The 72,089-nt window shown below is 34.5% G+C and overlaps 1 protein-coding gene and 2 non-coding genes across 3 annotated transcripts; 1 reads left to right on the forward strand and 2 right to left on the reverse strand.

The window, feature by feature from the left end:
• Positions 1-36,739: 36,739 nt before the first annotated feature.
• LOC108458886 (agamous-like MADS-box protein AGL104) lies at positions 36,740-40,092 on the reverse strand. The gene is made up of 12 exons (XM_017758282.2): positions 39,788-40,092; positions 39,355-39,408; positions 39,215-39,247; positions 39,095-39,113; positions 38,942-39,003; positions 38,781-38,808; positions 38,613-38,674; positions 38,345-38,444; positions 37,827-37,877; positions 37,556-37,662; positions 37,182-37,371; positions 36,740-37,083 (listed from the first exon to the last, which is right to left on the reverse strand). Exons 1-12 carry the CDS (start codon positions 39,970-39,972, stop codon positions 36,934-36,936), a joined length of 1,041 nt encoding a protein of 346 aa, XP_017613771.1. The 5' UTR covers positions 39,973-40,092; the 3' UTR covers positions 36,740-36,933.
• A 5,327-nt stretch (positions 40,093-45,419) lies between these two features.
• TRNAF-GAA (transfer RNA phenylalanine (anticodon GAA)) lies at positions 45,420-45,492 on the forward strand. Its single transcript has one exon. It is a non-coding gene; the product is annotated as a tRNA-Phe (tRNA).
• Positions 45,493-63,249: 17,757 nt separating this feature from the next.
• Positions 63,250-63,355, reverse strand: LOC128291373 (small nucleolar RNA R71). Its single transcript, XR_008281147.1, has one exon. It is a non-coding gene; the product is annotated as a small nucleolar RNA R71 (small nucleolar RNA).
• Between the last annotated feature and the right edge of the window lie 8,734 nt (positions 63,356-72,089).

Raw genomic sequence — 72,089 nt, forward strand, 5'->3', positions numbered from 1 at the left:
CATTTAGTCCATCCTCAAACGCTTACACATTACGGCTTCGAGGAAATGCATTCTCGTCGCATCTGGCTAAGCCTTACAAATTTTCGCTCATAGTCGGTGGCGACATGGAACCTTATTTGAGTTCAAGAAATTCCTTCCGCTTTTGGTCAATGAATCTCGACTGATATACTTCTTTCGAAACTCGGTTTGGAAGAACTCCCAAGTTACTTGCTCTCTAGGCACAACAGAAGTCAACGTATTCCACCAATAGTACCAATAGTAGGCAGAATCACGTAGCAAGGAGATAATACACTTTAGGCACTCATCGGGTGTGCAAGATAGCTCATCGAGTACCCGAATAGTGTTGTCCAACCAAAATTCAGCTTGCTCGGCATCATCGCTATCCGTAGCCTTAAATTCAGTAGCCCCGTGTTTTCGGATTCTATCAACTGGGGGCTTATTTGACCTTATTTGGTCAGTTACCGGAGGCATTGTAGGTGCAGGGGTGGTATTTGTCGGGAATGGAGGTTGTGGAACAGCCGTATTAGTTCGAATGTATTGGTTGAACCAATCATTCATCACGCTATAGAAAGCTTGTCTAGCTTCATCATTTGGATTACTAGCATTAGGTTGAGAGTCCGCGGCTTGTCCCTTGTGCGGAGCAGCGCTACACTCTTAAGATCATCACCACCGCTTCGGTCGGATCGGGATCCACTACTATAAATAAACACATTTGCAAATGTCAGAAATCACCACACTATGAAATAATCACATAAAATGGCATGTATAGCTAGACCCAAACGCATTACGGTAGTCCTAGAATCGACTAAACCGTAGCTCTGATACCAATAAAACTGTAACACCCCGTACCCGAGATCGTCGCCGGAGTCGGACACAAGGGGTTAACGGGCTTAATCCACTTACTTGCACAGTTCATTTTAAAAATTTCCAGACAGCCGGCTAACTGTGTCACTGTCACCTTAAAAATCATATCTTGAGTTCCACATCTCGAAAATCAGTTTCGTGATTTTTCCCTGAAACTAGACTCATATATGCATCTACAACATTTTTTCTAGAATTTTTGGTCAGACCAATTAGTACAGTTTATTAGTTAAACTCTCCCCTGTTACAGGGTGCGACTACACTGACCTTCCTGCATTACGATTTGGATATCTCCCTGTACAGGGCTTCAATACTGATACCGTTTGTTTCTACGGAAACTAGACTCGAAAATGAATCTGTACATATATGGCATGACTTCTAATTATCTCTGGTCAATTTATAATGAATTTCCAAATTCGGAACAGGGACTCCAGAAACCGTTCTGGCCCTGTCTCACGAAAACTTAAATATCTCTTAACATACTATTCATATGATCATTTCGTTACTCTCCTATGAAAATAGACTTGTCAAGGTTCGTTTACATAATTTATTCACTATTTAATTCCATTCCTACTATTTTTTGTGATTTTTCATATCCACGTCACTGCAGCTGTCAGCATCTGTCTTTAAGGTAGGCTTTACCTATTTCATAGTTTCCATGATTCAACTAGCCCTTAAACATATATAGCACAAAATATGATCATGATTAACCATCCCAATGGCTAATCGTTTCCAAACATTTCCATACCTCTTAATGAACAACATAAAATGATTATAATACCATGCCCAAAGTATACTTAAGCCATTTTCGCATGGCTATCCAAATTTACACAAAACCGAAAGGTACATGACCTACAACAAAAGGGTAGTCCTATACATGCCATTTCAAAGTTCAACCAAAAATATACCAAAAGGAGCTTTGATAGTGTGGGCGACTTCGACTTCAAAAATCCCGAGTCCGATAGCTGAAGAACCAAAATCTATAAAACAGAGAATCAAAGAAACGGAGTAAGCATTTAATGCTTAGTAAGTTTGAGTCATGAGTTTAGACACAACCAAAGTATAGCATTTATGTAGCTAAACAGATAATTTCATATGCACAAATTCTCAATATCATACTTACTTCACATTACCAACCCTTATATTCATACACAAAGATCAACTTAGCCAAAGGCCGGTAGCTCATTTATCAACTGAGCGAATACTTATTTGTAAGGGCTTAACTAATTCAAAGCACATACGAAACATACCTCAAGGTTGGGATGTTACAAGCGTATTAACTGAAATTTTTACAGCAAGATCATTCATTCCCGAATCACGTACCTTCGGAATTTAACCGGATATAGCTACTCGTTCAAATGCCTTCGGGACATAGCCCGGTTATAGTAACTCGCACAAATGCCTTCGGGACTTAACCCGGATTTAGTAACTCGCACCAATGCCTTCGGACTTAGCCCGGAATTAGTAACTCGCACGAATGCCTTCGGATCTTAGTCCGGAATTAGTAACTCGCACGAATGCCTTCGGATCTTAGTCCGGATATAGTCACTTAGCACAAAGCCTTCGGGACTTAGCCCGGACATCATTCGAATAACCATGCACATTTAACAATAAATCATGACACATTCAGTATTTCATTTTCATTAGCAAAACTCAAACACAAGACACTTATCACACTTGCAATTTCGCTCAATAGCCACACACAAAGAGCATGATTTTGATTTGCTTAAAACATGATCTAATCAAATCATAATCTAAGTTCTATTACTCAAAACTTACCTCGGATGTTGTCGAACGATTTCGATGGCTATTCGACCACTTTTTCCTTCCCTTTATCGGATTTAGTTCCCCTTTGCTCTTAAGCTTAATTTAACAAATAAATCGATTTAATCATTTGAGTATCAAAAAGAGGAACTCAAGGTACTTAGCCCATATATATTCATTAGACATTAAAGTCACATATGTACGAAATCATGAATCTAACTCAACACAATAGTCCACACTCTCTTTTAGCCGATTATCTAAGCCAAGATAAGGCATCAATATGCTTGCCTCTAACCGAATACATGCACACCAATCCATCTCATGTGGCCGAATATGCATGTTTATGTTGAGGCCAATTATATATTTAATACCACACATAAATGGCATACATTTTTCTAACTAATACATTACATATTGTAACTCAATACGCATCTATCATTTACTCTATAACCGAAACATCATCGTATGTAAATATATATACCTTGAGATAGTATATATGTCATACCAATACATCATGTGCAAACATATATATATATATATATATATATATATATATGCAAGAGCCGAATCACAAGTTGGTTATAACCAAATATAAACATATATCCAAAACACAAATCTTACCTATCATGCAATAAGCATAAATCATACTTATGGATATACCATGGCCGATACTTCCAACAAAGACCAAATAAAATATACTTCATGGATCTAAGGTAGACCCAAGAAAGGAACTCATAATCATCAAGATGTAAGCAAACCACCATTGTTCATCTAGATTTAGCATGAAACACAACCATCACCCTTATTAATCTCCATAGCCGAAAACCTTACTTATTCCAAAATCACAATTTGAACATGGTTTACCAACAATAATTTGATATCTCACTCAAAATCAACTAGGATTTCAAGAACTAGTATCAACTTCATTACCTTAATATCGACCTAAGATGACTGATTGCTTCACTCCTTTCTTCCTCCTCTCAATTCGGCCAAGAAGAACCAAAGAACACAACTTGTTTTCCTTCTTCCTTAGAACTTTCAGCCAAAAGAAGTGAAAAATGATGGACACTTTTTTTTTCTTCTTTCCCTCAACTCACGGCAATGGGGGAACAATCACACGCATCCGTTCTTTTTTTTTTTTTTTTGTTTCTCATCCTACTAACACTAATATTTTATTGCCCATGCTTTTTATTCTATTACTCCTTACATAATGCACTACCCCAACATGTTTATGACATGTTTTTAGCCATAACATTTAGTCCACCCATGCTCATGGCCGGCCACTAGTAGATGGGGGGGGGGAATTGACATGCAAGTCCCCCCTTTTTCATACATGCACTAATAGGCCACTTTACATTTGCCTAGCACATTTCTAAATTTTCTCACATAAGTCCTATGTACTCCATTCACATGCAATTAACTAAATCGAAGCTTAAAAATTTTCACACATTCATATTCACATATTTTAGACAATAAATATCACATTCAAATAATTTGGTGACTCGGTTTAGCGGTCCCGAAACCGCTTTCCGACTAGGGTCACTTTAGGGCTGTCACAGAAAAGGGCAAGAATTGAGCTCACATATGTCAAAGTATGAAAAACCAGCAACTTTCAAACCTCCCATGGCATTTTTTCTGAAGAAAAATGATGATATCTTTAGATTTTTCAATTTTGTCTTGTTTTATATGTTTAATTTGCAAAATTTCCCATTTTGCCCTTGTTTCTCCTTGTCTTTTTGCTAATTTTCTTGCCCAACCATCCAGCCCATACAATTTGGGTCCAATTGCCTTTTAAATCCCTCCTTTTTAATCACTTAAACTATTTAATCACAATTTAACAAATTTTGCACTATTTTCAATTTAGTCCTTTTTAATTAATTGACTAACCAAACGTTAAAATTTTCTAACGAAACTTTAATACTAACTTAATAACACTTCATAAATATTTATAAAATATTTATGGATTGGTTTATGAATCCGAGGTCTCGATACCTCCTTTTCAACCCAATTTACCTGATTAATTCTTTTAAAATTGCAAAATTCACTAATTAAAAAAAATTCTTTTAAGTTCGCGCTTGGCCCATAATTATTATTTATTAAAATTTCTAAACTTACTCGTCAGATTTAGTGATCTCGAATCACTGTTTTCGACACCACTGAAAATTTGGCTGTTACAAGGCGTGTCTAATGCCGTGTGAGGTACATGGCTGATTCACACGGGCATGTGACCTGTACTTGTTTGAAAAATGTTTAAGTTTTGGAAAAATTTTGTATGTGTTCCATTTAGTCCTGACCCTTTTCTAATGGATGTTTATGGTCTCGATGACCTATATAAGGGATTCTATAGTGATGTTGATCACTGATGCTTTGATGTTTATGAAATGAAAGTTAAATGCTCTGATTTGTCTAGTAATGCCTTTAACTCTAATTTAACGACGGGTACGGGTTAGGGGTGTTACATTTTGTTGGTATTAGAGCTATGGTTTAGTCGGCTCTAGGACTATCATAGCGTATGTAAGTCTAGTTATACATGCCATATTTATGAACTGCGATAATGTGATGAATCCTAACATAGAAATGTGCTTTTATATAGTAAATGGATCCCGAACGAGCCGTAGTGGATGATGTCAAAAGTAATACACCTGCTCCCGCGCAAGGGACAGCGCCATCCAATTCTAGACCGGCTACGAGTAGCCATGATGGAGAGGCTGGACAAGCCTTCTATCAGATGATGAACGATTGGTTTTGTCAATAAATTTGAACCAATCCGGCTGTACAACAACCTCCACCCCCGGTTAATTCGCCACAAGCTCTTGTTATGCCATGAGTGAACCCGGTTCAGATATGTAAGCCTCCGGTAGATAAGATTAGAAAGTATGGGGTTGAAGAGTTTCGAGCTACAACGAGCGATGATGCTGAAAAAGCCAAGTTCTGGTTAGAGAACACGATAAGAGTGTTTGATGAATTGTCTTTGAGTATCGAGGAATGTATAAAATGTGTCGTTTCGCTTCTGAGAGATACGGTGTACCATTGGTGGAAAACTTTAATATTGATAGTTCCGAGTGAACGAGTCACCTGGGAATTCTTAGTTGAATTTTGAAAGAAATACATTAGTCAAAAATTCATCGATCAGAAACATAAAGAGTTTCTCGAGCTTAAACAGGGCCGTATTTTTGTCACAGAATACGAGCAGAAATTTGTAAGGCTAAGTCAATATGCTTGTGAATGTGTATATTCTGAGGCAATAATGTGCAAAAGATTTGAGGATGACTTAAATGAGGATATCCGTTTGTTAGTCGGGATTCTTGAAATTAAAGACTTTGTTGTGCTTGTTGAACGAGCATGTAAGGCTGAAGATCTTGGGAAAGAGAAAAGAAAAGCTGATTTTGAAGCTAGAGAGATATGAAAGAGATCATCGGGCAAATCATTTCAGTTTACATCATAGAAATTCAGAGATGATAATAGTCGTTCAAAGGTTAATGTGGGGCATTCGAATAGAGATTGTGCTAAATCGCAGTTGAACTTCAAAACTCCAGCTACATTCGTTGCTAGTGTCAGAAATGCTAAATCAGATCGCCCTAAGTGCAAGCATTATGGTAAAAGACATCTCGATAATTGTAGACTGTATGATCGGGCTTGTTTCAGATGTGGATCGTTAGACCATTTTATCCGTGATTGCCCTAAATCTGTCGAACAAGAAAGTGTGCAAAATTTGAGACCGAGTGGCAATGCTTCTCATGGTAGACCTCCAAGAAATACGGGAAATGTAAGTGGTAGTCAGAGAGGGACAAAGGATACAGCTGTTAGATCCGAGGCACGTGCACCTGCCAGAGCCTATACTATCCGAGCTCGCGAGGAAGCTTCAGCGCCAAATGTGATTATGGGTACATTAACTCTTTATGATACTTCTGTGATTGCTTTGATAGATTGGATCAACACATTCGTATATATGCATGAACTTATTGAACAGTAAGACTTTCTCTGTAGAGTCTACTAAATTTGTAATTAAAGTTTTAAACCCCTTAGGCAGATGTGTTTTGGTTGATAAAGTCTAAAAGAATTGTCCGTTAATGTTTCGAGACATTTGTTTTTTGGCTAATCTGATGTTGTTACCTTTCGATGAATTTGATATAATTCTGGGTATATATTGGTTAACTTTGCATGATACTGTTGTGAACTGCAAACGGAAAACTATTGATTTGAGATGCAAGAGTGATGAAATAGTCAGAATTGAATCTAGTGATTTGAATGGATTGCCTGCTATAATATCTTTGATGAAAGCTTTGAATATTGTGAGAAAGGGTTGTGAAGCCTATTTTGCTTATATGATTGATTCGAGAATGCCAGAAAAGAAAGTTGAATCTGTGCCTACTGTCTGTGAGTTCCTTGATGTGTTTCCTGAAGAACTTCAGGGTTTACCTTCGGTTAGAGAAGTTGAATTTGGCATTGAATTAGTACCTGGTACTACTCCGATTTCGATAGCTCCGTATAGAATGGCTCCAACTGAACTAAAAGAAATAAAGTCTCAGTTGCAAGAATTAACCGATAGAGGGTTTGCTAGATCGAGTTTCTCATCTTGGGGTGCTCCAGTTCTATTCGTGAATAAGAAAGATGGTATGATGAGAATGTGTATCGATTATTGTCAGTTGAAAAAAGTGGCTATTAAGAATAAGTATCCTTCGGCCCGAATTGATGATCTATTTGATCAATTGAAAGGAGCTTCTGTGTTTTCGAAGATAGATTTGAGATCAGGCTATTATCAGTTACGAGTGAAAGATTCAGTTATTCCGAAAACTGCTTTTAGAACGAGGTATGGCCATTATGAATTCTTAGTTATGCCTTTCAGATTAACTAACACACCTGCTATCTTTATGGATTTGATGAATAGAATTTTTATATCGTATCTAGATCAATTTGTTGTTGTATTCATTGATGACATAATTTATTCACGTGATGAATTCGAACATGCCAAGCATTTGAGATCAGTGCTACAGATTCTACAAGATAAACAGTTATATGCAAAGTTCAGTAAATGTGAATTCTGGTTGCGAGAAGTTGGTTTTCTGGGTCATATTATATCAGCATCTGGTATTCGAGTTGATTCGAGCAAGATTTTGACTATTCTGGATTGGAAACCTCCGAGGAATATCTCTGAAGTCCGTAGTTTTTTTAGACTTGTCGGTTATTACAAAAGGTTCGTAAAAGGCTTTTCTATGATTGCAACTCCGTTAACAAAGCTACTTTAGAAAGATGTGAAGTTTGAATGGTCTGAAAAGTGTCAGAACAGTTTTGATCAGTTGAAAACTTTGTTGACTGAAGCTCCGGTATTGGTACAACCCGAATCGGGTAAAGAATTTGTGATCTACAGTGATGCTTTGTTGATTGGACTAGGATGTATTTTGATGCAAGAAGGCAAATTCATTGCTTATGCTTCAAGACACTTAAAGCCGCATGAAAAGAACTATCCGACAGATGATCTTGAGTTAGTTGCGATTGTGTTTGCTCTAAAGATTTAGCGTCATTACCTGTTCGGTGAGAGATGTCACGTATATTTTGATCATAAGAGTTTGAAGTATCTAATGACTCAGAAAGATTTGAATCTACGACAGAGAAGGTGGCTTGAATTGCTTAAAGACTATGAACTTGTAATAGATTATCATCTCGGAAAAACAAATGTTGTTGCTGATGCCTTGAGTCGAAATTCATTGTTTGCTTTGCGTGCAATGAATGCTCATTTGGTTTTGTTCTTTGTTCTTACAGCAGATTATTGAAGCTCAGAAAATTGATAATGAGATTTTAGCTAAACGAGCTCAGTGTAATATAGAGTCTGATTCAGAATTAAGAGTTGATAAAGATGATTATCTGAGATTCTGAGATAGAATTTGTGTTCCAAGAAATCCGGAGTTAATTCAGGTGATTTTGAATGAAGCTCGTAACAGTCGATTATCTGTTCACCTGGGTAGTACGAAAATGTAGAATGATTTAAAATAGCTTTATTGGTGGCAAGGTATGAAACGAGACATTTCTGACTTTGTTTCAAAATGTTTAGTCTGTCAGCAAATAAAATCCAAGCATCAGGTACCTTTTGGGTTGCTTCAATCGATCATGATACCTGAGTAGAAGTGGGACAAAGTCACAATGGATTTTGTATCTGGTCTACCGTTGACACCGAGTAAGAAAAATACAATCTAGGTTATTGTGGATAGATTGACTAAATTAGCTCACTTTGTTCTGGTTCGTACAGATTATTCGCTTGACAAGCTTGCTGAGTTATATGTTTCTCAGATTGTGAGATTGCACACTGTGCCTATTTCTATTATTTCGGATAGAGATCCGAGATTTAATCACAATTTTGGAAGAAACTGCAAGATGCGCTAGGTACTAAATTACATTTTAGCACTGCTTTCCATCCGCAAACAGATGGTCAGTCTGAGCGAATCATTCAAATACTTGAGGATATGTTGAGATGTCGCATTCTCGAGTTTGAAGGTACGTGGGAATAGTATTTGCCTTTGATTGAATTCGCTTATAATAATAGGTTTCAATTGAGCATTAAAATGGCACCATACGAAGCTTTATATGGTTGTAAATATCGTACACCTTTGTATTGGACTGAGCTCAATGAAAATAAGATTCACAGAATTGATTTGGTAAAAGAAACCGAACAGAAAGTAAAAGTGATCCGAGATAGTTTGAAAGCAGCTTCCGATCGTCAGAAATCTTATACAGATCTGAAAAAAAAAGATATTGAGTTTGAGATCGACTACAGAGTGTTATTGAAGGTGTCTCTGTGGAAGAAATTACTTCGTTTCAATAGAAAAGGCAAATTGAGCCTGAGGTTCATTGGGCCGTATGAAATTACCGAGCGTATTGGGTCGATAGCATATAAATTGTTGTTACCACCAGAGTTAGAAAAGATTCATGATGTGTTTCACATATCGATGCTTTGACTATATAGATCTGATTCGTCGCATGTGATTTCCCCGTCTGAAATTGAAATTTAGTCTGATATGACTTACGAAGAAAAGTCAATCTATATCTTAGCTCAAGAGGTTAAAGAGCTACAAAATAAGAAAATTCTGTTAGTAAAAGTGATGTGGCATCGACACGGTATTGCAGAGGCCACGTGGGAGCCTGAAGATGCTATAAGATGACAATATCCGAATCTGTTTAACGGTAAGATTTTCGGGGACAAAAATCTCTAAGGGGGAGAATTGTAACAGTCCAGTTTTGACCCTAGTTGGAATAGTGGTTTTGGGACCACAAATCCGAGGCAAAAAATATTTTAAATATTATTTTCCATGTTTATGATATGTTAATGAGCATGTGTGAAAGTCTCGTATGAAAATTTGAATGTTTGTGTGCTTAATTTTGAAAAAGGAACTAATCACATAAAATATAAAAGTTGTCTGTTGTTTGTTAAAAGTGCCTATTTGATTTGGCTTATTATTTGGGAGGTCCTTATGTGGTTATTATACCATTTACATGGTTAATAGACATATATGACCTTGATATGCATGATTTGTTAGTGTTATAATTCATGGATAAAATTGTAAAATGTTTATTATAGTAATTAAAATAAAACAAAACATGAAAATAAGTCATTTGGTGCTCTTCATTGCCGAAAATAAAAATAAAAGAAAAGAGAAAAGCTTTGATAGGGTTCGGCACTTGCAAGCTTTGTTTTAGGCATGTTTTTGCTTCGATTTTTGATAATTTTTACGTTTTTGTAATTGTTGCTTCGTATACTATCAAGCCCATGCTTCAATTTCTAATTTTAATGATGATTTTTAAATGGAAAATGGATGAATTCATGAGCTTTATGTTGTTATATGATGAAATATGAAAGTTTGATGTTGGGTTTATATGTTTTGTCTTTGGATTTTTGATAATTTTGAGTAAAATGGGATAAATTGTAAAAATATTATTTTAAGGGACTAAAATTTGAAACAAATGAAATGTATGGACTTGTATGAGTGCTAGGAGAATTCGGCTAAGCATGTGTATATGCAAATTATGTGTATTTTGTGATTTTGTGAATTAGGGACTAAAGTGTCAAATTATGAAAATGTGAGGGCTAGTTTGCAAATTGCCCTAAATATGTATCTATGGATTGTTTTGAATGAATTTGTGTTTGAATAAGTTAAATTTGAATTTAGTTAGATCAAGAATTAAAGAATGCGGAGTTAGATCGAGGAAAGTCGAAAGTTGTCGAGTAACCAATTTCATTCATCCGAATATGTACGAGGTAAGTCTATATACAAATAAATGCACTTGAATTGATTTAATTATGCTTCTATGTTACTTAACTAGGATGAATGACTTTATGCTTTGAATACGAGACATCCGAGAAAGTATCAACAAATTTTCAACGTCCGAAAAGCCCCGTATGAACCTTAGGAATAGTTAGGATACATATGTCATGACATAGGATCCGATATGTGTTTTCGTTTAAGACCACGTCTGGAACTTTGGCATCGAATTTTGTTTTACGTGTAAGACCTTGTCTGGGATATCGGCATCGCATTTGATTTCGTGTAAGACCCTATCTAGGACAGTGGCATCGATGTTTGATTGCATGTAAGACTACGTTTGGCACGTTGGCATTGTATATGCTTCCTGAGCTTTCTGCGTATCCTTACATTTCCAAATGGTTCAAATGGGCATTCCGAAAAATAAATGACTTGTGAAATACATATCCGATTCAAGTACGTTCGAAATGAGTATCACATTTGATAGTGAAAGGTAAGTATGTATTCTTTAATGAACAAAAGATGCTATGTGGTAAAAGCATGAGAAATTATGCTATATGTGCCATGGAAATTGGAAGATATGAAATATACGTGAACATGGAAGTTGTAATAGTTTATGAATTAAAGTATATGTAATTTGATAATGAATTATGTTAATGTGTTAAGTTTATTTGTATATGGCTTACTAAGCTTTTATAAGCTTACTCTGTGTGTCTTTTAACTGTATTGCAGATATCGTAGCTACTGGAAGCTCGGGGATCATTTTGGACCATCACTGCACTATCGAACTTCATTTCGGTACATTTTGGAAATGTAAATATTGGAGTATGACATGTATAGGCTAGAAGTACTTTGAATATGTTTTGAAATGTATATATATATATATATATCTAGCCATGTGATTTGGCTTGATTATGGATATGTTTATGAATGAGTTGTGGTATAAGTTATATGATGAAGTTATGTTTATGACATGTTCTTGTTTGGCCAAAATAAATGGTCAATCTGGTAAGTATTTGGTAAGTTCATAGTATGAGATTGAGTGGTATGTATTAAGGTTTATAAACCATATGTTTTGAGATGTTTTTGTCTTATGTTTTGGCATAAAATCGTCAGGTTATTAAGCATGGAATTGGTTGGCAATGATATAACATGAATGGTTAAAGTTTTGTTTGTGAATTGGATGTGAATTCGTTAAGAAATGTTGTGATTTTTATTGCTTGTAGATTTGATTTAAATGGGTGGCAAATTGGCTTTTCTAATGGCTTATTTTGTCCACACGGACAGAGACACGGGCGTGTGTCTCAGCCTATGCGACACACGGTCATGTTGTACAGCTGTGTGTCCCCTGGGGTACCCTACAATTGTAAGTCAGGTTTGAGCATGGCCAAGGCACACGGGCGTGTGGCTAGCTGTGTGGCTCAAGTCAGACTCTACCACGGCCAAAGCACACGGGCGTGTCTTATGGGCGTATGAGTAAGTCAGTATGTATGCCCTATTTTGACACGACCTAGACACACGGGCGTATCTAATGCTGTGTGAGGTATACAGCCTATTCACACGGGCATGTGAGTTTGAAAAATGTTTAAGTTTTGGAAAATTTTGTATGTGTTTCGTTTAGTCCCGACCTTTTTCTAATGCATGTTTATGGTCTCGATGACCTATATAAGGGATTCTATAGTGTGTTGATCACTGATGCTTTGATGTTTATGAAATGAAAGTTAAATGTTCTGATTTGTCTGGTAATACCTTTAACCCTAATTCGGCGATGGATATAGGTTAGGGGTGTTACATGATGGAAAAAGGCAGATTATTTTTCTTTTTTCACCCTCTCCATCATCGTTTTTCTTATTTGTTAAGTAAGGAAAACTTGGCCAAGCTTTGTGCTATTGCATGGTAAGTTAATTCAAGTCTGTTTTGCTTGAATTTGATTTTTTTGAATTTGTAGTGCTTCAATCTAGCTAATAGTGGTGTTTGTTTCCAAAATTGTTAAAGATTTCTTGAAAGTACCATTGTTGAATGCTTGAAATTGTGGTGTTAAATGTTTAGATTACATGAAAAGCTATAGAAAAGGGGTTTACTTGGTAAAATGAGGATTTGTTAGTCGAATAACAACTAGAATGAAGACATTTCGAAATATGGCTATAAGGAGCTTAACTGTTTAAATGTTAGGTTTAAGGGAATGCTAGAGTGATGGAAATGATCTGACTTATGTGTTTCATAAGCTGATGAATGATGTTAGTTAATAAAAAAATGAATTAAAATTATATTATAGATTAATATTTAAATTCGCCAAGAGAAGATCGTGGGAAATGAAAAGTTATTAAGTAGATTCTATTGTGGTGTGTTACCAATCCACCAAGTAAGTTCATACAAATAAACATTATTAAACTTTCTTTCCTTTTTGTTCTTAAATCGTATGATTGAAAATTTGATGATTTAGATTTAGTTTGTTAAAATTTTTTACGAGAATTATTGTATTATGTTACAAAAGAATATGAATGAAATTACTGAATGAAAGTGTAACACCCCTAACCCGTCTTCTTCGCCAGAATAGGGTTTTGGAGCATTATTGTAAAAATTAGAACAATTAACTTCAAAATAGATTAATAATTCTATTCAATATTAATTACCAAAAACTCATTACAAACCTAGCAAACATACACATTTAGGCATTAAATTGAGCCTTCGTGGCCCCAGGGATAGTTCGGGAACAATACTGGACTAATTTAAAACAAATTAGAAAATTTTGGAAAAAGTTAAAAATTTTGAAAACAGGGTCACACGACCCTATGGCCAGGCCGTGTGACATTGTAATAGCCTATTTTTCGTCAAATCAGAACAGTAGTTTCAGGACCATAAATTCGAAGTCAAAATAATTATTTTATTATTATTTTAATGTTAACAGCATGATAACATAATTGTGTCAAAATTTCGTTAAAAAATTTTATCATTTTAGTGTTTAATTTGACAAAAAGGACTAAATCGCGTTAAGTGTAAAACTTGAGTTCTATATGCTAAAGGGGTTTAATAGATATGAAATTAAATGTTTGAAGGGTTTATGTTGTAATTAGACCATTAATAGCATGAGTGGACAATTATGGACATAAAGTAAATGATTTATAATTATTTTATTAAAGGATAAAATAGCAATTTATAAAAGAACTTAAGTAAAATAATAAAAACATTGTATCATCTTCTTAAATTAGCTTCCACCACCGAAATTAAGGGTTTGAAACACCATTAAAGAGCTTGAAACATTCGGTCTCGTTTCCTTGAGCATGTAAGTTCATTTTTGTCCCGTTTTTAATGATTTCTATGTTTTTGAGATCGTTGCAGCTTAATCTAGTTAACCTAGGGACTAATTTGCAAAACAAATTAAAGGTTTAGGGTTTTATCATTGATGAATATAAATTTATTTTGATGTTTGATGATAGAAAATTTATGGTTTTTGACTTTTTGTTATATAAACAACATTTGTTAAGTGATTTTTGGTAAAATATTCAATTAGGGATTAAATTGTGAAATGTTGATATTTTATGGTTAAATTGTGAAATAAATAAAAAATATGGACTGCTAGGGACCTAATTGAAATTCGGCTAGCATGGATTCTGTTGGATTGCATGAATTTGTAATTTTATGAGATAATGACTAAATTGTAAAAATGTTGAAATGTTAGGGGAAAAAATGTAAAATTGCCTTAATGTGTATTTTGGACTAAATTGAATAAAGTGATAATTAAATAAGTTAATTTTGGTTACATTTAGATCAAGAAAAGTGAAATACAAATTTAGATCAGGGAAAGAACAAAGCATTGGACTAATCGACTCGTTTCATCATTTTTACATTCGCGGTAAGTTTGTATGTAATAAGCTTTGTTAAAATTGTATTTTAAATACTTTGATATTGCATAAATTGTGAATACGACTCTACGGACATGTTCGAAGATGATTCGGCAAGTGAAAAATCCCGGTTGAACCTTAGGAATAGATTAGGATACGAATGACATGTCATCAGGGGTTATGTGATTTGGGTGTTCGTCTATACGTCTTATCGGTAGCTAAGTTATCCGGCAAGTGTTGTGGATACTCGTCAACTTGCGTGAGCAGTACCGTGTAGCTTCGTCATGACCGTCAGCTTGTGTGAGTGGACCCGTTGATAGCTCTAGTGTAAGCATTTTATGTGATACGAGATTGAGATAGCTTTGGCTATATATGTAGCACTTAGGGTGCAAGATTCCTGAGTATTTGCTATTATTCCGATTGATTCAATGGGTAAATAAATGATGTGGATGAGTGTGTATTTGATACGAGGCGGCACAGGTATGTACATAAACTATACAAGCACTAAATTGAAGAAAATTGTGAAATGTATATCTAACCTTGTGAACGAAAATTTTGGTAGGTTGATGGTTTAAAATGAGATATGTTATGATATGTATAAATTGCTTAAATTGTGCATATTTGGTAATTTAATTTTATTGTTGTACGAACTTGCTAAGCTTTATAGCTTATATTATTTATTTTTCCATATTTTATAATGAAATCAATGCTAGCTCGAATGCAGGAATCGTCAGAGACTTCATCACACTATCCTAATATCATTTTGGTACTTTTAAACTTAAGTATTTTGAGTATATGGCATGTATAATATAGTTTGGTAATGAATTTAGTCATTTGAAATGGCTTGTAAATGTTAATGTTTGGGTTTTGTATATATCCATGAGATGTGGCTTAATTTGGTTGGTTTAGTTGTGTATACATATGTGCATATGTGCATATGGCTTTGGTTATGTGTTTAATGGTGGATATGTTATGCTTGTTGGTATTTGGTAATTAGGGTTACTAAATGGTTGAGAATTGAATTTGGTATGTTTGTGATATTAAGCTAAATGATGCAAAATTGGAAGTGTTCACATTGATAATTTGAGATTATGAGTTTTGGTATGATATTGAATGGCATATTGTGGTATTGATATGTTTAGTATTGGTTGGTATTGAAGTGGTATGAATTATGTTTGAATGAAGTTAATAGAATGCCTATTTTTATGCCATTTGGTTTGGTGTACGTATATGCAAATTGGGTGGCAAAATGGCTTGGTAAATAGCCTATTTTTGTCCACATGAGCAGAGACACGGCGTGTGTCTCAGCCGTGGGTGACACACGGTTGGGTTGCATGACCGTATGTCCCTTGGTGTTGAATTAAATCAAGTCAGTATGCCGCACAGGTCCTAGCAAATGGGCGTGTGACTTAGCCGTGTGGCATAAGTTAGTATACCCTACAGGTTTGGCACGGCCTAGCACACGAGCGTGTGTGGTCATTTTTAGGGCACACGGTCTAGTCACACAGATGTGTGTGTTGGCTATGTAACCCAAGTTAGATAGTTACATGGGTTGGAACATGGCCATGTGCTTCCTTTTCGAATACCCACATGGCCTGTGACACGAGCGTGTCTTTGGCCGTGTGAGACATACGGCTGGGCCACATAGGTGTGTGTCCCATGTTTTTTGAAAAACTTTCTAAGGTTTTGTAAAAATTTCTTGAGCTATCGATTTAGTCCCGAACTACTCCTAAAGCGTGGGCCTCATAGGCTCGTTTTAGGGATGATGTGAATGATGTTGTATGATGATTATATGAAATTGAAAATTATATGTGAAATGTATGTTTATTTGCATTATAAGTTTAGTAATGCTCTGTAACCTTATTCTGACGTTGGATACAGGATAGGGGTGTTATATTTATTGGTATCAGAGCTACGATTTAGTCGATTCTCGGACTAACGTAGCATATGTGAGAGTCTAGCTATATATGCCATATATAACCTATGATAGTGTGATATCGCCTTACAGTTTAAATCATGTTTTCATATAGTAAATGGATCCCAATCAAGCTGTAGCTGATGATGTTGAAAGTAATGCATCTGCCTCCATTCATGGAGTAGCACAATCTGAGTCGAGACCCATATCGGGTAGCTAGAGATGATAGGCTAAAGAAGCCTTCTTCTAGATGATGAATGAGTGGTTTACGGAGTTTGTTCAAACAAATCTGGCTGCTCAACAACCTCCACACCCACCTAATCCCCAACCAGTTTTCGTAGCTCCTCAAGGTGTGGAACTTCTACGATTAAATAAGTCACCAATTGATAAGATCCGGAAATACAGAGCTAAATAGTTTGAGCTACTGTTGATGACGATCTTAAGATAGTCGAGTTTTGGCTTGAAAATACGATTTGGGTATTTGATGAGCTTTCTTGCACACCGGTTGAGTGTTTAAAATGTGCCGTATCACTTTTGAAAGACACAGCGTATCAGTGGTGGAATACTCTAGTATCAGTGGTGCCGAGAGAAAGGGTTACTTGGGAATTCTTTCAAGCTAAATTCAAAAAGAAATACATCAATCAACGGTTTATTGATCAGAAGCGCAAAGAGTTTCTGGAGATTAAACAGGGCCGTATATCTGTGACTGAATATGAGCGAGAGTTTGTTAGACTCAGTAAGTATGCTTGAGAATGTATTTCCACTGAAGCCACTATGTGTAAAAGATTCGAAAATGGATTCAATGAAGACATCAAACTGTAGGTCGAGATTTTAGAATTGAAAGAATTTGTGGTGCTAGTTGACAGAGCCTGTAAAGCCAAAGAACTTGGCAAAGAAAAGAGAAAGGCAAATTTCGAAACTAGAGATTCGAGAAAAAGATCGACGAATAAACCATATCAGTCTTCATTAAAGAAATCAAGAGATTCGTACACTTGTTCGAATACTTCAATCGGGTATCCAAACAGAGATCGTGGAAAGTAATATTCAAGTCCTAAAACACAAGCTACATTGGTATCGAGTGTTGGCAACATGAGAAATAATAAACCCGAGTATCAACAGTATGGTTGACGACATTTTGGTGAGTGATAGATGAATAATAGAGATTGTTTTAAATGTGGCTTGCAAGATCATTTTATTCGAGATTTCCTAAAGTTAGCGGAGAAAGATAAATTCCAGAATGCAAGATCGAGCAACATTGCTACTAGAGGGAGGCCACCGAGAAATGCAGGGAATGTGACTAGTAGTAGAGGAATGACAAAAAACTTTGCTGTGAGATCTGAGCCCAGAGCACCTGCTAGAGCTTACGCGATTCGCGCTGGTGAAGATGCACCGTCACCTGATGTTATCACTGATACATTTTCTCTCTATGACACTAATGTTATTGCATTGATTGATCTTAGGTCGACTTATTCATATATTTGTATGAATTTGGTGTCTATTAAAAGTTTGCTTATTAGGTCTACCGAATTTGTGATTAAAGTGTCGAACCCCTTAGGCAAATATGTTTTAGTTGATAAAGTTTGCAAGAGTTGTCCTTTGATAATTCGGGGTTATTATTTTTCAAAAAATCTGATGCTTTTACCGTTTGATGAGTTCGATGTAATTCTGGGTATAGATTGGTTGACGCTACATGATGTTGTTTTGAATTGTAAATGAAAGACTATTGAATTAAAATGATAGAATAGTGAAATTTCGAATTGAATCAGATAAGTCGAGTGAATTGCCTATTTTGATTTCATCTATGTCAGCTCAGAAATGTGTGAGAAAAGGTTGTGAAGCTTACGTTGCTTATGTACTGGATACAAAAGTGTTTGAATCAAAGATTGAATTAATACCAGTAGTATGTGAATATCTGGATGTGTTTCTAGAAGAGTTACTGGGGTTAACACTGATCAGAGAGGTCGAGTTTGCCATTGAATTAGTGCCAGAAACATCACTGATATTTATAGCTCCGAACAAAATGGCTCCGACAGAATTGAAAGAGTTGAAATCTTAGTTGCAAGAGTTAACCGATAGAGGTTTCGCCTTACCTAGTTTTTTTCCCTGGGGTGCGCTAGTGCTGTTTGTAAAGAAGAAAGACGGATTAATGAGACTTTCTATTGATTATTGTCAGCTCAATAAGGTTACGATAAAAAACAAGTATCCTTTGTCGAGAATCGATGATTTTTTCGATCAGTTGAAAAGGGCAACAATGGCCTAGAAGATTGATTTCAAATTTGGTTATTATCAGTTGAGAGTGAAATATTCAGATATGCCGAAAAATACGTTCAGAATTTATGAATTTCTTGTTATGCCTTTCGGATTAACTAATGCTCCTACAGTTTCTATGGACTTGATGAATCAAATTTTCAGACCGTATTTAGACAGATTTGTGGTTGTATTCATTGACGACATTTTGATCTATTCACAAGATGAGTCTAAGCATGCCAAGCATTTGAGAATTGTGCTACAAACCTTGAGAGATAAGCAATATAAGCAATTGTTCGCTAAATTTAGCAAATGTGAGTTTTGGCTCCGAGAAGTTGGATTTTTGGGACATATTGTTTCGGCTGAAAGCATACAAGTTGATCCGAGCTAGATTTCTGCGGATGTTGATTGGAAACCACTAAGAAATGTATCCGAAGTTAGAAGCTTTTTGGGATTAGCTGGTTACTATCGATATTTTGTCAGAGGATTTTTTATGATTGCTACACTGATGACTAGATTGCTACAGAAAGATATGAAATTCGAGTGGTCCGAGAAATGTCAATAGAGTTTTGAACAATTGAAAGCATTATGAACTAAGGCACTAGTTTTGGTTCAAATTGAGTCAGGTAAAGAGTTTGTGATCTTCAGTGACGCGTCATTAAATGGTTTGGGTTGTGTTTTGATGTAAGAAGGAAAAGTTATAGCTTATGTCTCCAGACAATTAAAACTGCATGAAAGGAATTATCTGACGCGCGATTTAGAAGTGGCCGCTATAGTATTTGCATTGAAACTTTGGCGACATCATTTATACGGTGAAAAGTGCCATATCTTTATCGATCACAAGAGCTTGAAGTATATAATGACTCAGAAAGATTTGAACTTGCGACAACGAAGATGGCTAGAGTTGTTGAAAGACTATGAGTTAGTTATCGATTATCATCCGGGGAAAGCGAATGTAGTCGTGGATGTGCTGAGTAGAAAATTATTATTTGCTTTACGAATGATGAATACACAGTTATCTTTTTCTGATGATGGTTGTAATATCCTGATTTTGGGCCTAGTCGGAATAGCAGTTTCGTGACCACAAAATTTGAGATAGAAATAATTATTTTATGATTATTTTGAGGTCTATGATATGATTGCATGATTGTGTGAAAATTTCATGAAGAAATTTTATGCATAAAGTGCTTAAATTGAAATTAGGGACTAAATCGAATAATTTGTAAAACTTGCATTCTAGAAGTTTCTAGTATGAAATTGTTTTGAAATATTAATTAGGAGGTCTTAAATAGCAATTTTACCAATTTCTAAGTCTATGGACAAAATTGGACATGGATGGAATTTTGGAAAGTTTAGTAGTAAGGGCATTTTGGTCATTTAAGGGTAAAATGAATTAAAATACAAAATTAAAAGCCAATTTTGCTCATCTTCAACCCCATGGCCGAATATAGCAAGGAGAAACCATGGCTAGGGTTTTCAAGCTTCCAAGCTCGATTGTAAGTCCGTTCTAGCCTCGTTTTTAATGATTTTTACGCTTTTGGAGTCCCTAGCTCGATTAAGCTTATGCTAGCAATAATTCAACCTAGGATTCATATTTGGAAAAATACCCATAGGTGAAATTTGTGTATTTTGGTGTTTTATGATAGAATATGAGGTTTTAAATTATGTTAGACAACTTGTACTACTCGGTTTTAAGTGAAAATGAGCAAAGGGCTTAATCGGTAAAAATACCTAATAGTCATAAGTACATGTTAGAGTGAGAATTTGATGTTTCCATAGAAGGAAAAATGATCATCATGTCATAAAACATAAGAAAATAGGCTGAAGTTTAATTTACGAGCTTTGGGGCAAAAGTGTAAATATGCAAAAGTTTAGGGCAAAGCGTAATTTTGCCAAAATATGATTTTGGGTCAATTTGAATAATGTGAGTCCAAATTAGACTATATTTTAAATGATAGAGCAAGGAAAACTGAAATTCGGGCTAAAATAGAAAAATACCAAGTTGTGGACGAAATGGTAAAAGTAGCCATTTTCGCATACGAGGTAAGTTCATGTGTAAATAATGTAGCATAATTGTTATTTTAAGTTATTGATGTTAATTATATGATATGCTGATTTTTTATCGTGAAATATTATGCTTTGTGGTTAATGTTGAGTAATATGCAAATTATGTTTACTACTTGATAAATATGAATTGCTACCGAGTATCGATTCCGATATTCCATGGAAGACGCAATGTGAGATCGAGGAAAAAGCCCGCTTTGAGCCTTAGGAATAGATTAGGATACAAGTGACATGTCACTAGGATGGTTGAGCATCCAAACTCGTTGAGTTGAGTCCGAGTTCACTTATGGATGCGAATGTCCGAACTCGTTGAGTTGAGTCCGAGTTCGTGAAATGTAACTAGGCATCCGAACTCGTTGAGTTGAGTCTGAGTTCACTTATGGATGCGAACGCCCGAGCTCGTTGTGTTGAGTCCGAGTTCACTTAGGGGCGGGTTACATGATTTCTTGATTACATATGAGGCACTTATGTGCAAATTATCCGTGTATCCGAGTTGTATTCTGATGTGTTCAACGGGTGAAATTTCTAGTGAAATGAAAGAACACTTAAGATGCAAGCGACGTTTTGGTAAGTGTTGTGAAATGGACACTTTGGACAGGTATGTTCTTAACCCTCGGGTTGATAATAGATACAACAACGATAAGGTAGTAAGATGATGAATGATGTTTAGAAATATGATATATGTTTTGGTGATACCATGCTAAAGTTGTTTGGTATATTTGTATTGTTATGTTACTTGTTATTTACGTATGAACTTACTAAGCATTTATGGTTACTCCTCCTCTTTATTTACTGTAGTTTTGAACAAGCCAGCTCGAATCGGACGGGTCAAGGTTCGATCACACTATCCAAAGGACTTTCATCCGGGTAAATGGCTTGTAAAACTTAAGTATGGCATGTATAGCAATATATTTATTTTGTGTAAATAATTTTATGATATGGCCATGATTGGTTGAGAAAATGTTTGATATTGATAAGTCATGGTGATGGTTAAATTTAGATCATGTTTGATATCATGGAAGTTTAATAGGTTATCTAGTTCATAACAACTCATGAAAAGATGAAATTTGCCTTAAAACAGAATATTGCTGCAGCAATGACATGAATTTGAAAAATCACTAAAAATAGTATAAATGGAATTAAATGATGAGAAAGTATGAAATTTAAGCTTAATGAGTCTATTTTCATATGGATAAAAGAAAACAGGCATATAAATTATACTTTATGAGATATTTGAAACCTTGTGAAATAGGGCCAGAGTGATTTCTGGATCCTATGTTCTGACTTTAAAAATTCATAATAAATTGTAAAACAATAATTAGAAGTCATTATTTATATGTACGGATTCCTTATTGAGTCTAGTTTTAATAGAAACAAACATCGTAGTCATTGAAATTCTGTATAGAGAGATATCTGATTCGTAATACACAGATGTTAGAGCAGTCGAACCCTGAAACAGGGGAGACTTTAACTAATAAACTGTACTAATTGGCCCAACAAAAATTTCTAGAAAAACATTAGTAAATATATATATGAGTCTAGATTTATGGAAAATTTACAGATATTGATTTCGAGTTTCGTAACTCGAGATATGATTTTTCTTGTAACTGTGACGCGAGTAGCTAGAAAGCTGTGAATGTAGAAACAAAAGATTTGAAGTTCTTATTTTGATAAATTATGTTCGGTAACTCCTCAAGCTCGACTCCGGCGACGGTTTCGGGCGTGGGGGCGTTACAATGGTTCAATTTTAGTAGAGTTAAAAGCTAAATCGATTTTTATTCAGCAAATTTGTGAAGCTCTGAAGTGTGATAATGAATTGCAAGCTAAAAGAGTGCAATGTGAGTCGACTACTGATTCAGACTATCAGATCGGATCTGAAAATTGCTTAATATTCTGAGGTAGAATTTGTGTACTAAAGAATTTCGAGCTTATTCAGAAAATTCTACACGAAGTACACAATGGTTGTTTATCTGCTCACCTGGTAAGTACTAAAATGTACAATGATTTGAAACAATTGTATTGGTGGTCGGGTATAAAACGAGACATTTCAAAGTGTATATCAAGATGTTTGGTTTGTCAACAAGTTAAAGCTGAACATCAAGTGCCTCCGGGATTTCTACAACCAGTGATGATACTAGAGTGGAAATGGGATAGAGTTACGATGGATTTTGTATTGGGTTTGCCACTGTCTCCGAAAAAGAAAGATGCTATTTGGGTTATCGTTGATCGACTGGTGAAATCGGCGCATTTCATTCCGGTGCATACAAACTATTCACTTGATAAATTGGCTGAGTTGTTGTAACAGCCCTTACCCGTACCTGAGGCCGGGATAAGGTACGAGGCGTTACTAGACAAACATACAAACATTAAACTAAAATACGGGCCATAAAATTTCATTCATATTTCAAAACGTTCATTCACTTACACATAGTCCCTTATTTGAGTCTACGAAGTCCAAAACATACTTTAGAAATGGTTTGGGACTAAACCGAGAACTTACGAAAATCTTAGAAATTTCATGCTTTAAGGCTCCACACGCCCGTGTCCCAAAGTCATGTTCCATACACGGCTGAGACACATGGTCGTGTCTCTGCCTGTGTGGAATATACCTAGGCTATTTTCCAAGCTTTGGTCAACCTTAATCTCTTACACACTTATACAACATCAAAAGCATATAACATGGTATTCATTTAATGATTAAATATTCTCAATTAAACCACAAACATAGCATTTGTATATCATCATACATGTGTCTCTCATACTCATTTTACCTTGTTTATTATAGTACCACTTATACATTTATACCAAGATTATCATCTTACCAAATATCTTCAGCTTAATCATCAAGCATTCATATTTAAAACTAGATCATATCTTTATAAAATACCACAATTCAGATGCGCAAATAACATGTTTGCCTAAAACATTTTAATTCAACTCCATACCCTACAAGCATTACATTGAGACTAGTCATATATATATATATATATACATGTCATGATACATATCATTCTCTTTCCGTTTTCTTATAAACACATATCATTTATTTTATTATATCAATATTTCATATACCATAGTTTCCATGTATTCCAAATATATTTATTTTCCTCCTCCTCCTCTCCATTCCACATCTTTAATGTATATAACATTCTTGTAAGTACGATTTCACAATTTACTAATAAATGCTCACATCAAACTGTCCACACAAGTCATAGTCACCTACTTATTTATAATTCGAGCTACAGAGCTCCAAATTAAGATCCGTAAATTTCCCTTGAAACTAGACTCACATATCTTTTCACCATAAAATTTTCATAATTTTTGGTTTAGCCAATTAGTACAGTTTATTCATTAAAATTTCCCCTGTTTCACATTCTGACAGTTCTGAACTCTCTTCACTAAAAATTAATTATCTCACAATACAAAAATCAGATAATGTTCTTGTTGATTTATATTGAAAATAGACTCATTAGGGATTTTAAAAATATAATTTTAAGCCTCTAATTTTTTTTATCCAAATTTTGGTGATTGTCCAAAGTCAGAACAGGGGATCACGTAATCATTCTGAACCAGTCTCACAAAAACATAAATATATCAAAATATAGAACTCCTTTTCTTGCTCTGTTTCTTTTATATGAAAATAGACTCATTAAGCTTTAATTTAATATCTCATTCAGTCTCTTATTCAATTTTTACTATTTTTGGTGATTATTCAAAATCACGTCACTGCTACTGCCCAAAACAGTTTTATTGCTAATTCACTCTTTCACACTTTCTTTGTATTAACCTCATTTTAACATACATATCACAAATCATTTTCACCACATTTCATACATCACAAGTATAGGCCCATGATCACAAGGTCACCATAAAATCATCCTCATGTATAACTTACTTGTTTATAACCTTACCACATCCTGGTCACTTAATGAACACATCATTCACATAACCAAGTTCATGCACTTATTCATCACAAAACTCACAAAGCAATACATAGAGAGTCTCCCGTTGAACACTTCGGATCAATCCTCGATACTTGGTGGTTTTAGCACATAGCTCCACCCATCATAGAGTTCGGCTCTCTTGTACACATGGTGAACACTCAGTACCACTCATGTGACCTAGCCAATTTATCTCGTAGCTCTCTTGTCTGCATGGTGTCCTTCACCTGGAGCCACGCATGCGACCTAGCTACATATATCCCGTAGCTCTCTTGTCTACATGGTGTACACATAGTATCACCCATGCGACCTAGCTACATCATAATGTCTTGTAGCTCTCTTGTACACATGATGTGCACTCAGACCATACATGTGACCTAGCTACATACTATCTCAGATCATCCAATCTTTCCGAAAGTTCAACCGGATTTCTCTCTTTTCCAACAATTTCACCAATCAAGTAATTATCCACAAACATATTTCCAATATTATTATAAAATATCATAATACAAGTAATATTGATGTATTACTTACATATAAACTTACATCTCATTTAATATCAAGGCAATAATATTAAATTACACATTGCCTTATTAAAAATCATATGAACTTACAATTTCCCATAATATCCATAATCATAGGAACCACATTTATATATGATAATTCAATGCACTTCATGTACCATAGACATATTTTTAAATCAATTCATAAACTTGGCACCATAATCATTTAATTTAACATAATTCAATTAATTCACTAAATTTAACTTTCAAATATAAATTACTGACATTATTGTTGTATTATTATCATACCAACTTACATACTTTCAACACCTCGAAAATTATAATAAATATATCAATTTTACATTGAAACGTGCATAAATTAATGCTTATTATACATATGAACTTACCTCGATACTAAAACGATCATTTTACCAACTTTTCCAATTTTCGATTTTCCTTTCATTCTAGGTTCAAATCTCATTTTCTTGGATCTAAAACATCATATTTTACTTATTTAATTAATGTAATATTCAAAACAGTCCTTAACTCGAACTTTGGAAAAATTACAATTTTGCCCCTAAACTTTTGCATATTTACACTTTTGCCCCTAGGCTCGGGAATTAAACTTCATCCCTTATTCTTATGTTTTATGACATGCTGATCACTTTTCCCTTCTATGGCAACATCAAATTCTCACTCTAACATATACTTATGACTATTAGGTATTTTTACCGATTAATTCCTTTTACTCGTTTTCACTCAAAACCGAGTAGCACAAGTTGTCTAACATAATTTAAAACCTCATATTCCATCATAAAACAGAAAAATAAACACATTTCACCTATGGGTATTTTTCCAAATATGAACCCTAGCTTAAATTATTGCTAGAATAAGCTTAATCAAATTATCGGGATTCTAAAAACGTAAAGAACTTGAAAAACGGGGTTAGAACGGACTTACTATTGAGCTTGGAAAGCTAGAAAACCCTAGCCATGGTTTCCCCCATGCTAATTTCAGCCTCCATGAAAAAGATGAGTAAATTTTGGCTTTATTTTCCCTTTTTATTTCTTTTAATTACCAAATGACTAAAATGCCCTTCCTTACTAAACTTTCAAAAATTCCATCCATGTCCAATTTTTTTCCATCACTTAGAAATTGGTCAAATTGCTATTTAAGACCTCCTAATTAATATTTCAAAGCAATTTCACACTAGAAACTTCTAGAATGTAAGTTTTGCAACTTATTCAACTTAGTCCTTAACTTCAAATTGAGCACTTTATGCATAGAATTTCTTCACGAAATTTTCACACAATCATGAAATCATATCATAGACCTCAAAATAATCATAAAATAATTATTTTTATCTCATATTTTGTGGTCCCGAAACCTCTGTTCCAACTAGACCCAATTTTGGGCTATTACAGTTGTACATTTCAGAGATCGTTAGATTGTAAGGGGTACGTACCTATTTCTATTATCTAGGATAGAGATTCGAGGTTTACGTTGCGATTTTGGAAGAAATTACAATAAGCTCTAGGTATGAGGTTGAATTTTAGTATCGCATTTCATCCGCAAACTGATGGTCAGTTTGAGAGAATAATTCAGATTCTCAAAGATATGCTTCGTTGTTGTATTTTAGAATTTAAAGGCAATTGGGGGATATATTTTTCGCTGGTTGAATTTGCGTATAATAACAGTTTTCAATCGAGCATGAAGATGACACTGTATGAAGCATTATATGGTCGTAAATGCCGAACTCCGTTAAACTGGACTGAACTTAGTGAGAAAAAGATTCACGGGGTTGATTTGATCCGAGAGACTGAAGATAAAGTGAAAGTAATTCGCGACAATTTGAAAGCATCTTCAAATCGATAGAAATCGTATGCAAATTTAAAACAAAAAGACATTGAATTTCAGATCGGTGACAAAGTATTTCTGAAAGTATCTCCGTGGAATAAAATTCTTTGATTTGGTTGAAAAGGCAAATTGAGTCTCCAATTTATCAGGCCGTATAAGATTATTGAAAGAATAAGGCCGGTAGCATATTGGTTAGCTTTGCTGTCAGAGTTAGAAAAGATTTATGATGTGTTTCATGTGTCGGTGTTACATAGATATAGATCAGATTCATCACACGTAATTTCTCCGTCAGAGATTGAAATTCAACCTAATATGTCGTACAACAAAGAATCGATCAGAATTTTAGCTCAAGAGGTTAAGAATTGAGAAATAAAAGCATAGCTTTGGTGAAAGTTTTGTGGCAACGTCACGGAATCGAAGAAGATACGTGGGAACCTGAGGAACCTATGAGAAAACAGTACCCTAACATCTTTTCTGGTAAGATTTTCGGGGACGAAAATCCCTAAGGAGGAGAGTTGTAAGAGCCCGTTTTTAGTCAAATCAAAACTGTGGTTTTGGGACCACAAATCTGAAGATGAAATAATTATTTTATTATTATTTTAATGTTTACAGCATGATAACATGATTGTGTGAAAATTTCGTTAAGAAATTTTATCGTTTGAGTGATTAATTTGATAAAAAGGACTAAATCGCATAAAGTGTAAAACTTGAGTTCTATATGCTAAAGGGGTTTAATAGATATGGAATTAAAATTTTGAAAGGTTCATGTTGTAATTATACCATTAATAGCATGAATGGACAATTATAGACATAAAGTAAATGATTTATAATGTTTTTATTAAAGGATAAAATAGTAATTTACAGAATAACTTAAGTAAAATAATAAAAAAATTGTATCATCTTCTCAAATTAGCTTCCACAACCGAAATTAAGGGTTTGAAACACTATTAAAGAGCTTGAAACATTCGCCCTAGTTTCCTTGAGCATGTAAGTTCATTTTTGTCCCGTTTTTAATGATTTCTATGTTTTTGAGATCGTTGCAGCTTAATCTAGTTAACCCAGCGACTAATTTGCAAAAATTTTAAAGGTTTAGGGTTTACCATTGATGAATATAGATTTATTTTGATGTTTGATGATAGAAAATGTATGGTTTTTGACTTTTTGTTATATAAACAACATTTGTTAAGTGATTTTTGGTAAAATATTCAATTAGGGATTGAATTGTGAAATGTTGATATTTTGTGGTTAAATTGATAAATGAAAAATATGGACTGCTAGGGACCTAATTGAAATTCGGCTAGCATGGATTCTGGTTGGATTGCATGAATTTGTAATTTTATGAGATAAGGACTAAATTGTAAAAATTTTGAAATGTTAGGGGCAAAAATGTAAAATTTCCTTAATGTGTATTTTGGACTAAATTGAATAAAGTGATAATTAAATAAGTTAATTTTGGTTACATTTAGATCAAGAAAAGTGAAATACGAATTTAGATCGGGGAAAGAACAAAGCATTGGACTAATCGACTCGTTTCATCGTTTTTACATTCGAGGTAAGTTCGTATGTAATAAGCTTTGTTAAAATTGTATTTTCAATACTTTGATATTGCATAAATTGTGAGTACGACTCTACGGACATGTTCGACGATGATTCGGCAAGTGAGAAATCCCAGTTGAACCCTAGGAATAGATTAGGATACGAATGACATGTCATTAGGGGTTATGTGATTTGGGTGTTGGTCCGTATGTCTTACCGGTGGCTGAGTTATCCAGCATGTGTTGCGGATACTCGTTATATTGTGTGAGCAGCACCGTGTAGCTTCGTCATGACCGTCAGCTTGTGCGAAGAGACCCATTGATAGCTCTAGTGCAAGCATTATATGTGATACGGGATTGAGATAGATTTAGCTATATATGTAACACTTAGGGTACGAGATTCCCGAGTATCCGATAGTATTCTGAATAATTCAATGGGTAAATGAATGATGTGGATGAGTGTGTATTTGATACAAGGTGACACAGGTATTTACATAAACTATACAGGCATGAATCGAAGAAAATTATGAATGTATATCTAACCTTGTGAATGAAAATTTTAGTAGGTTGATGGTTTAAAATGAGATATGTTATGATATGTATAAATTGCTTAAATTGTGCATATTTGGTAAGTTAAGTTTATTGCTGTATGAACTTACTAAGCTTTATAGCTTACATTGTTTATTTTTTCCCTGTTTTATAGTGAAATCAAAGCTAGCTTGGATTCAGGAATCTTCGGAGACTTCATCACACTATCTTACTATCACTTTGGTACTTTTGAACTTAAGTATTTTGAGTATATGGCATGTATAGAAGTTTGGTCATTTTGATATATAGTTTGGTAATGAATTTAGTCATTTGAAATGGCTTGTAAATGTTAATGTTTTGGTTTTGGTTTTGTATATAGCCATGAGAGTTGGTTTAATTTGGTTGGTTTGGTTGTGTATACATATGTGCATATGGCTTTAGTTATGTGTTTAATGGTGGATATGTTTTGCTTGTTGGTATTTGGTAATTAGGGATACTAAATGGTTGAGAATTGAATTTGGTATGTTTGTGATATTAAGCTAAATAATGCAAAATTGGAAGTGTTCACATTGATAATTTGAGATTATGAGTTTTGGTATGATATTGAATGGCATATTGTGGTATTGATATGTTTAATATTGGTTGGGATTGAAATGGTATGAAGTATGTTTGAATGAAGTTAATAGAAAGCCTATTTTTATGCCATTTGGTTTGGTGTAGGCATATGCAAATTGGGTGGCAAAATGGCTTGGTAAATAGCCTATTTTTGTTTAAACGGGTAGAGACACGGGAGTGTGTCTCAGCTGTATGTGACACACGGTTAGGTTGCACATCTGTGTGTCTCCTGGTGTTGAATTAAATCATATCAGTATGCCCTATATGGCCAAGCACACATGCGTGTGACTTGGTCATGTGGCATAAGTCAGTATACCTTACAGGTTTGGCACGGCCTAGCACATGACCTAGCACACGGGCGTGTGTGGCCATTTCTATGGCACACGGGCTAGTCACACAGATGTGTGTGTTGGCCGTGTGACCCAAGTCAGGGAGTTACACGGGGTTGGACATGGGTTGGGACACGGCCATGTGCTCTCATTTCGAATGTCCACATGGCTTGTGAGATGGGCGTTTCGTTGGCCGTGTGAGACACACAGGCGTGTGTCCCCTGTAGTTTGAAAATTTTTCTAAGTTTTGTAAAAATTTCTTGAGCTATCAGTTTAGTCCCGAACTACTCCTAAAGCATGTTTTGGGCATCATAGGCTCGTTTTAGGGACGATCTGAATGATGTTGTATGATGATTATATGAAATTGAAAAATATATGTGAAATGTATGTTTATTTGCGTTAAAAGTTCGGTAATGCTCCGTAACCCTATTTCGGCTTTGAATATGAGTGAGGGGTGTTACAGACATAGTCCAGACCGTGTGGTATTCAAACAATAGGACACATGGCCATGTCCCCAGCCCGTGCCTTAAACCGTGTAACTCATTGAGTTAGGTCGCATGGCCGCGTTGTAGACCATGTGCCAGAACGTATAACTCTCTGACTTGTGTCATACGATCGTGTCGCAAGCCGTGTGCTAGACCGTGTAACTCACTGACTTGATATACACAAACGTGTGATACTCATACCTGAAATAAAAAATGACACGGTCGTATGTGCCGTGTGACAACCCGTGTCCCAGGTCGCGTGCTCATAATTTGACCTTATAAACAAGCCATTTTAAGACCAAAACTTGCCCAATCATCCACTCTATTTGTGCATACATTCAATAGACCTAAACATCTTTCAAACACATATAAACATACCAATTCAATCAACCTATTTCACCTAACCAATATGCCATTCAAAGGCACCATATTTATACCAAAACAATTTCAATCAAAACAAGGCTCTAATGCCACATCTCAAGCATAAAACATACTTAATTTAGCTACCTAATGACATCAATTATAAATAATTAATTTTTCATAATAAACATACCAAAATGACCATATATTACAAAGTGCTTAAAAGTGACCAAAGAACATAAATTTGCCAAAGCACTATAAATCCATCAAACAAAATATATACTCCAAAGGCATATTCATACCAAATTTATCATTAACACATTCAAGAACTATCGTTATATAAAGTCCTATACATGCCATTTATAATCTTGGCCAAAATAACTCAAAAAGATTTGTTGGATAGTGTGATAGAACTCCAACAAGCTTCCAACCGGTCGAGCTTTCGATAATCTACGAAACGAAGGAAAATAACTACGTAAATAACTAATGCTTAGTAAGCCCGTATAAATTCAAACATAACTTACCCTTCTTAAGCTCAACTTATATAATACGCATAATATCATTACCATGCTCATAAGCTAAATAAACTCCTATATACACCATCAAACTTACAAGTTAGCAAGTTCATATATAATACATATATGTGCAACTATATCATAAGTAAATTTCCATGTACATACCATTCATCACATAATCATTTAGTTCCCTTCAATTCATTTGCATTCATCAAATTTACATTTCATAAGATTATGAACAATTATCTATTTGAATACATGCCTTACCATTTATCTTTACTTACCCGTTGAACCATCTAGAATTACGATGGATGCTCGGGAATGCTCACACATAGTATGCCTTTCCATATAACTGTAACATTTCCTTTTCAATAATACTTACACGAGTTGTGAAATGGGCCTGCTCACACGAACTGTGGAGAATCTGTAACAAATGCAGGACCTCAGCCATCAGTAGGACATTCAAAACCAACACTTGAAACATGAAATCCCTAATGACATGTCATTCGTATCCTAAGAATTCTTAATGTTCAAACGGGATTATTTATCTGTCAGTTACTCAAAATGTCAATCTATTTATATATTCAATTCAATTTATACTAATATAATATAACAGATAATCAATCAAACTATTATTAATAATATTATAATTCATATGAACTTACCTCAATAACTATAGTCGCAAAAGTAGAGTTGGAGACTAATCCAAAGCTTTTACCTTTCCTCGATTTAAGTTCGGTTGTGGTTTATCTTGATCTAAATAGATAATTTAATTCAATTAAGTACTTCAAATAACCAAAATTATTCAATTCAATATATAATTCATATAATCATGAAATTGCAAAATTACCCCTTCTATTTTAATTTTTTCACAACTTAGTCCTTATAACCATAACTTGCAAATTCACTATTTTTCTTAGACAACATGTGGTAACCGATTCTTCTAGGGTACCTAATTAGCCTATATTTACCCAAAATTTCACATAAATTCCAAAGAATCTTACACATTTAGCAAATTAATCCTTAACCCTAAATTTGTCAAAAATCACTAACAAAACAACTTTACGTGACAACCAATTAAGCTAAAACGAGCTCAAAAACATAAAAATCAATAAAAATGGGGCTCAAATACATACCATGCATGAGGAAAATTCAAAATTGAAGCTTTCTCCCCTCTTTCAATGGCTATTCGATTTTTTTCTAAGCAAAAATAGGGAAGATGATGACCAAATTTTCACTCTTGTTTTGTTAACATAACATTAATTATTAAATTACTAAACTAGCCTTTAAAAACTATTAAAATCACACAAAAAGCTGTCCATCACAATTCACTATCTTAAATGTGGTATATTTACCATATAAATCCATTAATTCATCTTATTAAAGCTTTTTAATCCACTTAACTAATAGAACTCAACTTTTTCACCTTTTTCAATTTAGTCCTTTTACCTAATTAACCATTTAAACATAAAAAAATTCTTAATGAAAATCTAATACTACCTTAAAACAACCCTATAGACATTAAATAAATATTAAAATATTTACTCCCTTGTCGGAATTGTGGTCCTGAAATCACTGTTTCTGACACCACTAAAAATGAGTTGTTATAAAAAGTGTCCCGTTGAACTTTATAGACTTATACACATGGTTTCATGTTATTTCTTGATGATTTAGAGATCCGACATTTGTTGCGGACTCAAAGATACATGTAGCACAAGTTTAGCCTGAACTGGTAATTTGATGTCATTTTAAAGGTTTAGCTTGGATTTGTAACCTTGCATGTATATACAACCTGGGCTAGGCTTTATTGTGTCGATAAAAGTTTAGCCCTGATGGGTAACCTGAAACCTCTGTATGTGATTAGCTCAAATGAGCCTCTGATGTGAAGCGTACCAGTATTTTGAGTTCTTTTATGATGTTTATCGGGTAGCATAAAACATGTGAAATGTGAAATTTGCAGGTTTGTTCAATGGTGGACGACGTAAGGGGTTGAAGAAGATGATTCCTATCATATTTTTCCGCTAAAAATGTATATACTTAATTTATTTGTTAACTAAATTTAATTAATTAAATTAATTATGATTAATTAAACATAACTATTTAATTAATTAAGCTAATGACATATTACATCATCATCATCCACCAATATCCATTTTAATTTGTTCTCTTTTCATTTTAGTCTTTTGGATAATTACTATTTAAGTCCCCAAGCCTTAATCTAATTAAAAATCTATAGCAATTAAACTTTAATAATTTAGTCCCTAAGCTTCAGTTTCTCACAATTTCAACTAAATTACTTAATCATTTTTCAATTCGAAAATATAATAACTTCATAAATATCACTATTTAACATTTACCGTCTCAATTTATAGAAATGAGGTCTCAAAACCACATTTTTCAACACCATTAGAAACTGGGTCGTTACATTAGTGAAGTAATTTTAAATGAGTTGTCTCTTGGTTACTGAACAAGTAAGTAGAAATTAGTTGTCCAGTGTTGAGTCAGAAACTAGAGCTAATTTATTAAAGGCATTGAAGTTATCATTGCGTCAATGATTGAATCTATGAATCAAACAATGATTTTACCTTTGGCTAAAATTTTTCCTATTAATTTTTTATTTTATTTTACAATCTCCTTTTATTTTGTTTTAATTTTAAATTTAGTTTTTAATTTTAAACTCCTTTTATTTTTATTAAAGATATGAAATTATCACTTTCTATTAATTTTATATTTTTCAAGTATGTTTTATTTTTGTATGTCTCCAAAACCTAAGAGTGAGTTTATAAAATGGATGCTTATTTGAAAATTCATTCATTACTTTTTGAGAATGACTATTGTCTTTTTGTCGTCTTGATTTTGGCATGCTAGATATGGGATGTAGAAAGGGGAAGGCTAAAGCTTACACTGACTGGACACATTGATCAGGTACGAGGTTTGTTTTGAGAAATTTCTAAGGTGTGAATAGTTTTTACGGGTTAACCATGCTGTGGATGATTTTCAATCATGGATTCCAAATAATTCGATATTTATATTCTATTCACAGAACTCACTGTCAGTAGTAAACACGAACATATGTTCTCTGCTTGTGATGATAAGCAAGTTAAATGCAGGGACCTTGAACAGAATAAGGTCAGAACTGCTTAGACTTACTGCTTTGGATTAATAAGAACTTCAGAAGGATATTTTATCCCTATAACTGTTGAAATCATTCTTGTTATTGGAACTCATAAGTTGTTGTATAGGTTATCCGGTCCTATCATGGTCACCACCATCAAAGAATCTCTTTGAGAAAACCCTTCCTACAAATGTAATGATCCTTGAATAATCATTGTCCAATCTTGTTTTCTTTGATTATGAGTCATTTGAAAATTTTGCCTTTTGCTTCCAATAGGATGCATGGGCTATTTAGTAGGATATTTAAAAAGAGTTGATTCAATTGAAGCGGGAGGCAAAGTTGAAAGGAGGTTTCTATGTCGATCCAGGAGTTAAGCTTTTGTTCATTGTTAGAATACAGAGGTACATGTTTCTTGTGGTGTTACGTCTGCTTCGAGCCTTTCTTAATTTTGTGTTTTATAAACTATATTTTGTGATTTTTAGATGTTGTTGACATTCTCTTGGTTTCATAAACTTTCTTGCTACTGTTAACTTTGGATTTATTCCTCTGATATTGCTTTTATAAACAATGACAAAGGTTGGTGCTATACATAAAATTGATTGGTTGAACATTTTTCTTTGCCAGTGTTAATGGAGTTGCGCCAATTTGCAAGCTATACAAGAGCGACATGAAAATTCATTGTTGAAGCAAGAATAGGAGAAGCTCCTGGATGAAAGAGGCCATGAGGGAGACTATAAACAAAGCCATGGATATGCAAGTTGGGCTTCTTCTTTTTATTGTTACTATGTATTTATATTTGGATTATGTTTTGATTATGTTGGACTATATTTAATTATGTTTATATAAAATAATTGGCTTAATTTAATTATTATATTATATTTAGATTTTTATTGTAGGTCTTACAAAAACATAAAAAATAAAAAATAAAAACACGGGTTATAGAAAAAATAAATTTTTGTAACTTTTGCGAGTTATATCAACATTCATCAATGAATTTACAACGAACATAAAAAGTTACTTTCGTTATTAAAAAAAGTAACTTTTATTTTGGTTTAAATTAAATGTAAAAGTTACTGTGATCATAATGTCTTTTTGGTTGATTGGGTTGGGGCAAAATATTGGATCCTGTTCGATGATGGAAGCGGGGTTGTGGGGCACTTATGACGGACTGGTGCAAGCCTAGTTACTTGGATGTCGACATGTTATTCTAGAAATGGATAGTAAAATAGTGGTGCAGCAGTTGTGTAATCGAACGACTGATGGGCCTCATGTGTGTTAACCCGGATGATTTTAGGGTTGAGACAGTAGGGTTAGGTTATGAGGATGGTGCAAATGTGTAGAGAAGGGAACAGAGTCGCAGATACCCCGGAGAACTTAGTAGCAGAGATGACGTGGGGATTGAATGTGTTTCATAGGCCATTATGTGAGGTCATGCAGGCTCTCAAGGAAAAGATGAGGATGGAAGTGGTTTAGAAATTTAGATATTAAATCTTTTATGTTCTAAAAAAGTAATAGTTCACTGCGTTTGTGCACAATATGTCACTAATATAAATTATAATAAACAATTAGTAAAAGCAATTTTTCTTGTCTTTTGAGGCGTTTAAGCCATAAAAGTGTAATTGGAAAAGGGCAAATAAGCAGTTTCTGTATTGAACAATGAAAACTGAACTTGGTCAGAGGATCAAGTTATGGAGTTGGGGTTTTCTTGATGTACTGGATGATTAGCTTCAGTGCTTATTGTAATGTGCTGAGTCTGCCTTCTTGGTTGAGAAAAAAAGAAAAGAAAAGAAAAGAAAACCCATGTGTATTTTTTCTATTTATCCCTTTTAAGATATGTAGAAATGTTTAGATAGGTACATGTATCCAAATTTGACAACCTCGATATATTAATAATTGTATTACAATTACCTCTCACACATTGGCAGTAAAATTGAAAAACTAAGACGAAAAAGTACTACTAATAAATATGCAGTTGAAACAAAACCATATGTTAATGAATGATATTCTATTTTTCTTTTTTTTTTTTCAATTATATATCTAGAAAATGTATTGCAAAATAGATTAGAAAAAAAAATGGTGTGTGGCATGGTACAATTATACTAGGGTGCTTCTATCCCAAGGAAGCATGGCCTAGGTTTTTGAATATTACAACAGCAATTGAAGGTGAAGGTGAAGTTGAAGTTGTTTTTGAATAATCTTGCAACGTCATTGCCCATTGTGTTCATGAACTCTGTTCTCATAGTTTGAACCTTCATTGTCTGCCATCTGACCATGTGAATTATAGTTCCCAGGAATTTCCATTTGCTGATCATTCGGTACCATTTCTGCCATTTCCTGATGATCCACCATTCCATGCTGCTATTTCCAACACATATGATTACATTATTAAACCCTTTTATATATTAAAGAGAAAAACTATGGAAAACTTAGCAATTAGAAGGGAAAAAAAAAACCTGAACGTGGGAATACAAGGTTGGTGGCATGGAGTTAGACTGAAGCCCAGTTGAAGCAAATGACTGAGGCCATGGTGCGAAATTTTCAGTATTCGGATTTGAGACGTGGCATTGATCTCCTATGTTGTGAGGATCCACATTTGACATGCTTCCTTGCAACAATGGATCGTAGACCGTGGATGAAAGATCCCTAAATTGTATGAACAACTTATTCTTATCATACAATTACTCTTAAAAGTTAGCCAGTAATAAATATAAAATTCGAATTTTAATATCAACATTCTTTTTCATGAAAGATTATTGAGGTCGAAATTTTTTTTAGTAATTTTTTTTTTTTTGCAGGATTAAGTTTTGGAACTGAAAATGGCGAGTACCTGAGAGGATTTAGAGATGCTGACGCATCAAAGATTTGGGATTGGTTTTGACCATTATCAGGCAGCCAATTGACAACCTCATTCTCGAAAGATGGAGGCAATCCTTGCTGCACCAATCCAAACAAAACAAAACAAAAAAAAAAAAATTCATAGTTTTCAATAGGTTGATTTCAAATCCGAAAACTTTTGAAGTTGCCGAGGTTACCATTGATTTGTTTTATTGCAAAATAATATATATATATATATATATATATATATATATATTTATTACCTGTATAGGAGATGGATCATAAGAGGATAAATGGTTGCTCAATATATATTCCTGTAAACCAAAGGCATCGAAATTTAAATTTTTCTTAAAAAGAAAAAAGGTATAATAAGGAAATAATTGTATTAGGATGATCCTAAATATTTTAATTTTAAGCATTAATAAAATAATAACATCTTATTAAATTTTAAGAGATAAATTAATATTGTATATTCATTAATATTGTACATTCATTCATATTTAATATATTTTCTAATTCAATTTATTTAATATATTTCTCTAATTCAATATTATTTTAGTTAAACCATTTAAAATAAGTAATTCAAATTATTAAAAACCTTGAATGTCTGGGAAAAAAGCCATTAGTAGTATTTGTTTTAAATTGAATTAGAGATTATATTAAATATGGATAAATATATAATATTAATTTTATTTCTCGAAACATTATTATTTTATTTATTATTTTGTTGATGCAGTAAAGTTTTGAAGATCTTATAATAGTAATAATAATAGATTCCGACCTTTCTTTGCACAACATTTGCTAATGTTTCGACAAGATGTTTCTCACAGGATTCTAGTTCCGCCATGGATGTGAACCTAAAAGGATCAGGTTCATATGCCCTGTTTTTGAAGATTCCATAAATTAATTAGCCTCAACTTTAAAATTCAAATGTAAACTTTTTTCGATTTTATTTTTTATTGATATAATTATAAATGTATTTATTCATATGCCCTGTTTGGGTCGGAATGATATTATTTTATTTTTAGTTGCAGGTCATTAATATATACCTTAACTGATCCTCCGCCATTTGAAGTTGTTGTTGTAACCTTACAATTTCCTGTTGGATTTCCTGTAATAAAAACAATAACAAACAATACACAAAATTAAAAATTAAAAAAGAAACATAGAAGAAAACACACACCAAGGTTTATGAGAGACAGAAATGTTTATGATACCTTAAAATCAGAGTTAAAAGATGTTGGACTGTTTTCAGCAAAATTCCATGAAAAAGAAGAGACAAAAACTCTCCATAAGCTATTTTAATTAAAATATTACGCAAATGAAAAAAAAAAAAAAAGTTTAACTGGAAATATAGAGAGCGAAGAAGGGGACAAACTTGGCAAGTTGAAGAGCAATATCATTTTCACTTCTTAGCTGCTGGAGAATCCTTAGCATATACTGCATAAAATGCAGGATTCAGTGAATTGAGATTTATTAATTTTCATTTTTCATGAAAAAGAAAATTATGATAACCGTGCCATTTTCTTACCTCTTTGTTTTGGATATCACTGCAACATCAAAAATAAGAATAAAGAACATTAGCTTTAACATATGAATTCCAAGTTTTAAGGAGAAATTAAACAAAACAAAAAAGGGTTTAAGGACATACGGATGTCTGATTTGTTCAGGGAAAATTAGAGCACTGCAACAGATAAATTAATTGAGATGTTACCAAATCAACATGTTAAATGAAATATAAATAAGCTGCAAAATAATATTTAACATTATGAAAGGGTTAAAAAGCGTTACTGCTCTCTTTCTCGATCAGGGAGATTAATGTAACGCATAAAGACATCCTCGATCCTGGTTTTTTATAGAAAAAAAAAAGGTTAAATAAATGCCTGCTTATAGTTCAAAAAATAAAATGAAAAAGACGAAAGATAATAAGCAACATGAGCTAAAATATATTTAAAACTTCAAATTCAGATAATAACAATACTGTTGGTTAAAAGCTTACTTTAACATTTTAAAAGTTTTGTGAAAACGAAGCTAATGAGCACCTGCATGCATGAATTCTTTATTGCATGCACGTAGCCCTAACGTAGACTTGAATTGTTTTCAACCCTAAAAATCAATGTTATTGTTCTTAAAGCATTCATATCTCAAACATATTTGTATATAAATATGAGATGTACAAAATGTTCATTACAAAAAATGTTGGTAAGGAAATAAATGGTGGCACCTTCTCCTGCCAGAAAAATGGCTAATCCGACCGGAAGGAGAGAACATGATAAGAGCAATATCAATGTCACATAGGATGGAAAGTTCATAAGCTTTCTTAATCAACCCATTCCTACGCTTGGAGAAGGTAACCTGACGATTGGTGTTGTTTTCTATTCTCTTAATCTCCAGCTTAACACGTCCCATATTACTTCTTGGGTCTTGTGTAAACCCTAAATATCCTGATATGCCAAAATGGGAAGTTGTTGTTGTTGTTGCTGCTTTGAAAATGTTGAAAACCCTAATATGAGATTATTTTTAGAACAAAATCTAAGGGATGATGAATTGCTATTTGGGTATATATATTGAGAAGAAAGGCCTGAAAATAAGGGTGTGGTTAGATGTGTGAGAGAAAGAGAAAGGGAGGGGGATATGGTTAAAAATGGGTGGGAGAGGAGAGATTTAAGTGTGAGATATTGATGGATTTATTGGGAGGGAAAGGGTCATCGATATTGAAAGTAAAATTTTCTTTTTATTTCCATGCATCATTAAACGCTGGCACATTTTTTTTGTCCTTTGCTTTTTTATTTTCCTTATTTAGTGCCTTTATGTTATTGATCAATGGCAGACTTATCCACAGCTGGTCTAAATCTCCTTTTTTTTTATTAAATATTAAAAGTAAAAATATTTTTTTTTATATTTTTGTAATTATATTTAAAGAAAATATTTTTATTATTCACTTATGTAATAAGTTACGTTTATTCAAACTACAAAAGAAAACAAAAATCTTATAATCGAAATCCAACTTGAGCCTAATTCGTTTACGGGTTTAATTAGACTTTTTGGAGGTATTAAGCCTTTAGAGATCGAAAATCAATGCACTAACTAGACCCAACGATTTTGAGTTATTCGTCTAACCCAATTTCACTTTCGTCTAGAACGCATTTTTGAGACCCGTTTTTTTAGGTCGCGGGTTTTTCCACTCAAAAATTTTAAAATTTTGTTTAAATTGATTTAAATTAAAAATGTTAAATTTGAATTGGTTTGTTCATATTAATTTTAGATTATTTTTATATAAAATAAATTTTAAAATATAATACATAAATATAATAAAATATTAAAATAAATATTTTCTAACAAATTAAAAAATATTTAAAATGTCTTTATACTTAAATAACATTAAGATAGTTGTAACTAATTAGCAAGCAAATGCATCTAAAATAGTAACAAAATTAACAACAAAATAAGAGATATACAATATCCAAACAATGACAACAAAACAACAGCACAATGGCAACAAAACAACAACAAAATGGCAACAAACAACAACAAACAACAGTTGAAAAGAAAGTAAGGGCTAGTTTGGGCCAACCCTAGGCCAAAAAAATCCTACCCGAGATCGGTCCCAATTAGAAAGCGAGTCTTATTTTTTGTCCAATATCATTTTTTTGGGCCTATAATTTTTTTCCTAAACCCTCCCAGTTTATAAAGTAAGCGAGGTTGGTCGCAAAGGCTTACAATCAAGTGGAGGGAGTTGATTTTCATGATGTTCTCTCTCTAGATGTAAAGCATATGTCCATTCCGACACTATTAGCTCTTGTTGTATCAACCAATCTCGAGTTAAAGAAGTAGTTAGATGTGAAAATTGTATTCCTTCACGGAGATTTGGATGAGGACATTTACATGTAGCAACTTGAAGGCTAGAATTGAAGGAAAGGAAGACCATGCGTGTCTTATTCAAAATCATTATACGGCTTGAAGCAGTTTCCTCGGCAGTGGTACAAAAAGTTCAGTTCCTTCATGTAGGTATTGGTTTCTTTTGAAGTAAGTACGACAATTGTGTTTATCTATAAAGTTTAAATGATGGATCATTTATTTATTTGTTGCTTCATGTTGATGATATGTTAATTGCGGCTAAAGATTCATTTGAAATTGAATGATTTAAAACCATGTTTAACTCTAAGTTTGAGATGAAGGATCTTGGTACAACCAATAAAATTTTAGAGATGAAAATTTCAAGAGATCGACACTCAAAATAGATATTTCTGTCACAACAGAAATACATTGAAAGGATTCTTGAGCAATTTAGTATGCAAGATTCTAAACCAATTAGTACTCCCTTAGTTGCCCACTTCAGACTTTCGACTTCAGATTCACCACAAACCGAAGATAAAGAAAGAGAAATTTTCTTGTTCTAGTACAATTGGAAGCCTAATGTATGCAATGTTTTGTACTTGTTCCGATATTTCATATGTTGTTAGTGTAGTAAATAGATTTATGGCCAAACTCTCAAAATTACACTAGCAAACTATTAATTGGATTCTAAGTTATTTAAGAGGGACTTTAATTACTTTTTTGGAATTTGGAAGATGTATAGAAGGTTTAATCGACTGGCTATGTAAATTTAGATTATTCTGGAGACCTAGAAAAAAGAAGATCTCTCACAAGTTATTCACCTTCGAAAATTGCATTATTAGTTGGAAAACCACCCTTCAAGCCACTACGGTTCTATTGACTACCAAAGCTGAGCACATGGCAATCATAGAAGCTGTGAAAGAAGCAATTTGATTGAGAGGTCTATTTGGGGAGTTGGTTGATAAAAATGAAAAAATTGTCGTATATTGTGATACTCAAAGTGTCATATGTCTCACGAAAGAAAAAAGCACATAGATATTCAGTACCACTTTGTTCGAAAGGTGATCACTCAATATGTTCAGATTCATAAAATCGACACAGAGAACAATCCAGTAGACATTATGACAAAAAGTCTTCCAATTTCCAAGTTCGAACATTGCTTAGACTTGGTAAGCATTTGACAAAGATTATGCCCCTAGCGAGGCTCGGCAAAAAAGGCTTTTCGAAAATATGAGTCAAGGTGGAGATTTGTGGAGTGTGCCTCGCATTTCAGACAAAACGGGATTGACATCAGAACGAGGCATAGCCAACGCCTCGACGACATGACACCGTTATCACGACGAGAAGATTCGTCACGTCCCAACAACATGATGAAGGGCGTTTCGATGAGGCAACATGCCACATCACAACATGGCGATGTATTCCCTACTTAACTAGGTTTCTCTTCTAATTAAACTCTGTTATATTTTCCCAGTCTAACTTTGATTATTTTAGTGATGTTTTAGTCATATTTGTACATAAAATTTAGCCTATAAATAGGCCTCTTAGCAACCCTAGATATTTTAGAATAACAGCAACAAATCAAGAGAGAGTTTGTGGGAATTTTGGGGAATCTTTATATTTTGGGTTTAGGTGTATTTGTTTCTCCATCTTGTACTTCCTTGTTTGATTTTTAACAGTTTTAGTGAAGTTTTCTTTACCCATGGTTTTTTATCCTTTTCGGAGGGGGGTTTTCCAAGTAAATATTTGTGTCCAATTTTCCTGAATTTCATTCATATTTGTTGCATAATTCAGGTTCGACCCAACAATCACCTTCTCCGACACCAGCCCTTAAAATTTCTCTGACAACTGCTCTTATTTATGCTTCTCCAATTACTTTTCCACCATCAACCGCCAGTCTTGAAACCTCTCCAACTTCCTCTCTTTCTACTTATCTCATGCTCCTGTTCAGTGGTAGAGCCACGTTGAGACCCAGGGGGGCCATGGCCCCCCCAAAGTTTAAATTTTTTCAATTTAGTCCTTTGTAAATTTACACAATGGCCCTCCCAAAAATATAAGTAGGCTCCTCAAGGTTTAAGATTTTTGCAATTTTCCCTTTGTATATATATTATAATCCTCCTAAAATATAAGTATGCCCTCCAATATTTTTATAGGATTAAAATAATATTAACAAATTTATTCTTGAGAAAATAAAGAGAAAATAAAGAGAAAATCTTCTTGAAGAAACTAAATTACTCATGATGACTTTTGAATGATATTTTGTTAAATAATAAATTGATATTTATTTAATAGTTAACTTAACATAATAATATTTTATAAGTAATATATATATAAAAGATGGAGAGACTTTTATCATTTTCTTCTTCATATTGGTGCTTAACAAGAAAAGAAGAAAAAAATTCTTTATCATTTTTCTCCAAATTTGAAGTATAAGGTATGTTTTTCTTAACTTTTCATAGATTTTGAATATTTGAAACTTGTTTTACATATATGTACCAATAGTTTTTTTATCAAGTATATTAAAAGTTGTCATTAAAGGATATTTGATGAAGCTTGTAAGCTTTATAAAATTAAGTGAAATGTGTATATTTTTGGATGGAAAATGATAAGGAGACAGATTCTAACTTCCTAGAAGTGTAAAAATGAAACAAAAATATTTAGATAATGTTATAGTAAATTTCGGCTAAATTGAAGAGGAAGAAGAAAGCTTTGGTCACTTTGTTTAAAATTATGTCAAATGATAGCTTATGAAGTAATGAGCATTTCTGTGAAAATAAAATGAAAAATAGTTAACCGAGTCAAACGATAGCTATTTCGTCTTAATTGTTGGAATACTGCTTCTTTTGAATATATTTTTATATGTTTAAATCGATTGCCATATTGTAATACTATTTTTTTAATCAATTATTTATATATTTAAATTGATTGTTACATAACATTTTTAATTTTAATTTAACCCAAAATTAATATCTTGGCTCTTCCACTGCTCCTATTTGTGATGACCCAGGTGAGTAAATCTATATCTATATAAATATATAAATATGCTCCTGTTTGGAGAAGAATTCACCTTTCTGTTTCATCATGTCAATCATTTCCATTAGTTTATTTATCTATAATACATTTTTGGAATAAAATCCAGTTTGGTTCAAATATATTAGAGAGAGAAAAAAAGGTTCAATATAGTGCCGTGGGGGCAGCACAAACCGACAGAGAGAGATGAAGGCATCATCAGCCTTGGAAAACCAAAGCATTGAAGACATAAAACCTGGAATACTAACGCCATTCAGCTAAACCCTCGAAATCTCTTTCCCTTTCATCTGAAAGCATTTTAGAGATCGTAAAGCATTGAGACTTGAGAGGCCCCCTTTCCCAAAGACTCTCACATCAAACCTGGAATACTAACGCCATTCAGCTAAACCCTCGAAATCTCTTTCCCTTTCATCTGAAAGCATTTTAGAGATCGTAAAGCACCTGAGACACGACATGCGAACATGTTATGGGTGAGATCTATCATCTCCCATCTTCCAGTTTCTCACTGTTCAAAGTCAGCCCGGTTGATCCATCCAATTCCTGTCCTCTTCAACCCCAGGTACCACCCGATCAGGTACTTCCTCAACCCAAAACTGGATATTTGCGCTGTTGAAACCTGCTTTCACCATCTGATGAGCAACATTATTGGCTTCCCTTCTAATCCTGCTGATCCTGCAGTGCATGAAATTTTTTGCTTAGAATAGTCGATCGACTATATAAGGTCTGATTAACAAGCATTCTTCTTTGTCTGATGCGAGGCGCTTCAAAATAGATGTTGCATCTTCTTCCAAAATGATGTTCTTTCTCTTTTTTTTTTTTTTTTCTGAAAACATAATACATTAAATAATTATGTTATATAAAATTACAAAACACAACTTTTCGCAATTGTAAGAAGCTTTCCATTATGATCAGCCACTTCCAATATTCTGCTTTTATGTAAATGTTTCTATATTTTATAAGTATAATATATGTAAGTTAAGAAAACAAATGCGGGGATAGCTCAGTTGGGAGAGCGTCAGACTGAAGATCTGACGGTCGCGTATTCGATCCACGCTCACCGCAAGTGTTTTTTAAATTAAACTGGGGTTCACCATCTTGGGCCTTAAATAAAATCCAACTAGCCTAAAAATAAAAAGACATAAGCCGGATAGCCCAAAGACAAAGATTAGTTTAGGACTGTCACTATTTTGCACTTAAACCCCTATTTTATAATTAATCCACAGCTAAAGCCCCTCCATAATAATCGCATGCCACATTTATGCAGCGCATACTTGGAAATGATGGATGCTATGAATGATCTCAACAATGTAAAGATATAAATTATAATGAGCTGTAAAATATCATCTCGGATAAATAAAATAATAATCTTGTAAAACTTTTTAACTATTTTTCTTTTGAAATTTTTTTCTTTTGGAGCAGGGGAGGGTATGTTTTTGATGTTTTATAAATGAAGGTGGAGTATTCGCAACATAAAATAAATTATCTGATCCTTCAATTTTAAAAAAAATATTTTAGTCTATAATTTTATTTTCATCTCTTTTAACATTTAAACTTGTTGTTTGTTAAATCACTCTATAATAGATAAAAACTTAACGTTTGTTAACTTTACTTATGTGGTATTCATGTGGTAATTCACGTGTATGCCATGTTAGCAATTATTATTTTAAAAATTAAAAATATAATTTTTATAATTTTATAATTTAATATTTTTAAATAATTTTTAAATAATTTTTAAAAATACTTAATCGCTGATGTGACGTCCACTTGTATTCTACGTTAGTAAAGTGAATAAACTTTAACTTTTCCATCATTTTAGAGTAATTTGACAAATAATGTAAGTTTAAGAACTAAAAAGACAAAAATTAAATAAACAACTAAAATAATTTTTTATAAAATTGGAAGCAAAATAAATCATAATGACTTTTGGTAAATGTTTTCTCTACTCCTCTCATTTTTCTTTTTACAATTACTATTTTATCTTTTAAACTTTTGCTATATATACAGACATTAAAGAATTATCTAAGCTGATTGAGTTTTAGTTCAATTGGCATGAACATTGCCAAGGTAGGAGGATGAGGGTTCGAATGCAATAGAGCGCATTATCCTTCTATTTATAAGTTAAGGAGTGACTATAGGTAGTTCTAGGCATTGTGTCACAAAGGTCAGATATGACCAGAACTTATAATAAGATTATTTAAAATAGATTATATTAATGAATTAATTGTAATATATTTTTATAGTATTAAATTAAAAATAATTTATGAGAAAGAAAAAAAATTGGGCATGGAGTAAAGTAGGGTTGTCTGTGTTGGACAATACATGATTACACACAACAAAAACACAATACAAATATAACTCAATACAAATACACAAAAATGTTCAAATTTATTCAACTGTTATAAATATTACTTTATTATGGATTCTATAACTCTCAAAGTTGTAACCTCCATTGTAGCAACTCCCAATGGAATTATGAGGCTTTTATATATTAATTAAGCCTCTATTTATTCTTTGTAACTTAAGGGATTGTATTATGTTAGAAGGTCTATAAATAGAAGCATGTATAAGGCTTGTAGAGATACACAATAAATGAAATAAAAAGTTCTCTTGTTTATCTTATATTGTATTACTTCTTTGTATAGATATTTTCTCTTTAGCTTGTTCTTTCCTTTTATTATTTCATAACACGTTATCAGCACTAGCTTCTACGAGTTCATAGTGAAGTTTACGTCATTTCGACTTTATATAATTTGCCCGTATAACTCCCATTAAACTATATACGGTATACGTATTTTCATAATTCTTTTATTTTATTTTCTAGATGAAATATTTGGTTTAGGTAACATTTGCACATTTATTTTTACAACTAAAACCTAATAATGATAACTATATATACATATTTAAAAAAAGATTCAATTAATGTAATTTGTGTTAAGTTATTATTATGACTATTCCTCTCTATGCCAATATTTGACATGCATATTATTATTTAGCAAATTTGGTATATATAATTGAATTATTTTACGATTGAGAATATTTATTATTTTACTAATATTTTTTTTTTATTTTTTGATTCAAGTGATTATAATGTCAAATCTTGCCAAACTTGAATTTGTGGCCTTAGACATCTCAGGCAAGAATTATTTGCCGTGGGTATTAGATGCAGAAATTCACCTAGATGCTAAAGGTCTAGGAAATACTATATTAGCAGATAAAGAAACATCTAATCAAGACAAGAAAAAGCAATGATTTTCATCTATCATCATCTACATGAAGGATTAAAAGTGAAATATCTCACTATGAAAGACCCTCTTGAGTTATGGAAAAATTTGAAAAAAAGATTTGACCATCAGAAAACGGTGATACTTCCTAAAGCTCATTATAATTGGATGCACCTGTAAGTGAATACAATTCAAAACTTTTCAAAATTAGTTCTCAACTAAAATTATGTGGAGAAATCATAACTGATGAGGACTTGTTAGAGAAAATATTTTTAACTTTTCGTGCTACTATTGTGCTCATGCAGCAGCAATACTGTGAAAAAAGTTTTAAAATATATTCTAAATTGATTTCATGCCTTTTGGTGGCTGAACAAAATAATGAGCTGTTGATGAAAAATCATGAAATTAGTCCCATTGGTTTTGCACCATTCCCTGAAGTGAATGTAGCAGTACACAATAATTATGAAAATAGAAAATATAGAGGTCGTAGCCGTGGTCGTGGACGTAGTGGGGGACATGGTCGAGGACGTATTAGTAATCATTATCATGGTGGTCATAACAATGATAATTCCAACAACCAGAAAAAGAATAACAATGAAAGACAAGAAAGAAATGGTCAAGATAATCCTTCAAAGACTGTTGAGAATATATGCTACGGATGTGGTATGAATGGGCATTAGTCACGTACCTGTCGTACGTCTGAGCATTTAGTGAAACTTTACCAAGCATCCATTAAAAAGAAGGGAAAGCATATGGAGACGAATTTTATATCCCAAAATGATGAAATGGAGGCAAAAGATAAAGATATTCACTATAATACTAAAACTGATCATGCCTACGAGGGTGATAAATTTAATTACCTTAATAATATAACTCACCTAGATGTGGCAGATTTCTTTAAGAATCATTAGAAAAATTGATGTTATTTTGACATTTTATATTGTTTTAAGTATATTTTATTTTCTCGTATAAAGAATAATTTATATATTTAATAAACATTTGCAATGTTTCTTATATTATATTTTGTTTGTTTTATGAAGAATATGAATATTCAACAAAATATCGATGGACCCAAAATCAATAGAGACGTGTGTCTTGCAATAGTGCTACAACACATACGATACTCAAAGATAAAAAATATTTTTCTCATTTGACAATGAGTAATGGCCATGTTAATACAATATCGGGTAGTTCAAAACTTATTGAAGGCTCTAGAAGAGCTATTATATTATTACCTAAAGGTACAAAATTTTCCATTGATGATGCTTTATATTCCACTAAGTCTCAAAGAAATTTATTGAGTTTTAAAGATATTCGTCTTAATGGATATCATATTGAGACTATGAATGAGAAAAATATTAAATATCTATATATTACAAATGTAAAAAAAATATTGAATATCTATATATTACAAATGTAAAATGTGGAAAGAAATACGTTTTGGAAAGACTACCTGCTTTTTCATCAGGTTTATATTATACACATATTAGTGCAATTGAGTCACATGTTACTACAAACTAGAAGTTTATAGAACCACATACTTTTACTATTTGGCATGACTGATTAGGCCATTTCGAATCTATTATGATGCGAAGAATCATCGAGAATTCAATTGGACACCCATTAAAGAACCAAAAGATTCTTGAATTTAAGGATTTATCTTGTGTCGCTTGTTCTCAAGGAAAATTGATTATTAGACCATCACCAGCTAAAGTTGGGATTGAATCTCCTGCATTTCTGGAACGTATTCAAGGTGTTATATGTGGGCCTATTCATCTACCATGTAGACCATTCAAATATTTTATGGTATTAATAGATGAATCTAGTAGGTGGTCACATGTGTGTTTATTATCGACTTGCAACCTGGCGTTTGTGAGACTACTTGCTCAAATAATTTGATTAAGAGCAAAATTTCTAGATTATGCAATCAAAACTATTCGTCTTGATAATGCTAGTGAGGTTACATCCCAAGCTTTTAATGATTATTGTATGTCAATTAGGATAAAAGTTGAACATCATGTAGTTCATGTTCATAAAAGTTGAACATCATGCAGCTCATGTTCATACACAGAATGGTTTAGCTGAATCATTTATCAAAATCCTTCGACTAATAGCTCGACCATTGCTTATGAGAACAAAAATCCTGTTACAGCTTGGGGATATGCTATTTTGCATGCAGCAACACTTGTGCGCTTAAAGCCAACAAGTTATAATAAGTACCCCCCATTACAATTGGCTTTTGGTCAGGAGCCAAATATTTTTCATCTTAGAATTTTTGAATGTGTAGTATATGTTCCAATTGCTCTACCATAAAGCACAAAGATGGGTCTTCAAAGGAGGTTGGGGATATTTGTTGGTTATCAATTTCCTTCTATAATTAAATATGTTGAACCATTAGCTGGAGATTTATTTACTGCACAATTCATTGATTGTCATTTTAATGAAACAACATTCCCAACATTAGGGGGAGAGTAAATACAACTGGTAAAATAAATTACATGGAAGGGACCATCATTATCTCAATTAGATCATCGCACAAGTCAATGTGAACAAGAAGTTCAAAGGATCATACATTCGCAAAACATTGCCAATCAACTGCCAGATTCATTTACTGACCTAAATAGAATTACAAAATCTTACATACCAGCTGAAAATGCTCCAATACGAATTGATATCCCAATAGGGCAAATTGTTAATGCAAAAGAAAGTAGTCCACGCCTGAAGCGTGGAAGGCCAACCGGTTCCAAAGATAAAAATCCTCGTAAAAGGAAAGGAGCAATTATTCAAAATGATAATATTGTGGAGGCAAGTTCCCAAGAAGAGACCAAAGATATAACTAATCAAGAAACCCCAGAAGAGGTTCAGGTACTTGAAAATGGTGATAACGAAGAAATCTCAATAAGTTATGTTACTTCAGGAAAAAGATGAAACCGAAAAAATATAGTTGTCGACAACAATTTTTCTTATAATGTTGCTATAGAAATAGCAAAAGAAAATGAGGATCCTGAGCCTAAATCTATAGAGGAATGTAAAAATAGAAAAGTTTGGCCAAAATGGAAATACGTAATTCAAGCAGAATTTCTAAACATGAGGTTTTTGGACCTATAGTCCAAACACCTAAATATGTAAAGCCGGTAGGATATAAATGGATATTTGTGCAAAAAGGAAATGAGAAAAATAAAGTCGTAACATATAAATCACGACTTGTAGCACAAGGATTTCGCAAGGCACGGCATTGATTAGGAAGAGACATATTCTCCTGTGGTGGATGCAATTACGTTTAGATACCTTATTAGTCTGGTAGTATGTGAAAAACTTGACATGCATCTAATGGATGTTGTTACAGCCTATTTGTATGGTACACTTGATAGTGAAATTTATATGAAAATCCCAAAAGGATTTAAAATCCCTGAAGGATATAGAGTTTCCCGGGAAAATTGCTCAATCAGATTAAAGAAAAGTTTATATGGATTAAAATAATCTGGACGTATGTGGTACAATCGCCTTAGTGAATATTTGTTAAGAAAAGGTTATAAAAAAGATCCAATCTGCCCATGTGTTTTTATAAAAAGGTCTGAATCAAAATTTATGATAACTGCTATTTATGTTGATGATCTAAATATTATTGGAACTCTTGAAGAGCTTTAAAATGCAATAAATTATTTAAAAAAAGAATTTGAGATGAAAGATCTTGGAAAAACAAAGTTTTGTCTTGGCCTACAGATCGAGCATTTAAAAGAAGGAATTCATGTTCATCAGTCAACTTATACAAAAAAGATCTTACATAAATTTTATATGGATAAAGCACATCCATTGAGTACCCCGATGGTTGTACGATCGTTAGATGTGAATAAAGATCAATTTCGTCCTTATGAGAATAATGAAGAGTTTCTTGGTCTTGAAGTACTATATCTAAGTGGCATAGGAGCATTGATGTATCTTGCAAACAACACAAGACCTGATATAGCTTTTGCTGTAAACTTGTTAGCAAGATTTAGTTCTTCTCCAACACATAGACATTGGAATGAAATTAAACATGTATTTAGATATCTTAGAGGGACCATTGATATGGGGTTATTTTATTCAAACGATTCAAAATCCCTATTAGTTGGTTATGCTGATGTTGGATATTTATCGGATCCACATAAAGGTCGATCTTAAATGGGATATTTATTTACATATGGAGGTACTGTCATATCATGGCGTTCGGCAAAACAAACATTAGCTACTGCCTCTTCAAATCATTCTGGAATAATTGCAATGCATGAGGCAAGCCGAGAGTGTGTTTGGCTAATGTTATTATTAACCCAACATATCCAGAAGATATGTAATTTGCCTTTACAGGAAAATATGCCGACTATCTTATACAAAGATAATGCAACATGTATAGCTCAATTAAAGAGTGGTTATATCAAAGGTGATAGAACAAAACATATTTCACCAAAATTATTCTTCACTCATGATCTTGAGAAGAAAGGTGACATAGAAGTTAAACAAATTCGTTCTAGTGATAATTTAGCAGATCTTTTTACCAAGGCATTACCAAATTCAACATTTGAAAGACTATGAAACAAGATTGGAATGCGTCGACTCAAAGATATAATGTGATGTCACCATTAGGGGGAGTCAAAAACACGTTGTACTTTTTTCCTTTAACCAAGGTTTTGTCCCACTGGGTTTTCCAAGTAAAGGTTTTTAACGAGGCAACTTGTAATAGGAAATTGTGTACTCTTTTTCCTTCATTAGGTTTTTATCCCATAGGATTTTTCCTAATAAAGGGTTTTAATGAGGCACCGTTTTCTCTAATGGACATCCAAGGGGAAGTGTTATAAATATTACTTTATTATGGATGTCCATAACTCTCAATGTTGTAACCTCCATTGTAGCAACCCCCAATGGAATTATGAGGGTTTTATATAGTAATTAAATCTCTATTTATTCTTTATAACTTAAGGGATTGTATTATGTTAGAAGGTCTATAAATAGAGGTAGTACAAGGCTTGTAGAGATGCACAATAAATGAAATAAAAAGTTCTCTTGTTTATCTTCTATTGTATTACTTCTTTGTATTGATATTTTCTCTTTAGTTTGTTCTTTCCTTTCATTATTTCATAACATCAACATAATTTATTATCGTACCAAAACACAATACAAATACACACATTACATCCAACTTACCCGACTTAATTACTCTCCTTAGTTATATTAGATTAGGAGACATCAACGATGCAGATGAATGTTTATATAATAAATTTAGTAAAAAGTGATATAAAATTAAATATAATTTTGGTTGAAATGATAAAGTTGAAATAAGCTAAAACTTTTATGTATTGAATTCAAATCTTAAAAATTTTTGTATGTATTTTTCTAAATTTATCAAAAAATTAAAAATATCTTTAAAATTATATTTTTATTTTATAAAATAAAGGAGTAGTTGGTAATTTTTAATTAAAATATAAAAGAGAAATAAATTATACACTTACTATGTGAATAATTTTATTATTTTCTAGAATGAAATATTGTTTTATAAATTACATTTTGTATTATTTTAAATTACATAAGAAAAAGAACAATTACTTTTTAACGTAACTGGAGATGGTGGATGAAACCATTTTAAAATTAGAAGCTTTGGTTTTTATTATATTTATGTTAGAACTTATCAGAATTAAATATATAAACTTACTTCTAGATGTATAATAATGCTAAATATAATTTATCACGTTAATTTTATATTTTATTATATTTTTATATTAATTATAGTGTAAAAATTTAAAATAATAAAATTATTGTATCATTTAATTTTAAATTCCATATATTGTGGCACTAAAAGTTCCTCGATTAATTAAAATCTAATTAATTTAAAAAAAAACAACAGCAAAATAAAATTCCATGTACTTATAATACATATGTTATAAAAAATCACTATTATGATATGTTTCCAACACAAAGAAGAGAAAAGAAAGCACAAAATAACACGAAAGAATAAGAGAGAAAAGAAGATTCAATTAAATTTCTTCATGACATCCTTCGTCCCCAAAACCAACATAAATAAGAAAAAAAACAGATCGTTGTAATAGAAACGACTCCAGCTGTCAAAACTAACAAATGAAACGCATCATTTTATTAAAATTTTAAAAACATTAAAACAACTTAAACCTAAAAACATGCCATTTTATTTAATACCAAACGCAGTTAAGGGTAGTGTTTTGTTAACTGCCCCTGTTGAAAGGATCCTTGTCCTCAAGGATCAAAGTGAGGAAACTGTTGTTGCAACTGTTGGAGGACCTCCCATGTAGCATCTTCAGGAATAGTATTAGTTCGTTCCACCAACATTTCAGCAACCGCCTGATTCCCACAATGAATTACTCTTCGATCCAAAATGTAGATCGGTTCCTTGGACAAGATACCATCTGGACCAACTAGAGGCAAAGAAAGTTGAATAGACTGGTGGTGTACATGTTTCTTCAATTGTGAAACATGAAAGTAGGATGAATGTGCGATCCTTGCGGTAGCTGTAGTGTATAAGCAACATATCCAACTATTACGATAGGCCCAAATACTTAGGAGCCAGCTTCTGGTTAAGAATCTTCCTGGCTAAATGTTGTCTATAGGGTTGTAATCGATGCCTATCGACTAATTGTTTCATTTTGATGCCTATCGGCTCCAATGCCTATCGACTATTGTTTTATTCGGTCTTGAGCACGCTTAAGATGGAATAGGAGTGTAACACCCCTTACCGTACCCAAGAGTGGGACAAAGTGCGAGGCATTACTGGACACATACTCGGACATTTTGAAAAGACAAGTTATAAAATTTCATTTCCAAATTCAAACTAATTGAACAAAATCATATTGTCCCTATTATAGGCCTACGGGGCCCAAACCGTGCATTATTAGCAGTCAGGAACTAAACCGGAAACTATAGAAAATTTTAGTAAAATGTCTAGGGTTATGCCTCACACGCCTGTGTGGAGGCAAAGCACACGCCCGTGTGCTTGGGGACACATTAGTGTCCCTCACCCGTGTTGAATTATTTGATTTATTTTCCATTTCGAACCTACAGGGGTTCTCACACGGCCAAGTACACGCCCGTGTCCCTGGCCCGTGTCCCAAAAACCCAGACATTCTGTTTATGATGTCATCACTCATTTGGGGGCACACGACCCAAGCACACGCTCATGTGCTAGGCCGTGTCCTCCACACGGTTGAGACACACGGCCGTGTCTCTGCCCGTGTATTTACTACCATGCAAACTAACCTATAATTCTAGGTGCAGGGGACACACGGCCAAGCAACACACCCATGAGGGTTGACCGTGTGTTGAACACGGCCTAAACACATGCCCGTGTATCTACTCATGTGGACCTTTTTAGGGCTATTTCCTAAGCCTTTGGTCACCCTCTAACATCCATACATACCACTATGGTCGTTGGACATTTAACAAGGTATAGTTGTACCTTTAGACTTTCTTGGCCGAGGGCATACATGTTACTACATGTCTCATTTTAAACTATGATCAAATTACCCTCTTAATTTTAGGGATTACTCTTTCAATAATCACGTTTTATAACTCATGACCTTTATGGCATAAACCATTCCCAATTGTTTTGGCCATCATTCTCATGTTCATTCATGGTATAACACATTTTGCATTCACAAGAAACATTCACACATAACCATGCACATTTAGTAGGTTTATAACCTACATCAAAATGAGCCATACCTCATGGCCATATACAAAATGGAGTAAGCATATCATTCAAGCCTTTAATTGGCTAGCCAAATGACACATATAACAAAATAACCAAAAATCCTATACATGCTATTATTATGAAATAAAAGTTTCTATATACCAAAATAAGACAAGTTGATAGTGTTGAAAAAGCTCCGACCGTCTTCCAACCTTCACGAGTCCTCGAGCTCTGAAAAAAATTAAGGGAAAGGAAAGAGGGGTAAGCATTTACATGCTTAGTAAGTCTAGATAACTGGAAAGTAAACTTCCCGGTTAATTAGCATACAACCATATTAGGCAATAATTCCAGCAGGTGTGAAATAGTTTTCCTATCACATGAACTCAATCATCAAGTTAGTCTCATATCAATACCTCATGTCATTAGTTTTACATGAGCTCATCAATTCAATATTTCCATTCTCTATTTCTCATGTTAATCCCGTTGAATTCCTCAGAAATCTCGATGGATAGCTCAATTACCGTCAAGTCATACAAGTGATCATCTCAAGTACGTACTCCCGTGAACCTTACATCTTACGGCGAGATTACCAGTCCAGACTAAATCCTCCATAGTATTAACTCATAGAGTATTGTTGAAATTTTCAGTCCAGGATAAATCCCTTTTAACGATAATTGCTCTCATGAAATTGGATCTGAATTTCCAGTCCAGGCTAAATTCAGTCCTCAATTGGATTACCCGTCTGAGCTAAATCCTTATTGCATCCATATTCTTCGAGAGGCTCGATCACTCAAGGAACACCCATCTGGGCTAGATCCTCTTCTATATTAAGATCAACAGATTACCTGTCTGGGCTAAATTCTTTTCTGCAACACATACAGGATCTCAAGTCTTGTTAGCCATAATTTAACCATTGGATTTCCCTTTTTATTTCAACCGGGACATTTATCATCTTTTCATTTACACTAGTACGTCTTATGGATTATCATGCAATGAATATCTAATTATCATATATTCAAGAACATGCATTTTTAAGTATATTAAGAGTTTACTTTGGGTTATACGAACTTACCTGGTAGTCATTTCGAATTCGTGTCTCGGTTATTCCGAAACCTTTTGTTTTCCACGGTCGACCTCTAGAATTGGTTCCTCGGGGTTTGTATCAATCAAATTAGACTATTAATGCATCACATTTTTCATTTTAGGATTAAAACTCACCCCCTGGCAAAATTACCATTTTGCCCCTAACCTTTCACAATATTTACAATTTAGTCCTAAGGTTCGTATAATGAAATGCATGTAATTCATTTGCTACCTAGACCTAGCCGAATGTTATTGACACTTATAGCAGCCCATGTTTTTCATTCATTCTATATTTTTCTACCTATTTTCACAACTTTTACAATTTAGTCCTTTAAGCCATTTTCATGAAAAACCACTTAGTAAAAATTGTTTACCATCCTTTAAACTCTCATATTCCTTCATAAATCATCAAAACAAAAACATATTATGAATGGGTAATTTTCTAAACATGAATCTTAGCATGAGATATGGGTAGTAATAGAAAGAGCATGTTACGAGGATCTCAAAAATACGAAGAACATTAAAAACGAGGCTAGGATTGACTTCCTATTAAGCTTGAAATGTTGGAAAACCCTAGCTATGGAGACCCTTAGAATTTCGACGGCATGGAGAAGAAAATGAGCTGATTTTATCTTTATTTTTTCCTTTTTATTTAGTTTATAACCAAATGACCAAAATGTCCTTCCTTACTAAACTTCTAAAATTTTCCATGCATGCCCATTTTTGTCCAAAAACTTAAAAATTGGGTAAATTACTCTTTAAGGACCTCTAATTAATATTCCAAAGAATTTTCATACAAATTGCTTCTAGAACCCAAGTTTCACAATTTATTCAAATAGGTCCCTAATTTTCAATTGAACACCTTGCACATAGAATTTCTTCATGAAACTTTAACACATGCTTATTCTCATATCGTAGATGTCATAATGATCATAAAATAATTATTTTAACGTCAAATTTTTGGTTTCAAAACCACTATTCTGACTAGGCCATCATTCAAGATGTTACATTTCTCCCTCCTTAGGGACTTTCGTCCTTGAAAGTCTTACCAGTAAACAGGTTTGGATATTGACTTCTCATGGTTTATTTGGGCTCCCATGTAACCTCTTCCACTCCGTGTCGATGCCATAAAACTTTCACCAAGGCTATATTCTTATTCCTCAACTGTTTGACTTCTCGAGCCAAAATCTTGACCGGTTCTTCACCATAAGTCATGTCCGGTCTAATTTCAACTTTCATAGGTGAAATCATATGGGAGGAGACTGATCGATATCATCGCAACATGGATACATGGAATACATCATGAATCATTTCCAATTCGGATGGCAATGCTAAACGGTAGGCTAATGTCCAAGCCTTTTAGTGATCTCATATAGTCCGATAAATCGCAAACTCAGTTTGCCTTCTCAATACCTTTTTCTATGGAGACACTTTCAAAGGTACTTTATCTCTAATCTGAAACTCGATCTTTTTTCTTTTCAAATCAGCATACGACTTCTGCCTATCCGATGGCGCTTTCAAGTAATCATGTATCACTTTAACCTTTTCTTCAGTTTTCTTGATTAAATCAACCCCATGAATCCGACTTTCCTTGAGTTCTGTCCAATATAGTGGAGTTCGACACTTCCTGCCATATAAGGCCTCGTAGGGTGCAATTTTCAAACTCGTCTAGAAACTATTGTTGTAGGCGAATTCCACCAATGGTAAGTATTTTTCCCAACTACCCTAAAATTCAAGGACACAACATCGTAACATGTCCTCAAGAATCTGAATCGTTCGCTCAGCTTGAACATCAGTTTGCGGGTGAAAAGCTGTACTAAAATTCAACTTTGTACCCAAGGCTTCTTGCAGCTTCTTCCAAAATCTCGAAGTAAATCTTAGGTCCCTGTCTGAGATAATCGATATTGGTACCCCGTGTAATCTCACAATTTCAGATACATACAAGTTGGCCAATTTATCAAGGGAATAATCTGTCCGTACCGGAATAAAGTGAGCCTACTTCGTCAGTCTATCAATCACAACCCAAACAACATCTTTCTTTTTTGGTGTCAACGGTAATCCAGTCACAAAATCCATAATCACTTCTATTCGGGGACCATCACAGGCTGTAACAAACCTGAAGGTACTTGGTGTTCATCCTTGACTTGCTGGCATATCAAGCATTTTGATACAAATTCGGAGATGTCTCTTTTCATGCCATTCCACCAGTACATTTTCTTCAAATCATTATACATCTTGGTGCTTCCCGGATGAATAAAAAAACGACTATCATCTGCCTCTTGTAGAATTTTCCAAATAAGCTCATCGTACCTCGGTACACAGATCCTATCTCTGAACATCAAGCAACCATCAAAACCAATTCAAAAATCTGATTCAGTGCCTAACATGTATTGAGTTCTCTTGGCTTACAAATCACTATCATTGACCTGGGCTGTACAAATTTCTTGTAGAAATGTTGGTCTGGCTCTTAACTTTGCCAAGACCGAACCATCATCTAACAATACCAACTGCGTGTTTAAGGCTTTCAAAAAAATAAGGATTTTCTGCTTAGTGCATCTGCGACCACGTTCGCCTTTCCCGTGTGGTAGTCAATGATCAATTCATAATCTTTAATCAACTCTAACCAGCTCTATTGTCTCAGATTCAATTCTTTTTGAGTCATCAAATATTTCAAACTCTTGTGATCGGTGAATACACGACACGTCTCACCATACAAATGATGTCTCCAAATTTTCAAGGCAAATACAATGGCAGCTAGCTCCAAATCATGTGTTGGATAATTTTTCTCATGTGGCTTTAATTGCCTCGAAGCATAGGCTATCACTTTGCTTTCTTGCATCAGCACGCAACCAAGTCCATTCAAGGACTCATCACTGTAGACCACGAATTCTTTTCTTGGTTCAGGCTGCACTAAAACTAGAGCTTCCGTTAGCAACGTCTTTAACTTCTCAAAGCTCTGCTGACACTTTTTCGACCATTCAAACTTAACATCTTTTTGCAGCAACCTCGTCAAAGGAGTAGCAATCATTAAAAATCTTTTCACAAAGCATCGATAGTAACCAGCTAAGCCCAAGAAGCTTCTAACCTCGGTTTCGTTCTTCGGTAGCTTCCACTCTACAATAGGAGAAATTTTGTTTGGATCTACTCGGATGCCATCACCTGACATAATGTGACCCAAAAATCTGCCTCTCGAAGTCAGAACTCGCTTTTGCTGAACTTAGCATACAATTTCTTGCCTCACAAAGTCTGTAAAATAGTCCTCAATTTTTAGCATTCTCGGATTCATTACGAGAATAGATCAAAATATCGTCAATGAATACCATAAAAAACTTGTCCAAGTATGGTCGAAAAACACGATTTATAAAGTCCATAAACATAGCTGGGGCGTTCGTTAGACCAAAAGGCATGACCAAGAACTCGAAATGACCATGCCTTGTCCTGAAAGCGGTCTTAGGCACATTCGACTCTTTAAATCGTAACTGGTAGTAACTAGATCTCAGATCTATTTTTGAAAATACAGTGGCTCCTCTCAATTGATCAAACAGATCATCAATCCTCGGCAACAGATACTTGTTCTTGATAGTTACCTTGTTAAGTTGTCAGTAGTCTATACATAGCCTCATCAAACCATTTTTCTTCTTTATAAATAATACTAGAGCACCCCAAGGCGAAAAGCTTAGTCTTGCAAAACCTTTATTCGTCAGTTTTTCCAACTGTGCTTTTAACTCTTTTAGTTTGGTTGGTGTCATCCTATATGGAGCAATAGAAATAGGAGCTGGTCTAGGCACCAGCTCAATACCAAACTCTACTTCTCTAACAGGAGGTAATCCGGGTAGCTCTTCCGGAAACATATCCAGATAGTCGCCTACTATCGGTACCAATTCCAACTTCAACTCAGATTCTTTAGTATTCAACACGAAAGCAAGGTAGGCTTCATATCCTTTTCTCATATACCTTTGAGCCATCATTGAGGTAATCACAACCGGCGGAGTATCTAACTCATTTGAATCAATCCGGAGAATCTCACCACCTGAGCATTTCAATTCGATATACTTGCTACCACAATTTACAATCACATCATGCACAACTAACCAATCCATGCCAAGTATTACATCAAACTCATCGAATGGCAATAACATAAGGTTAGCCGGAAAACAAAAACCTTGAATCGTCAAGGGACAATTCTTACAGACTTTATCAACTAGGACTGACTTGTCTAGTAGGTTTGACACTTTAATCACAAATTCTATAGGTTCTACAGACATGTTCATGCTAGACATCAATTTCATGCAAATGTATGAATGCGTTGACCCTGGATCAATTAAGGCAATGACACGAGTATTATAGATAGAAGATATATTTGTGATAACATTGGGAGCAGAGGCTTCCTCTCGAACGCGTATTGCATAAGTTCTTGTTGAGGCTCAAGCCACTGATTTTGCAGTAGCATCCTTAGCAACAGTTCGACTGCCACTTGCACTATCGGGATGTCTCGGGGGTCTACCTCGAGAAATAGGAGCATTCAGCTACGGGGCTAATTCAACCTCTTTATTAGCTCACTCCGGGCAGTCTCTGAGAAAATGGTCAAGAGACCTACATCTAAAACACGCATCGCTCTTCATTCGGCACTCTCCGAAGTGGAATTTGTTGTAGCTTTTACACTTCGGCTTTTGATCATCTATGCTTCCCACACAAGTTACCATAAGGGAAGGAGACTTCGGGTTATGTCGTTGATAAACAGTAATTTATACATATTTTTACCCCATGCTTAACACATTTTATGGATGATTTTCCCTTAGAATTGGTGAATTTGATGCTCCTAATGCCTTAATTTCATGTTTTATACTTAGGAGAACATAGGAGAGCAAAAGGAACGAGAAACGAGCCAAAAATGGAGAAAATGGGCCAAAGTATGAAATCAACACAGCTTGGACTTCCTCACACGGGCAGACCACACGGCCGTGTCAATTTGGAAGAATCAAAACACGACTCACATGGATAGATTACACACCCGTACCATTCTAACAGGTTTGAGCACGGCTTAAAGTAATCGCACACGGGCGTGTCCCTGCCGAGCCCAAGTTGAGTCCAATTCAAAAAAGGCTAATTTCGAAGGTTCTTATGCATTCCAAAGCCTATAAATACACCCTAGAGGAGGAAGAAAGACACACAGAGAGAAGGAGGTAGGGAACTGCTCAAGGGAAGCCAATTGATCCATCTCAGAAGCCGGATTCACCATCAAGACTGAAGATCTCCCTTCAATTTCCCTCCAGGAGTTTTAGGTTTTCTTTATGTTCTGTATTCATTATTCTTCTGAGATGTTTTCCTTTTTAGTTATGAACTAAATCCCCTAAATACTTAAGGGGAATGAAACCTAAGACAAATCTTGTTATTATTTTCTGAATTATATGATAAATATTTGGCTTACTATTAATTATGTGTTCTTAATTCTTGTTTTGATATTCCATGATATTGATCCAAGTTAAGCTTTTATTCAGAGGAGGAATAGACCCTGTCTAAGAGTATAATTTCCATAACTAAGCGGAGTTGATTGCGCGCCTAGAGATAAGGTGACAAGATTTTGCCGGATTAGGGTGAAACCTAATAAGGGGATCTATAGATCGAGCTAATGTAACCCTAGGGTGTTAATTAGAGAAAAGTCTCAATTTTTCAATCTAGGGATTAGACGTTATTAGTCTTGAATAGGGATCATAACATAACTTAGGGATCTCCACGGAACAAGTAAACGAATAAATCGTCCGATTCGAAGTCAGATTAACAAGTGAAGTCTAGGTGGATTCTTCCTTAGGTATTGTCTTAATTCAATCATTTTCCAAAAGTAATCCCCCAATTCTATTTTTTGTGAATTCTTAGTTTAGTTAATTAGTTAGTTAAAACACACCCCCTTATTCTTAGGCTAGATAATAAAAAGACAGTCATTACTAGTACTTTTAGTTCCTTTCGGTTCAATAATTTGGTCTTGCTAAAATTGTACTACTGTTCGATAGGTACACTTGCCTACATCGTGATAATAGTTAGTTTCAAGAATGATTCTTTATAAATATTTAAAACCTGTCACATAAAAATCGCGATCAAGTTTTTGGCGCCGTTGCTGGGGAACTAAGATATTAGGAACGCTCAATTTTTATTACTTTAGCCATTTATTTTTCTTGCAAGTGAATTCTATTTTATTTTTATTTATTAATTTACTTTTTCTTTCTCTTGGCAGGTTTTTATAGTTTATGACTAGAAGAAACCTGTCAGGACCAGTACTTTTTGACGAAGAAATCGATCACACAGTTCATAGAAACCAAAGAGAAATAAGGCGAAGCTTAAGATACACAGAGAACGAGCAAGAGGACGATAATCAAACCCCAACCGAGGAGATGGCTGAAAACCAAGACAATCAGCTACCTCCTGCGATACCCATTCAATTAGCAAATCAAAATCCTACTCCTCATACTATGTATGATTATGCTAAACCTACTTTAACAGGAACTGAGTCAAGTATAGTTAAGCCTGCTATTGCTGCAAATAATTCTGAACTAAAACCTAACACTATTCAAATGATACAGCAATTTGTTCAGTTTGATGGTTTGCAGGATGAGGATCCAAACACTCACTTGACAAATTTCCTAGAATTTTGTGATATATTTAAAATTAATAGCGTTTTTAACGATGCCATTCGTCTTCAGTTATTCCCTTTTTCATTGAGGAACAAAGCTAAACAGTGGTTGAACTCGTTATCACGAGGGTCAATTACTACTTGGGAATAAATGACCGAAATTTTTTTAATAAAATAATTTTCGCAGGCTAAAACAGCCAAATTACATAGTGATATCTCTTTGTTTGTGCTGATGGACTTAGAAACTCTTTACGATGCATGGGAGAGATACAAGGACCTACTGCAAAGGTGTCCTCACCATGGATTACCTCTATAGTTGCAAATTCAAACATTCTACAATGGTGTGAACCCCTCGACAAGGTAAATGATTGATGTAGTAGCTGGGGGAACCATCAACAACAAAACACCTGAAGAGGCTTACAAATTTATTAAAGAGATGTCACTGAATAACTATCAGTGGCAAGTCATGAGGACTAAGCCAACTAAAACAGCAGGCATTTATAATGTCAATTCGGTTACTATGCTGTCAAACCAAGTAGAATTTCTAAATAAAAAGATTGATGGTTTACTTGGTTCTACTCAGGTACATCCAGTAATGAGGTGCGAGACGAATGGAGGAGGAGCATGCACAGAGTATCAACCCTTCAACCCTAGCATCGAGGAGGAACAAGTCCAATATATGGGTAACAATAACTCTAGATCCCAAAATAACCCATACAGTAACACTTATAATGTAGGTTGGAGGAACCATCCCAATTTCTCGTGGGGCGGTCAAGGAAATCAAAGACCACAACATCTTCCAGGTTTTCAACAACCACCCTATCAACAGAAAAAGAAACTGAACCTTGAAGAGATGCTGTCTAAATTTATCTTGGTGTCAGAAACCCGTTTCCAGAACACCGAAACATCACTTAAAAATCAACAAGCGTCAATCCAAGGGCTCGAAACTCAGATAGGCCAGCTTCCCAAACTAATCTCCGAATGACCACAAGGTAGCTTGCCAAGTAATATTGAACCCAACCCAAGGGAATAGCTCGACGCGATTAATGTTCAAGATGAAGAAGGATTCGTTGAGCCTGAGCCAGAACCGAGTTAACAAACTGTGGTGAGCAGAGGTCAAGGTGAGGTAGGTCATAATAAAAACAAATCAGTGAATGTCGAATATAAACCTCGTGTGCCATACCCCAATGTGACAAAAAAAGACCGCTCAGATGAACAATTTGGTAAATTCCTTAAACTCTTAAAAAAATTACATATTAACTTACCGTTTATTGAAGCTCTATCGCAGATGTCAAACGCAATGAAATTTTTAAAGGAGCTTTTAGCAAATAAGCGGAAGTTGGATGAGGCGTCGCATGTGGAGCTAAACGCAGTTTGCTCAGCTTTTCTATAGAATAAACTACCTAACAAACTAAAAGATCCAGGGAGTTTTACTATTCCTTGCTTAATTGGTAGTTTAGATGTTAATAATGCATTAGCTGATTTAGGGGCTAGTATTAACGTCATGCCCTACAAAATGTTCAAACAATTAGGTCTTGGGAAACCCAAATAGACTAGTATGAGCATTCAATTAGCAGATAAAACTATAAGATTTCCTAGGGTAATTATTGAAGATGTGCTAGTTAAAATCGATAAATTTATATTTCCCATTGACTTCATTGTTCTAGACATAGAGGAAGATAGCAACACTCCTTTGATTTTAGGACGGCCCTATTTAGCAACTACTAAAATGATTATTGATGTTGGCACAGGTGAGCTCACACTCCGTGTGGGAGACGAAACAATCACCCTTCAAACTCGCAATTCTGATGACAGATCGAAAATTGAAGGTGATTGTCTAAACCATTCTACTAAAACTAATAATATGGTGCAACCTACTTTGTAGGAAATGCGTCTGAAAGAAGTACAAGAGCCATTCTCAAGCAGTAGCAGAGGACCTATTCATGAAGATCGAAGGCTACAAATCGAGGAGCTAGATGAATGGCGGACGCATAAACCGAGAACACACGATAAACCAAAACTACGCCAGAATAAGCTCAATACTTTCCCAAATCAACTTAAGGTTAGAGATAAAGTATTATTAGATACCGCAGATCCTCACATTGTCACTACCAAACTGAATGAAGAAATCCATCTTACGGTACTTAGCATTTTCCCATTCGGTACAGTCGAGGTAAGTTATCCCAAGTTTGGCACTTTTAAGGTAAACAACAATCGTCTAAAACCTTATTTTGATGAGAATGATAGCAAGAATGAGGAGTATAAACTCCTTGAACCACCATGACCATTTAATGGAGAGGTAAGTCAAGCTTAGAGTATAAACAAGCGCTTCTCTGGAGGCAACCCGAGTACTAACGGTTTTAAATTATTTAAATTTCAATTTTTAAAGATCTAGGTCACTAACAGAGTCTTTGAGCACAGGTTCCCAACTCCACACGGTCGAGCACACGGTCGTCCTTCAGGCAGTATGACAACCACGGACGAAAATATGACCGTGCGAAAATAGGGTAAAAGTTATGTTTCCCAACACAGGATGCAATAAGTGGCCACGGGCGTGCGACCTGGCGGTGGTCAAATCTGCCAAATGAACATGGGCGTGTGACATGGACGACACTGTCAAAATAACACGGGCGTGTGCAAAGCTACACGACCGTAGGAGAAGCGAACCACATCACACACGGTCGTGTAACATGATCATGTAGCCACATGGCCTAGACACACGGGTGTGTCCGAAGGCCGTGTGACGAAATCTCAGTTCGCGACAAACATGGGCGGGACACGAACCACACGGGCATGTGAACCGGCCGTACCACTTGAAAAATTAGATTATCTATCTTATTTTATTTTTCTTTTATTAATTTTTGAAGATTCTTTTGTTTTTAAACACGGCTTATCTTTATGATTACTATCAAATTATTCCCACAATTCTCCTTTTGTCCTTCAAAATCATGTTTGTCCTCCAGCTTTATTTGCAACAACTCGCTCTCGCTAATCCAGGAATTTCATCCATTTTTAACTCAGGAGGTTTTACTTTTCTCCCTATCTTATGAACTTACACGTACATTTGTCAATATATCTATCTTTGTACATTGAGGGCAATGTACATCTTAAGTGTAGGGGGTATTCATTTCATTATCAGAAAAATCCCTGAATGACTGCCTTGTTCTCTTGAAAAACTCTCATATCATATTTAGGATAAAATTTGATTGATTTATGATTTTGATTGATATATCTTGAATTAAAACATAGGCATTTTTGCATTGATTGTTTAAACTTGAAGATATTAGAGAATCAAACATGATAAGTTGATTTTTAAGAATTTTAAATTTTAGGTTGTTTCCCAAAAGTTTAGGTATTACTTTGAGTTGGAATTCACAAGTTTTAAACATAAAAAAGCCAGAATTTTTGTGAGATCTTGAGCCTTCAAGAGCATCTACTAATTCTTTCATGCTCACTTTCATTATGAGTGCGTCAGTATTGAACTGTTATTCTAGAACTTGCTTGATTATGCATGTCAAGATCATACTATTTGATTTGATATGTCAAAATGAGAAAGTCACTTAGGATTAACCCACTCATGTCATGAAAAGCCTACCTCCATGATTGACCCTTAGTATACCCCATTGAGCTAACAAGCCATTTCTTGTATTACTCTTAATATTAACCCTTAACCCATTATTGTTGAAATCCCCTAAATTAAATTTGATCCTTATTTTTGTCAAGATTTGAATTGAAATAGTTGCTCAGCTATGTCTTGTTCTTAATAGTTAGCCTATGTTATTTGACTTGTTCTTAAAAAAAAATGGTGTATACAGATTGGTAGTAATCTTTTATTTTTGAGCTTAAGTATTTAAATTCCATATTCTGAGAAGAAGCTCTGTTGTACGTTAGTGATGATTAAATATTTTTCTAGTTAAGTGATTTTCCAATTCAATCTCGATTCTAACCGTTTCTTTCAGCTTGTGACCACATCCCATAATGAAAGCCACGTTACAACCCTCTAAAGACCTTTTAATTGATGTATCATCTCAATTTATAGTGGTGGAGATGTGATTTTCATGCAAGCCTATGGTAATAACTTTTCATATTGACTGACGAGTGCTACTTTCATTGTCCTTAAACACTTTGAGTGATTTGAGCGAATCTTTAGTGAGGATGTTAAACTCCGTGAGATTTCAAATCGAGGTAACCACTTAGATAAGGGGAGATGCCTAAGTTTTGCATGATTAAATACTCAACTTGGAATGTTTGAAGCTCTAATGTTCTTTTAGCTGAATTCTCAATGTACGATTACTCATGAATTAGTTTGAGATATTTTCGATAGAGATTATATGTTAAGAAGAATTTATTTTGATTATGAGTTGAGAATTTTGCTTGAGGACAAACAAATGCTTAAGTGTGGGGATATTTGATAAACTGTAATTTATACATATTTTTACCCCATGTTTAACACATTTTATGAATGATTTTCCCTTAGAATTGGTGAATTCGATGCTCCTAATGCCTTAATTTCATGTTTTGTACTTAAGAGAGCATAGGCGAGTGAAAGGAATGAGAAATGGGCCAAAAATGGAGAAAATGGGCCAAAGTACGAAATCAACACGGCCTGGACTTCCTCACACGGGCAGACCATACGGCTGTGTCAATTTGATAGAATCGAAGCACGACTTACACGGGTAGAACACACGCCCGTGCCATTCTAACAGGTTCAAGCACGGCCTGAAGTAATCACAAATGGGCGTGTCCTTGCCGAGCCCAAGTTGAGTCCAATTCTAAAAAGGCTAATTTCGAGGGTTCTTAGGCATTCCAAAGCCTATAAATACACCCTAGAGGAGGAAGAAAGACACACAGAGAGAAGGAGGCAGGAACTACTCAAGGGAAGCCAATTGATCTATCTCAGAAGCCGGATTCACCATCAAGACTGAAGATCTCCCCTCAATTTCCCTCCAAGAGTTTTGGGTTTTCTTTATATTTTGTATTCATTATTCTTCTGAGATGGTTTCCTTTTTAGTTATGAACTAAATCCCCTAAATACCTAAGGGGAATGAAACCTAAGACGAATCTTGTTATTATTTTCTAAATTGTATGATAAATATTTGGCTTATTCTTAATTATATGTTCTTAATTCTTGTTTTGATATTCCAGGATATTGATTCAAGTTAAGCTTTTATTCAGAGGAGGAATAGACACTGTCTAAGAGTATAATTTTCATAATTAAGCAGAGTTGATTGCGCGCTTAGAGATAGGGTAACAAGATTTTGCCGAATTAGGGTGAAACCTAATAAGGGGATCCATAGATTGAGTTAATGCAACCCTAGGGTGTTAATTAGAGAAAAGTCTCAATTATTCAATCTAGGGATAAGAAGTTATTAGTCTTGAATAGGGATAATAACATAACTTAGGGATCTCTACAGAACAAGTTAAATGAATAAATCGTCCGATTCGGAGTCAGAATAACAAGTGAAGTCTGGGTGGATTCTTCCTTAGGTATTGTCTTAATTTAATCGTTTTCCAAATGTAATCCCCCAATTCTATTTTTTGTGAATTCTTAGTTTAGTTAATTAGTTAGTTAAAACAAACCCTCTTATTCTTAGGCTCGATAATAAAAAAATAGTCATTACTCGTACTTTTAGTTCCTTTGGGTTCGACAATCCGGTCTTGCTAAAACTGTACTACTGTTCGATAGGTACACTTGCTTACATCGTGATAATAGTTAGTTTCAAGAACGATTCTTTATAAATATTTAAAACTTGTTACACAAAAATCGCGATAAGTCGTTTGGAGCTTCTTACTCTACTCGAATATCCTACCGACGAAGTAGAGCATTCTTGTTGACTTCTCGATTTCTTTGTGGGGAAAGAAATGTGCTCTGCCGCTAGACCTCTTACTTGAAACTCGAGCTTCTCTCTTAGCTTGCTTCCTTTCATTATTTAGCTCTTCGGCCTTCTTGGCGCCATTAGCTAATGCTGCAAATTCTCGAATCTCAAGGATCCCAATCAGTGATTTAATTTCCTCATTCAAGCCTTCCTTGAAGTGCTTACACATTTCTATCTCTAATTGGACCCACTCCGTTGTATACTGATTTAACCTTACGAATTCCCTTTCGTACTCTAACACAGTCTTATTTCCTTGTTTGAGTTCCAGGAACTCCTTTCGCTTCGAGTCTAAAAACCTTTGACTGATGTATTTCTTTTTAAACTAATCTTGGAAGAACTCCCACGTAATGTCTTCCTTTGGTACCACTGAGGATACTGTCTTCCACCAGTGGTATGTAGTATCTTTCAGAAGAGATACAACACACTTCAAGTATTCCTCGGGTGGACATGACAATTCATCCAAAACTCGTACAGCATTCCTAAACCAGAACTCAGCTCGTTCAGCATCATCCTCGACCTTAGCCCTAAACTCTTCAGCCCCGTATTTCCTAAGTTTATCCACTAGGCCTTACCAATTCTCACTAGTTCAAAAACCCTTGGTACTTCATCAGGTCGGTTAATAAGTGGAGGTGGACATGGTATTTCAGGGTGGTTTCTTAGGTATTCCCTGAGCCACTCATCCATCATATCAAAAAGGCTGTTCTCGCCTCTTCCCGGCCTTTAGACATAGGCCTTCTACTACTACTAGAAACAACTTATTGTACAGAAGCTGGAGCATGACTCTCGGCTCCCTCGGACCCATCTTGAGCTTGATTGGAAGACATTTACTATATTCATATACAATTAAAAAGTTAGGAGATGTCACACTATCAAAATTTGTATAATGGCATGTATAGCTAAACTCGTTACATGTTACGTTAGCCCGAGAATCGACTAAACCGTAGCTCTAATACCATTAAATGTAACACCCCTTACCCATACCCAAGACTGGGACAAAGTGTGAGGTGTTACCGGACACATACTTGGACATTTCGGAAAGACGAGTTATAAAATTTCATTTCCAAATTCAAACCAATTGAATAAAATCACATTGTCCCTATTATGGGCTTACGGGGCCCAAACCGTGCATTATTAGCTGTCAGGGACTAAACCAAAAACTATAGAAAATTTTAGTAAAATGCCTAGGGTTATGCCTCACACGCCCATATGGAGGAAAAGCACACGCCCGTGTGCTTGAGGACATGCTCGTGCCCCTCACCCGTGTTGAATTATTTGATTTATTTTCCATTTCGAACCTACAGCGGTTTTCACACGGCCAAGCAGATGCCTATGTCCCTGGCTCGTTCCCAAAAAACTGGACGTTCTGTTTATGACCTCATCACTCATTTGGGGGCACACGGCTTAAGCACACGTCCGTGTACTAAGCCGTTTCCTCCACACGGTTGAGACACACGGTCGTGTCTCTAGTCGTGTGTTTACTACCATGCAAACTGACCTATAATTCTAGGTGCAGGGGACACATGGCCAAGCAACACTCCCGTAAGGGTTGATCGTGTGTCAAACACTGCCTAGACACATGCCCGCGTGTCTACTCGTGTGGACCTTTTTAGGGCTATTTTCCAAGCCTTTGATCACCCTTTAACATCCATACATACCACTATGGTCTTTGGACATTTAACAAGGTATAGTTGTACCCTTAAAGTTTCTTGGCTGAGGGCATACACATTACTACATGTCTCATTTTAAACTATGATCAAATTACCTTCTTTGTTTTAGGGATTACTCTTTCAATAATCACATTTTATAACTCGTGACCTTTATGACCTAAACCATTCCCAATTGTTTTGGCCATCATTCTCATGTTCATTCATGGTACAACACATTTGGCATTCACAAGAAACATTCACACATAACCATGCACATTTAGAAGGTTTATAACCTACATAAAAAATGAGCCATACCTCATGACCATATACAAAATGGTGTAAGCATATCATTCAAGCCTTTACATTGGCTAGCCAAAAGACACATATAACAAAATAACCAAAAATCCTATACATGCTATTATTATGAAATAAAAGTTTCTATATACCAAAAGAAGACAAGTTGACAGTGTTGACAAAGCTCCGACTATCTTCCAACCTTCACGAGTCATCGAGCTCAGAAAAAAAATAAGGGAAATGAAAGGGGGGTAAGCATTTACATGCTTAGTAAGTTCGGATAACTGGAAAGTAAACTTACCGGTTAATTAGTATACAACCATATTAGACGATAATTCCAATAGGTATGAAATAGTTTCCCTATCACATGAACTCAATCATTAAGTTAGTCTCATATTAGTACCTCATGTCATTAGTTTTACATGCATGTTAATCCCATTGAATTCCTCAGAAATCTCGATGGATAGCCCAATTACCATTAAGTCATACAAGTTATCATCTCAAGTATGCACTCCCGCGAACCTTACATCTTACGGCAGGATTATCAGTCCAGACTAAATCCCTCGTAGTATTAACTCATAGAGCATTGTCGGGATTTCCAGTCCAAGCTAAATCCCTTTTAACGACAATTGCTCTCATGAACTTGGATCTGAATTACCAATCCTGGCTAAATTCAGTCCTCAATCAGATTATGTAACACCCCTCACCCGTACCCAACACCGGGACAGGGTTCAAGGCATTACCGGGCTTACACATTCACAAACACACAAAATCGGGTCACCTAATTTCACCCAAAATTAAAACTTTTCAAAGACATGCATATCGTCCCTTATACAGGCCTTCGAGACCTAAAACATACATCGAGGATGTTCGGGACAAAATCGAGAACATTTGATAAATTGTGGGCAACTTATTAAATTTCCTTGCTTTAGTGAGTCACACGCCCGGGTGGGTGGGGCCGTATGGTTGCACACGCCCGTGTGGTTTAGGACACGCCCGTGCCATCAGCCCATGTAACTCTCTGTTTATGACGTCAACATACATTTATGGGCACACAGCCAAGACACATGCCCGTGTATCTAACCCGTGCTCGACACTGACTTAAAATTTTAGATGCAGGGGACGCATGGCCATACGACACGCCCTTGGGGGCAATCCGTGTGTCACACACGGCCTAGACACACGCCCGTGTGTCTATCCGTGTGGACTTTGTTAGGCTATTTT

The sequence above is a fragment of the Gossypium arboreum genome, chromosome 3 (assembly GCF_025698485.1).
Source record: "Gossypium arboreum isolate Shixiya-1 chromosome 3, ASM2569848v2, whole genome shotgun sequence".
Lineage (NCBI taxonomy): Eukaryota > Viridiplantae > Streptophyta > Magnoliopsida > Malvales > Malvaceae > Gossypium > Gossypium arboreum.

Bases quoted from the DNA above. Each gene is read 5' to 3' on its own strand.
- LOC108458886 (XM_017758282.2), bottom strand. From the start codon at position 39,972: ATGGGACGTGTTAAGCTGGAGATTAAGAGAATAGAAAACAACACCAAT. The intron at 37,878-38,344 runs GTCGGAATCTAT...TTTGGTTTACAG, and splicing joins CAAATGTTGTGCAAAGAAAG to GAATATATATTGAGCAACCA. The intron at 37,084-37,181 runs GTTTTTTTTTTC...TGGAAATAGCAG, and splicing joins CCTTGTATTCCCACGTTCAG to CATGGAATGGTGGATCATCA.